This window comes from Pieris brassicae, chromosome 8, assembly GCF_905147105.1.
Source record: "Pieris brassicae chromosome 8, ilPieBrab1.1, whole genome shotgun sequence".
Classification (NCBI taxonomy): Eukaryota; Metazoa; Arthropoda; class Insecta; order Lepidoptera; family Pieridae; genus Pieris; species Pieris brassicae.
The window spans coordinates 6,009,643-6,076,727 of NC_059672.1; the positions used below are offsets into that span (position 1 = coordinate 6,009,643).

At 33.0% G+C, this 67,085-nt stretch overlaps 1 protein-coding gene across 1 annotated transcript; it reads right to left on the reverse strand.

The window, feature by feature from the left end:
- Positions 1–34,615: 34,615 nt before the first annotated feature.
- Positions 34,616–39,761, reverse strand: LOC123713807 (U-Kazal-Dg21.2). The gene is made up of 4 exons (XM_045667670.1): positions 39,631–39,761; positions 38,234–38,380; positions 36,327–36,533; positions 34,616–35,317 (listed from the first exon to the last, which is right to left on the reverse strand). Exons 1-4 carry the CDS (start codon positions 39,662–39,664, stop codon positions 35,211–35,213), a joined length of 495 nt encoding a protein of 164 aa, XP_045523626.1. The 5' UTR covers positions 39,665–39,761; the 3' UTR covers positions 34,616–35,210.
- Between the last annotated feature and the right edge of the window lie 27,324 nt (positions 39,762–67,085).

Genomic DNA, 67,085 nt, shown 5'->3' on the forward strand with positions numbered 1-67,085 from the left:
AATATAATATATATTGTTACATACGCAATAATAATATACCATAGGTACTTATGACTGAGTGTTTAAATGAATACATTATTATTATTATATATAAGCGTAGATAGCGTAAAAGCGCAAATACCCAAAAACCATGCACCAGACACAGGATTACCTATGAAAAATATATCAATAAAACAATTATTAAAATTGCCATAAAACAAATGAATGCTTCAGCTCATCTCTTACCTTAATAAACTTATATAATACATATTTCCACAACAATGCTTTATTTGAAATCTTAAATTACATTTAAGCGCGCTCTTAAATTATCGGTGTCCAATATCGTTCAATTTTATTGAGTGCCTTAATGCTGGAATATTGATACTTTAGACACCTTGTAATATTTTATCTTGAAAATGTAATTTCTTGTTTACAATTTAAATAAGGGCTGTGATCGTCATTCACTAAAGGGCCAAGCAAACAAATTAAAATCAGTACAATAAATTAGATGTAAAAGATTCGATAAATATAAGGTTGTCTCTACTTGTAGATTTATTAGCGATATTAAATATAAAACATCTGATATAAATGTATATATTCACTTAAATATACACTATTTACAATAGTCCTAAAGTAATAATAATAATATTTATAAGTGGATTCTACCAGCATTTTCTCGCTGAAAGTCTGATTATTTTTTAGAATAGTTTGTTTAGGTTATTTTTAAGAATTATATATTTTATATAAATTAGAAAAAAATGTGTTTTAGTAATATTAAAACATAAATTATATTGATTGAAATTACCACTAAACGAGATTCAAAATTGGTTCAGAACCTAAATAAGTATATTATCTTAAAATATTCAAGTAGACACACAAAATAAATATAATATAAGCATCTATACATCTTGAAATTACTATACAAACATTTATCTCTTTTGTAAACATTTTCAACCCTTTGAGAAGTATTATTGCCTTTCAGCTGAAATAATATTTGTCTTGGTCTAAATCGATGTGACGAATTCAAACGATATCGCCAACAGGCACATTTCATATTTTTATCAATTCATGGCCTCAGTTGCATTGATCAAAAACTCTTTAACCTTTGAACTTACAAAGTCAAAACTTGCAAATATTTACGAAGCGCCTTTGACTCATTTTTTGTAATCAATTACGATATGTGCTACGAGAAGTTATTTAATGAATACAAATTATAAAAATAATGAATATGATTTCGATCGTATGAATATAGAAAAAATATTAACGGTGCAGTATAAGGACACTGAGTTATCCATTCGCTTGCTAAACGTTCTATATGGATGACTGTGTCTAAGAATGAAAGTATTAAAATCCTTTTATATCAATATACGCTTTAATTAAAAATTAAATCAAAGTCGCCTAGCCTAAAATCAGTTAAGGTAATAAAATTATAATTTCATCAAAATATACGAAAATAGGATTTTATATTTTCGTCTAATTCATCATTAATAGAAGGAATTACCATCTAACTTGAATTTCGAAAAAGCTTAAAAATATTTTACTTAATTTTAGCTTTTAGTAAAGAATCGTAGTAAAGAAATATTCACAAAAAAAAATAATGGTCGCCGCATATACATATCCTGAATTAATTTCAAAATTTAAAACGTAATTTCTTTACGTAGTGTATTATTAAGTCATTTCAAAGTATTGTGCTAATATATTATTTCAACCAATTACAACCTCAATCATACCAAGAAAAAGGCTGAGTAATACTATAATTTTCCTTCTTTTCGCAAAATCACGCAAGAGTGACCTTGACATTTGACATAAGGTTATAAGTATATCGTAAGGTAAAATGCGACTATATATTAGTTATAATAAAAAACAAAGGTCATATATAGTTTCTGTATAGTGTCATCTCCGTTCGAAGTTTGGCGACCATCATGGCTACTTTATTTATTTTATTAAAGTACACCACATCATATATCCATTTTCTACAGTATAAGTAGGTAGATCAAAAAATTTTAGACTTCCAACTATAATTTTTTTATACTTTAAAAAATAAATATTACAAAGGTCTGGGTCCTTATTTCTGGATCTGGTTTATGAGAATTTGTGAACTTAATAGGCAAACAGCTGATCAGCCTCCTATGCCTGACACACGCCGTCGACTTTTTGAAGTCTAAGGCATTTAGAAAGAAAGCATATTCGTGCACCACTGGGGATCAAATCTACGACCTCAGGGATGAGAGTCGCACTCTGAAGCCACTAAGCCAACACTGCTATGTTTTGCTAATGGTTTTTCTAGTACTTTCCTATTTAAAATACTTACTTGCTTACCAATGCCGATAAGGTACCCGATAGACGCTTAACAACGCATTTTTTAAACTAAATTTTTTGATGCAGTGAAATCAATGCTGAAGATTCTCTTCTTGTTTTCAGCCAGGTCCTACCTACTCATTTCTCTAGATAAACTGTAAAGGTACTTTTAGTAAGCATTTTTTCGATCTTTTACTTTACGGTATCCATCCATCGGGACCTTAATGTATAACGTCGCCACTATAGTAAAAAAGCAGTAAGTATAATATATAATTAAATTTTTTTTTCAGTCTATTCAACTCCTTGTCACCACAAGCCTAGTGAGAAGACTGGAAAGAACAAAACCATTTGAACTAGTGAATTAGTGATACTGCACGTTAGTATTAAGTGCTAAACAGTGAGTGAACAAATTGAACACAAGAACCGAGTGTCTTCCCTTTAATAGAGACTGTAAGTAGTGTTATTGGACACTTCCTATCCTTTTTAGTAAATTACACTACTTTACACTACAGTTACAGTTAAATTACTTATTAGTCTTAAGTTAGGCTAGATCGTAATGTTCCATGATGTCTTAGTAAAAACACATGTAAAAATAAAAATCTTTACGGAATAGAACTCCACTCCAATACTCAAAACGTTTCAAATATATCTATGTATTTATTTATACACACGTGCATTAAAACAGAATAAAACAATTTGGTAAAAATATAGACGACAAAGGCTCTAATGAGTCAGTATTTTCAAATCAGGTGTTTATGATAAGGTCCAAGCTACTATATTCTTGTTGAATAATGCCTGGATAGCTCCGGAAGGTCCTCTTCGAATCGTAACAGAAATTTAAGCATCAACCAAACTCTTGCTTAAACGACGTGTAAAGCTCAATTTATAGTAGGTTAAGTTTCTGAACTTCACTGAACTGTCTGCTTCAATTGCTCCATTATGCATGATACTACATTATTTTCTTAACCCCACTAAAGTTACCTTAGATTAGGATAATAGTTTTTTTATTACGAAACCTGAACTAAATTACTTTCACTCAATTTACATTTTATTGCGTCATATCTACCACAAATCCTTTTCTTATCAGAATTTTTGGCTATATAGTAAATCAAGCCGACTGACCTTGATCACAGTATAGTTTAAAGAATAAACTGTTTAATAAAAACGTTAGCCAAACAGCGCACTCGCTGCTAGCACACACACTAGCTTCCACCGATTTCTTTTAAAAACTATTTTTGCTAATCTAAGGGACATCTATGTAACAAATGAGCGTTTTTAGGGCAGTTTTTGCCGCGGACCACCACTGTTTGGAACTGCCCACTCATGTATTTCCGAACCGATTCGAAAGGGTCCAAGGAAAGAGCGTACTAATGCGATGCCTCTGGCAATATTAGTGTCTATGGTCACTTAACATCAGATGAGCCTCCTGAGTCCTGCCCGTCGGCCCCCGTTATATAAACCGCTTACCGCACGCGTTTGACGCTTACCGCTCGCGTCTGCATGATAAGGAAACGTTGACGAATGCGAGAAAGCGTTTGAATTTGTGCGCGCAAAGGCTAAGTTGCTAACAAATCGTAGGGAAGTTACGTTATGTTGTCAATACGGCGGGGTTAAGTTAGACACACTACTACTAAGATTATTACAGAATTTCAGAAATTGTAACAAAATTTCTTCGAATCAACCGTGGTAGGGAAAATAAAAAGATGGCGCGTAAAGGAAAAATGTGACGGTATTTTTTTTACAACGCCGATAAAGAAGTTTCACTTCAATAAAAATCTGTTTGTCGTATGTGATGATACATAACTACTGAAAATAAGTGGTATATACCGACCTACATTTCAGAAATATCGTTAAAACTCCGTAAAGCTCCGCATAAAATGCCTTGTTTGTGGCTGAACGCTACTGTGATTTTGTTTAAACTGTATTAGTTTAGGCCAGCCTTGGGAACATTGACTACCTTACAAAACATTTCAAGGCCGCATTTATTGTTATTCATGAAGTCCAAAACCTTATCAGATGGTAGTTAGGGAACGCTAAACGGTCATTTTGGCGGTTTCAAGTTCTGTTACTTATTGCTTCCTTCGCAGTACTTTGCATGCAATGTAGGACAATATTTATTAAATGAATAGCATACTTTTATATTTTGGACTATTACGTTTACGTTTCATGCCATACTACGGAGTTAGCATGTCGTTAAACAACGCCGAATTCGAGCTTCTATTTATAGTATTATGGAGACGGTTAAAAACACATTACGTGTTCAGATTTAGTTATTTTTACCGCTCAGACATACCGCATAATCAGGCTTAGGGGATTTTATGTTGGTTTGAACTTTAAAGCTTATCAAAGTTTGTAATAATTAATTAATGAATTAGTTCGGAACATCAGGGAAAAGCAGTTTTGTGATCTTGGTTTAAATAACGATACTCGTGGAATGTCAAAGTAGCTGTGAGAGCACCTACTAAATGCTGTGTCCAACACAATCGACATCTGTATATTGTGACCAGCTAGGAATTCAATTAGAAAACGACGTAGATCTCTTCAAAGGTTTATTTTTAAATAAATCAACGTGGAATTTGTTAACAACAACAAATAACTCTCAGAAATACACTAATTACCACTCACTACTTCACTTGTCTTCATTATTCGCGCTTTATCACTTCAGTGTTAGTTTCTTGGTATCGAATACGAAACTGAATTCATTGGTTGCGTTTTGGCTCGCTTTTATATCCCTGGAAATCATCTTGAACGATGTTGGAGAACAGAGAAAAAAAGAGTGGCGGAGAGTTTATTGCCAGCTCTTCTTTTCCGTTCTACGCCCTTGACTTGAGAACTGGTAGTAAGTGTAAAATTAGTAGTATTTCTGTTTTGACGTTCTAAAGTGTACATTCTGTTACCTATGTGAACAATTTTAAATTTGAATTGAATTGAATTCTCTAGGCAGGATTGCTACTGAGTTGCTATTACACAATTCTAAAACGTACGTACTTTTTATCTCTTTCGCACATTGGTCCGTCCTTGTCGCGTGGGGTTCTAGAGTGTTAAGTCTGGCTTCGAGAATCTTCCCTCTCTCTCTTGTATCATTCCGCCCTTGTCCCACACCTAGAAAATTTGTTCTAGAATATTCCTCCATCAGAGGGGTATAACTGGTCCTGAAAACGGATACCACACTTGTTCTGAAAGTGCCTGAAAAAAATTCAGGCCCTGTATAAATAAAAATAAAATATAAGTGACTCTTAATTCGATAACAGTGTCACAATCCCGTTTTTAGCTTTTAAAAAAATGGCGTATACATCAGATGCAGATATTTGTAGCTGCTGAATATTGTATAACCAAGAGGCCCTGCCATCTATATTAAGAAAATACAGACCAAGTATGTACTTATTGTTCACGCTATCTTTTTTATCATGACATTGAGCTTTGGATAAAAGATTGTGTTTTGTTTGATGATTTGAAATCTTCCAACTATCAAACCAAGCAGGCATAGTATTTATAGCACAACAATTAGTCTAAATATTAATAAGCGTAACTTGACTTCTCCCTATTAATTATCAGTGATATTTATTGGTTAATTAGCGGGGCTTAGTAAGAATATAAAATATTTTAAATAATATTAATGAATAGTGGAAACGGTTACACTCAAAATCATAAAACAATAATAAAATAGGATGATTTCAAAGTAATTTCAGTTTTCAACATAAGGTTAATAGCATAAACGAATTCAGTGTTATATAATGAATATTCAATATAAAAAATCCCGCGTACGCTGCAAACCGATGTCAAACCGACGTAAATTTCGGGATACAAATGCTTTGCTTGCTAAATAAATTCAATTACATTGTCCAAACAATAAGTTCGCGTGAACTACGCATTCAAATAGTTAACGAAGCTTATAAAATTGTTTGTAATTATAGTTTAAATAAAAGCAAGTGAGGTAACAAAAAAAAATTCATCACGCGATCCAACACGCGACATTTATTGACCCGACCTAACTTATTGCTTTTCTAAGAAAAAAAATTATTAGCGCGCTGTGTAAATTAGACTAATTTGCATATACTTTAAATCAGTAGGAAAGCTTATAACTGACTTAAAACAAACTGAATATTTACATGCAGCATGGCTCCATCTGTAATCTTATATATAGAATTCTCGTGTCACAATGTTAGTTACTCCTCCGAAACGGCTTGACCGATTTTTATCAAATTTTATATACATATTCAGTAAGTCTGAGAATCAGTTAATATCTATTTTTCATACCCCTAAGTGATAAGGGTAATAACTTATTGTCTGTACTCAAAATTACAAGAAAAAAATGGAGCACAAATAACGTAGCTTTGGGCTAAGGGTGTGACAATTATTATACTTGCATTGCATTTTGTATTTATTATATTTATTTATTAACACATTATTCGATACATTACAATATTTAAAAAAAAATAATATAATTAAATCAAAAGGACTCAACTGGCGGCCATATCGCTTTCGAGCGATCTCTTCCAGGCAACCACTGTGAGTAAAGGAAATAAAAATGTATTAAATAACATAAGATAGGCAAGAAGTGCAAAAATACATGTTATACACAGTTATTAAGACAAAACTAAAAAGGAACAAAAAAACTAAACTAAAAAGATGATACATTTAAAATGAAAAAGACACATAAATCACGATAATTTAAGATAAGTCTCACGTGATAATATATTAATTTTTATACTCAATAAATGTAAGATCGCGTAATGTAATAGGAATAACAAGCTATTTCCTCCAACTTCGATTTTGTTCCCATTGGAGTAGAGACTCTGGGACTGTCTGGTTCAAGCGCACAGGCGCTAATTAAAGAGTTATCTATGTTGGCGCCTGGTAGACACTACGGTGACCCCAGAGCTGGTGCCTTCCGAGGAAATGCTGCCAGCGTTAAAGGTGCACTTCCACAGGGACCAAACTTTTTACATTTCCTTTTAATAATTTTTAATTATTAATATGTAGCAAAAAATTGGTTTTCACTCCCAATAGACACAATTAATAAAATAAAAATTATGGAAGGAGGATGTTAGACATGTATTTTTTTACTTTGTTTACATCACTTGTTAATGGATAGATTTGTGTTATGTGTAGCCCCTGTGATACTAAGTATCAGTTGTTCCATGGTTGTCGAATTATTTTAGTTAAATTAATTTATAGAACTTTATTCAGACCTCCGGAGCAGCATAATTTTCACATTTATTATTCACTATGAATCACAATGAATTTGTTATCAATGTAGGTAAAAAAATACTACCTATATCAATTAGGTTTTTGTGTGTCCAAAATGTTGGCAGTGTCCGCTTTTAAGCTGCCATTTGATTATATATGACTTATATCCTACCTTTGCTAATACCGTGTAAGTCATCAATTTATCCCGTACCCATGTGTTCAGTGTTCATTTGGGCCGATCTAATTATGATTTACAGGCTCTTTACCCTTTTACGACTGGGAGAATCTCAACCACTAAAAACACATTACTGAAATTCATTTATATCGTCCGACAATTTCATCCAGACCGGAAGCGGGTTGGTAAGTGAATGATTTAAATTTGGAATAGAAGGTAGTGAATGATTTAAATTTGGAATAGAACGTAGTGAATGATTTAAATTTAGAATAGAACGTAGTGAATGATTTAAATTTGGAATAGAACGTAGTGAATGATTTAAATTTGGAATAGAACGTAGTGAATGATTTAAATTTGGAATAGAACGTAGTGAATGATTTAAATTTGGAATAGAAGGTAGTTAATGATTTAAATTTGGAATAGAAGGTAGTTAATGATTTAAAATTGGAATAAAAGGTCGGCCCGTCTTACCATTGACTTGGTATACAATGGGTTTGGATATTTTGTACCCTACTATACCCTCCCTTAAATTGCACAAATGAGCATTTGTTTTAGGGCATGACATTAGCGTACTGTTCTGTATTCGGAAATTGTACAGTTTTAAACTATTACAATAATTCACTTAACATCCGGTGAGCCTCCTGCCCGTTTGACTTCTGTAAAATAAATAATTCCTATTTATGTGAAACTCGTGGAACTACTAACTCAAATATATTTTTTCGTATCTTAATATGTATAGAAAAGGGACGATGCAAAAGCCCTTTGCTCACTAAGATCTTCTCGTAAAAACCAACTGATTCCACCTACATCAAGACTAAAATTATTGACCTCAATAAGAATATTTAATAAATTACCGGAAAAATTGAAGAATGAAACAAATAATTAAAGCTTAAGTAAATTGTTAAAGGAACTAATTTTTAAGAAATGTTGTTACACCGTTACAGAGTATCTGACTGATAGACTTTAATTACTTTATTAAAGTTTATTAATAATGTTAAGAAAATTTTCCTGTTCGCAACATGAAGCCAAAATTAAATTACATTAAAATTGTTAAAATTGAATACAAATTAAATTAAATAAACGAATTAACTATAATAAAGCATGTCCTCTCACAACATTGCTGTGTCTAACCAAGTTTATTGTAACAAAATTACATGTCACGTATAAAATATGAACATTAGGAATGCAATAAAGATTTGACTTTAACTTTGACTAGTCTTTTGATATTATATAATGAAGTGAATTGACAATGTTCCCATAGCACTAATAATAATTAAATTAATATGTGGAGGATTAAACTCGTAACTTATATTGTCTTCTTTACTGGTGTGATTTAGAAGACACTAATGAACAACACAATGCGTAGAGGCGACGAGAACTTGGAGAAACTGATCGTTCACCAACCGGATGGACCGATCATGAGAACGACTCATCGCCCTCAAAACTAAACACTGTCTAAAGAGGCCGATGGAAACAGAGTTTCCTTGCTGACCACGACGCTCAGACATGAGCTGAAGAAAGAGAATCAACATTAGTAAGCAAGAAATTGGAGGAAAAAAGTTTAACACTAAAATGACACCAACATATACCAGAAACGAAAATAACATGAAATATTAATATTCATACTATGGTTTATGCATTAATTAGTTAACCACTAAGGGACGACTAAGGGAAGGCGTTTAGTCAAACGGCAGTCAAGAGAAGAAAAATATCTAACTTAACTTACACTTAATTGATCATATTTTAATAAAAAATTTATCATCGTGTTCTTATTTTAATTCAACCATAGGATTGGATAGGATTGTTTAGTTTTTGCAGTAAAATTTGACCATTTTTAATATTAAGTGAACGTTAAGAAATATCGTGTCGTTAACATATCGTCGAGTGTTAAAACGAATTAGAATTCTTATAAATTCTAAAGAGCATTAAAATTTTATAATTCTAGTAACATCCAATTATCAGAAGAAAAAGCTTTTCATTAATGCCTTTCACCCAATTAGGAAAACGCAATACAGAAGCTAATTAATGATGCATTAGATGCTTTTAGTGTGATTTACTAATCTTTTTGCTTAAGCCTTTTGGAGGTGACTTCATATTGAAATGCCACACGAAAATGTCTCCAATGTTAGTAGAATACAATATTTAATTTTATATATGTTTACAAAATTTAAATCGTTAAGTTTACGGTAATTATAAACGACGTTTTAAAGTCAAATGATGATGTTGAATAGTTTTGTATTTAATTATTTTTAAATAATTGTGTGAAAATCAGAAGGAAATATGGTTAGTGTTTCGGATAAGTCCTTACAACATTTTTTTATAGAATGGGAGGCCCACCTACGGGACGCTCAAAAACGGCAGTCGGCTCATGAACACCGAGTTTTAGTGGGTGCGTTGCCGGCCTTTCAGTGAGGACACTCTTTCTTTGAACAGTTGAAGGTCATGTTTCTCAGTGAAGACCCGGAGTCTATTACAGTTCGCTAGTTCTCAAAAGAAAGTGTCTTGTGAAGCTTATCTCATGGTTAATTGTAATTATTACAAAATCATAATAACTGTGTATCCCATTTGTATTTAAATTAATATTGCTGTCGTGTTTTATAGATATTGGCTGACCCAGCGAACTTCGTACCGCCTAACAGTCAATGAATATCGTGTTACAAATTAGTTTAATTTGTGTACAAAATAAATATTAAATTCTCTACTTTATTATGTAATTAAAACAAAAAGTAATAAGCGTGTGAACGCACGCATAAATATTTCACAACCAATACATATAATAATAATATGTCAATCCTTTTTCATTACTGACATTATTCTACATTTCTAAAATCTATAATACGCCATAATTCGATTATTATCCAAAACATTTTAAACGTTGTTTAATTTGAGTGGACAGTAAACCGTATCAACGGGATGAAAACTAAATGTTTGACAGTTACAAAAAGCAAGGACATTTTATCATTTTTGAGTATTTAATCAACACAACAATACAACCACGAAAATCCAGTCGTTTACGAGGTAAAAATGTAGGAACAAACTTTGGAACAAAATTTTTATATTAAAATTGGGATAATAATCAAATAAACAAGAAGGAATGTTGTCACTTAAATGCGAATGAACTTGTATGAACTCAAATTAACCAAAAACGCATTCAAATTGAATTTAATCTATTTCGCCTCGTTAAAAGATCACGCTTGAAAAGCAATTTGTCTGAAGTGAGGCAGCAATAATACGAAGTTATTGAGTTCAGATTTGCTTTGAAAAGTGCAAGGAACCTCGACATTCACTTGCAGGAATAAATTGTTCACGACATATTTTCTAAAGGTATAATAGTGTAGACCAGCGGTAATTAAATACAATATAATAATAATGTTCATCGGGCTAACTCGGTCCGACCACTGTCTATTTAGCTATTTAGAGACGCAAGTATACTCTCAATAACATAATTCTCATTCTTCTACGCTTCGTGCTCCTCCGAGGCAAGCAGGTGATTAAATCACTTTATAATTGACGTGACTTGTAAGCCTTGCTGATTAAAACTATATAAATTGAAAAGGCATGCATTGTGATGTTCTTAATATTATCGGACTTAGCTTGGTATTGTCACAAATTATGTTCTCAGACGTGTGCCATATACATACCCACACACGTACGCACTCTCTTTCTCTCACACACATATGCAGAAACACACATACACACGCATAAAATTTCCTTTCCACTAACTTTTAACGAGTTGACTGTTTTGTTTTTATTTCCTTATTTAAAACGTTACATTTGTTTGCCTACCCACATACGTATTTTTACCTTACTTTTTGTTACCACTCTCACACTCACGACATTTGCTGTAGAATAAAAGCCTGGTTATCTATATCACAGGTTCTTACCTAGTTTGGAATCCAGTCTCCCAATACCTTCTTAACTGTAATCTTATTGTTTGTTGCAAATGTTATATAAGAGAAAATAAAGAATTATTAATTATTATTAATGTATTATACTTACGATCCCTGCTTCGATATTCGAAAGAGTACAAAAAATAGTTCTAAGATTTACAGTCATTCATCAAGAAATAATTTGATGTTAAATTAATAATATGTAATGGAATGCTACTTAACGTTCGCTCGAACGGTCAAGGAAAACATCATGAGGAAACCGGCTTGTCTTAGACCCAAAAAGACGACGGCATGCTTCCGGCACAGAATGCTGATCACCAACTTTCCTATTTGAATAACGAATGGTCTTCATGATCACATATGACACATGACACATACAGAAATCTGAGGCCCAGACCTAAAAAGGTTGTAGCGCCATTGATTTTTTAATGATATGGTATGATTACTACTTACTATTGCAACTATGTTAAAAATGCTTAGAGAGTGCCTGCATGCTATACTTACGCGGTGTAACTCTGACGATTTCGGAGACTGCCATGTGTATAAAACTAAGAACCTGAATTAGAAGAAATACAGCCTTAGCTCGCTTACAATACAAATGCAGTTTTGTGGGTTCACACACAATGCTTTTACATACAATTGGTCTTCCGTAGAAGCTATTTATTGTATCACTTTATGCAATAGCTATTTCTTTCTTAGAATTCATAATTCAGAGCCACAGGCATCATCTGTTCCTTTGATCATTTTATTTCATAGACAATCGTAGATCAACGTTTTGTCTGACACATCTTGTTAATTTTTGGATTTGAGTCATGCAGTTTCCTCACGATTTTTTCACTCACTACGATTGTTAGATGCGCACAAAAACTGAAAGTGCATTGGTCTAGAGCTGGGTATCGAATATGAGACCTCAAGGATGAGAGTCGCACACTGAAGCCACTTGCCGTACACATCAATAATATTCTTAGTATCTGGGTTTAATATACAATCCTCAAATCTCTCTTAAAGCCTCTAGAAGCTTAATTAACACATTTTGATAAAAATAATATTTGATGTGATTAAAAATGATTCAACCCTAGATAAATGAACTCTGTTATGACAATTAAGTTCATTTTATATACTTGGGGTTATCCAGCCAGACGACCGGAAAATTTCCATCAGTACAAGATAATACAGTGTATTTCTGTTGGGTCTTAATTGAACGACGCTTAATTAAATTGAATAGGTAATTTTATTCGTTTATTTTATTCTCGCTTGGTTTAGCTGAAACTGTCAAGTTAATGGAAATTATGGGACACTCCAAACTCAGTTGACGCCAAGTTAATAACACTCGCCCAAATTAAGTGGGTATTTAATTTAATCGGCTGGTGTTGAGGGCTTACTTTATATTAATTTATTAAAGTTATTAATTTCCAGACTATACACATTAGGTAAATAACTAAACATTTACATGGACTTAGTTCCATTTCAATTGTTAAAGTTTCCCGTGTAAATGTCCATTAAATTTTTCCCCCGTTGCTAAATTTACAGTTCCAGTTGTCAAATCGAGGGCGCAGAAGAACTGGGAAGCGGGGACCATAAAATCGTCAATTGTCATGAACCACTAATTCCAATAAATTATTGATATCTATCTTTATTCAGTTTAAAAGAAAAACGAGTTTATTAAAGTTATCTGGAAATAGTTTATTACTTTCAACTGCGAACAGATGTTACCTTTGACCTAGTTTTAGAAGAAAAAACTATCTTTCATTCTTTATTTTTTTCTGTAATGACTTCAGAATGAATTGTGTAACCACTGTGACCTCAATTATAAACACAGACTATCTTGAGTACCTTGATAGCTGGATGGCTGGCTGGTCTTTCACGGTCCGATTGTCTAGGCATTTTCTTGCAAAATGACTGCCTTTTATGGTCGTTAATAAAGTAGTTGAATTCCTAATAATATTGAATCAATTCTTTTTCTCATATTTGTTTAATACAAATATTGTTAAATCCGTGTAATAAATTCAACTGGCGTCACGTTTATGTCGTTATGGAAGCAAGTGCTTTTTATTTCCCGAAAAATCAAAACCTAATAAAGAATATAGATTTATGATTTTAGATTTTCATTTAGAGGTACAGCACCAATGAGATTATGTCTACGATATGCCGATTTCCTTACAATTTATATGAATAAACTTTAGTGCATAAAAATCTATTAATGTAAATCCGGGTTTCGAAGATACGACCCCAGTATATTGTTTTGTTAAACTTATACAGTACAGTCTATGTTTAACCAAGCGCCTATAGGTAACAAAAATTTCAGAGAAACCAAAGTTAAGTAAAATAAAATTATTTATTCAATACATTTTATAATGTTTCCGCAAGCTTTATATGACGTAAAAGCTTTTAGCGAAAGAGTTTAAGAATAATTGCTATTATTCTTGTTAACAATGTTTAATAAAGAAACTGAATAAATGAGAATTGATGAATCTTGTCAAAAATTAGCAAAAGTTTACAAAGGTTTTCCGTGACATTAAGTTTTCACAAAGGAATTTCATAATGACCGTTTATCATAAGCCGTATATATTTGATTTAGAAAAATATAACATTGTACAACATACTATATAATTAATTAATATTTTTGCTACGAATACTTCCGTCGAGATTGATTTCTAATCTAGACTTTACCCTTGGAACTGAAAATTGTAACTAAAAATAAACGATAGGAATATTGTCGATAAATTATGTATTATTATGAATTAAGAAACTGTGTGAGAAATAGTAATTTTGGTCTAAAAACGTAAACGTAAAAAAAATAAAAGAAATTATTGCGCTTTGAAAAGACACGATGCGTTACGTTGGTTGTGGGTAAAACAATTTTTACAATTATATAAAGAAAAAGAGGAAGTAGCCTACAGGATGTTAAGTGATCCAAAAATAGCCCAATTATGATTACTGGAATAAACTATAGAGCTTCGTTATATAAATAAAACAGTTTACTAAGAACACATTTAAAGCACGATGAAATTAAAGGCGGAAAGCAAGTATTAAACGAAGCTGAAACTTCATGTTTTAAACAATTCAGTTACAAACTGTTGCTACCGCAAATAGTCTCCCTCATCTTTAATACAGTTGAGATTCGATTCGCTATAAAAATATTGCACAATCCAGCACTACTCGTATAAGTATGAGTTTGTATCGCAACTATGACGTTTATCGAAAACATATTATCGATTTTTATGTGCTCTTAATCTGTTTTCTTGAGGAACGGTTCTAAATTTCGTTTAAAGTATACCTCTGTTATAAATTCTTAGGAACTTGAAAAAAGTTCTAAGACAAAGTAAAATGATATGAATATTTTTTCTTTTTTTATAGCATTACGGAGGCAAACGAACTTACAGGACGCCCAAAAAGAGCTGTTTCATGGACACACATTTTAGTGGGTGTGTTGCCGTTGCTTTTTAGGGAGGGAAGGTTCTCGCCTTACTTCTGCTATTGGTATATGTAATGGAGGTCTACATTCGGTAATAATATTACGTTGATTTTCAATATCTAATACTTTAATGTTTTGATGAACACTATATTTTCGTTCTGGCTGTCTCATACTAAGCTGCTACTGTGGACTGCATAATTTAAAGATTTTCTTACGCTACTTTAAGAATAAAATTCAATGATAAAATTCGTACCAATTGAATAGCCTAGAATCCTAGATAAATGGTATAAATTGGCCTAGATAAACGGGCGTTAGGCAGGTTTGCTCTTACCCCAGCTGTTTTTAATCGTTTTAGATAGTGTAATACATAAGGTGTGCGATGGGACCGCGATGTGGTATTGTATGGTGTTTTACCAAGCAGCTTTATGAGCTTGATTACGCATAATTATCTTTACTTAGACTCATACTCTAAGTTATACAAGCCAAAATCAAGAACTGGAGGGCGAAACAGCAAAAGCGGGACTCAAATAAAAAGTGTCCACAGGAAATGCGTAGCGAAGGGAGGAATCAAGATGATCTGACACTCGCCTCAGAGTCTAATAAGCGAATGTAGGTCCTTTTGAGTTTGCCTACCTCGACAGTGTTGTGACAGAGTATGGACCAAGTAATGAGGATGGTTCCTCTCGGGTAGCCAAAGCTAGAGGCACCTTCGCACAATTGCGCCCCATATGGCAATCTAAAAATCTCCCACATATGGTGAAGCCATAAAAGCCACCATCGCAATGAATCCAGGTCTTTGTTAACCGGTACCTGAAACAGATCCTGGTAATCTTCTGGCCTAAGAAGATTTCTAATGAAAAACTATAGAAACGGTTCTAAGACACGCCAATCGACCAACAGATCTTACGTTGCAAGTGGATTGGACATGGTCTCGGATTGGATTGGATCGAAGTGAGTTCCCTTTTGGGAAACCTCCTCCTGAACGTGAAACGGGAAACGTGGCCGCTCTAAACAATCCTGGCGGCGCTCCGTTGTGGTCAAGCCCGAGCCATTGGGTAGATTTCTGAAGTTAAAAGCGTAGCTCAAGAGAAAACGCGATGGCGAAGCACTGTGGAAAAAATAAAGCTCAATGAATATCTTTGTTTCATTTGTAAACTTAATTTTGACAAATAATAGCTTGAAATTTGTAACAGTGCAGTGAGTCTTGTAGAAGATTATAGGAGCCATTTTCCAATTTGTATGTCAAGCCACTGTCTCGCATTCGTCAATTATGTCGAACTTCATACGGATAAAATGGTTTGACAGCTCATGAAACAAGATTGATTTACGTTCTAGAACACGGACCTAGGACAGAAAATGTGTCTTTTAATGCATATAATATACGTTTTACAATATTACGTATACATCTACTAACTTCAATTGGACACTTTAAATTAACTTTAATAATATTTATATTATACATTCGATTTACGAATTAGTAAAATTAAAACAAACATTCTATTATAAACTTCGGCTTAGAGAAAATTTCGAACTCAGTTTTGAACTAGGCTAGTTTGTTGTTTATTGTTTACATAATTTCGGCAGTGACGTATGTAGGTTGATGTTTGACCTGACGCCTACCGTTTTAGGTAATTTAATAATGTTCCTTTAAGATTTAAGTAAATTTCCATAACATTAGTAGTATTAAAAATTATTAAATTTTTGCACTTAATTAGCTAACGGATTTCATGCAACAAACGTCTTATGTATATGAAAAGAAAAAAATGGATTTTCATCGTACAACCACAGCCAACCAATACGCATTTAGTAATAACAATCTTTGATACCTTCAAATGAAAATATTATTTTAATTACCACAACTAAGGCAGAAATAAATAGCAGTATTTTAAAATTAGATTTTTAATTATGGTAATAAATAAAATAATAAAAGCTTTACTGAAAATACTATTTTCTAAGTAACTAATTAAATTGATAGACTAACACTCGCAGGGAGAAAAAGAATTCACACACACACATCTCTGTGGAGTAAACCGTGTAACTTCTACGGAAGAGTGCTATAAAGAGCTTAGTCTTCAACATCACGAAACTCCATAAACCTTGTACCAATAATTTTAATAGTGTGACAAACGTCATGTATTGCTCATGGAATAGAGAAACTACAACTGTTGATAATGCATACCTGCCAAGAAGTACTAATGATAAGTACTCGATTAGGTACATAAGTTAAGCAGAAAATAGCGCAAAATGGAATTTATTATTCATACTGGTATGACTTTCAATCCTTTGAATTCGAGTATCGTTGAGCTCGCAGTGTCTAATAAATTGTCTATCCGCGTGATGAACTAAGTCATAAAAGGCATTTATACTGTATAAGGTGAAAAATTCTTCTTTGAAACATAACGATATTACTTAGCGAAATCTCCAACAAAGCACATCCTTGCGTAGTCTCTATTTAGGCATTATTCCGCGTGACGGTCAAAGCTCTACGATTTACAGGGCTTTGCAGATAACAGGATAAAAGGCCAATATATATGAGCGGGAACACGGAAGTTAAGGGACGGAGGAGATCATTTTTCAAAGACATTTTCTTGAATGGAGTTCCATGGATTCAGAAGATCTTTGTTTGCATTTTAAGGTTGGTAAGGCAAAATGGTGTCGGTATAGTTATTGTTATGATTTTTATAATTGAAATAAATAAGTTCTTATATATAATATGTGCACAAATGGCCTTCTCGCAACTAACGGTCGCTCATGAGATGAAGGAAAGGATCGTAAGGGAGCTTCCTTTTCATAAGCTTAAACCTTACATCAAGGAAACCCTAATGAAAAAAGTTTATTACAAAGTTCAGGAATACATAGATGATAAAAATGTGTGCCGCTTTAAGATAGTGAGATATTAATATTGTGTATCACTAAATTTATTTATTTTGACTATATTCTAAGGGTATAACTCACTATGGTTTCATTAGTATTATTAGAAACCTGAGACTTAAAGACCAAGAGTTAAAGTTTGAATTAAAGTACAATAAGTTTTCTTATATTAATCATTGAATAGATCGACAGTCTAAAGTAATTTAATATTTGAGCAAGTAGTATACAACACGAAAAGCTAAAGACGGTCGAATCCTGGCTGATGGATTTTTTTTCTTACCGGTTACTAATGTATACGATAAAAAAATTAGAAACACTAATTATTAAGAATTATTGAAATTATTAAGAATAAACGTTGTATTTTAATTTTTTTATGCTACAGGAGGCAAACGGGCAGGCTCACCTGATGTTAAGTGATTCCGCCGCCCACTCGCACTGCCAGAAGGCTCGCTACTTGAAGGACCCTAAGTTGATCTGGTTCGGAAATACTTCAGTGGGCAGCTGGTTCCACATAGTGGTGGTACGCGGCAGAAATTGCCTTAGGAAACGCTCAGTTGTAAAAGGACTGACGTCAAGGTGATACGGCTGGTATTTTGTATTCTGCCTTGACGTCCGGAGATAAAACTCAGCTGCAGGTAAATGCGGTAGAACATATAGCACGTTGCAGGAATATAACTTCAGGCATCGTAGGATCATACCGCAATAATGTAACTCTTTGCTTTAATATTGGCTTAACAAATAATACTTTAATTTCGTCTATTTGTCTATCTCTCGCTGACCGTGATAGCACAAAAGTAAGTTACGTAACAGTCAAGTTATGTAATTCGTGTAATTGTTTTAACTCATTGCACTAATTCTTTTCGTTATAGAATAAACGAAGTGGGCTGTTTTTTTACATAATTTTATTTCAAATTACTATTTTTAAACTTGGAGTCTTTTAACATAGACAATATACATTATATAGGTAAAACTCCCGTAAAAACCTTAATATGAAATACGCTAATCCGTTAAAGAATTTTTACCTTTATGGATGGAAAAGCACTTATCGAATCACTACGATGACGTCCTGAACCGAGTTATCGAAAATATTCGACCGCTGAGGACAACTTCGACATTAGCCACTGGCCTTCGGGTCGGCTAGTCAGTGTTTGGACTGATCCAGCATCCTCCCATGAGGTTGGAAAAAGAGCAGAACCTACCTTCCTCCACAATATCGGCACGATTAAAAATTGAGTATAAAAACGAAGCTACAAAAAATATGTCTCTATACTTTTTAGGAGTTGAATAGTTTATATACATGTAATTTATATTGTAACATCAATTTTGATCAAATCACATATTATATATGTCATGCATTATAAAAAAATAATATCAGAAAATGCAATAACTAACCTTAAAATATAATAACTAAAACATATTATTAAAAGGCGTCCTTTTAGGGAAGGTTCCGAAGATACTGGCAGCGTTCCCCCTTTGAATAGCTAGACTAATTCTTTGTCCGAGGTATCTGCCAGCTCCTCGGTCTCCTGTGATGTCATATTCTTTTGGCTATTTCCTTTTTAGTTTAAGAGTAACTTTATGATATATGTCACCTTTTAAAGTATTCTCAAACAATTAGTAAAAGATAAATATCACGGGGTAAAATTTAAAAAAAATTTGCATTGAAAATGCGAAAGCTTCCAAATAAATCATATATTTAGGATTTTTCCGTCACCTCAAACAATGAAATCTTTCGAATATTTTGTTTGTACAAATATTTAACTATATATTAGGTCCTTACATATGTAATTGGCGTATTTCGTACTGACCACTTTAATCACGATGTTCTCCTCTTTGGTAAGGAATTACAAATTCAAATTTGTACAGCTATTTACTCATGTATTTGTGCTTCGATGACCGTCATTCATTTGTTTTTTGCTTCTGGGTTTTTCTGTTTGTGTCACTCATTTTACAAAATGGAAAACTTAAAGTATTGCATTATTTACGAGTACGAGTTCCGCCGTGGCACTAGTGTTGCGGAAACGACTCGGAAGGGTAAATGATGTGTATGGCGGTCATGTTGCAAAAGAAAACACAGTTCGATTTTGGTTCCAACGTTTTCGTTCTGGAAATTTCGACCAGCAGAACAAGCCCCGTGGACCTGAGCCTGAGACCCAAGTTGATAATGAAGTATTGAAAGCTGTTGTGGAAGCGGATCGCAAACCACATCCGAGTTAGCTGCAGGCTGCGGTGTTAGTGATAAAACTGTTTTAATTAACTTGAAGCAAATTAGGAAGATTAAAAAGCTTGAAAGGTGGGTACCTCATGAATTGAGTGAAGCAAACCGGCAAACGCGCGTCGACTGCTGCGTTACATTACTGAACCGGCACAATAATGAAGGTATTTTAAACCGAATCATTACCTGTGATGAAAAATGGATTCTTTACGATAATCGGAAGCGCTCAGCGCAATGGTTGGATCCTGGCCGGCCAGCCAAATCCTGCCCCAAGCGAAAATTAACCCCAAAAAAGTTACTTGTAAACGTTTGGTGGACTAGTGCCGGTATTGTTCATTGCAGTTTTCTCAAATCTGGCCAGACTATTACGGCTGATGTCTATTGTCAGCAATTGCAAACCATGATGGAAAAGCTAGCGGCTGAACAACCTAGGCTGGTCAATCGCTCCACGCCACTGCTAATTCACGACAACGCTAGACCACTGGAACTAGACCACTGCTTAGAAAACAATGGTTCATACTTTGATTAATTAAATATATTATATTTAAAAATATTCGACTTTTTGTTCCTCCCATACAAAACGCCAATTTCATATGTAAGGACCTAATATATGTACTAACATCCTGTATCCCTTTACAATTATTAATCAGTACCTACATGAGTCACTTAATAATAGATAAAACAAACAAATCTTTACGCTTTTATTCTTTCAAAAGCCGTTACGAATAAAAACAAAATTTTACTATGGATACAAAACTTTCGGATACGGATATATGGATACGTTCACTAACAATCTTAAGCTATTAGATATTCTATTACGTCAAGTACCTTAAATCATTAATATGTCAAAAAGACTACCTAAAACCACCGACCTCAGGGCTTGCTGCTCACATTTTAGTTCTGTTATACCCAGTTTTAAATAAGGGACATATATGTCACACTTCTATAACTATATGAATTTAAATACATCAGTGGCGCTACAACCTTTTTTAGGTTAGGGCCTCAGATGTCTGACACACGCCGTCGACTTTTTGAGTCTAAGGCAAGCCGATTTCCTCACGATGTTTTCCTTCACCATTCGAACGAATGTTAGATGCGCACATAGAAAGAATCCATTGGTGCACTGCCAGGAATCGAACCTACGACCTCAGGTATGAGAGTCGCACACTAAAGCCGCTTGGCCAATACCGCTCATATATAATAAATTTACGACACTAAATATATCTATATAGTGTCGTAAAACATAAATAAGTATGATAAAACAATTTCATGGTCCGTCTGTCATATCCCAACCATTTAGAGGACAAGGAAAAATCTCTGCAAATACAAGAAATATTTACGGAGTCCGTGTGCTCTCGACAGATATTATTTCACTAAATTTCAATAACACAAAAAGTGAGATTATGTAATTTTTTTAGAAAAATTTCCAAATTTACGTATAAGTAGAATACTATTGTATCAGAGTTTCTGATATATTTAGTCAGTTAGCCAGTGTCGACATCTAAAACTTTTGTATGGCGCAGTCTGGACATAATACAACCACTATTTAAGCCTTGACTTGTTTTAGAATATCCATAGCGCTACATCATCTGCACACCCCACATACACAACTCACGTACATACCCCCTCTTTTACACCATCACACAGGACAGCAGAATTTATTACGTATTTAATAATTTTTATTGATATTTTCCTTTCGTAAATTTTGTCTTTGTCTAATATTTGATTTTTGTTGTATAAATATAAAATATTTTCTATTTATTAACTCCGACGTGTTATTTTTTAGTATTTATCTCTTTTGGTAATAATGATTTTTCGTCAATATATAGTGTTCAATAATATCCCTGTTCTCTATTATCTAATTCACATTTTAATCGTTTTTCTTTTGGAGACTGAAGAAGACTAAATAGTGGCCGCGAATTTAAATGACTTTATGTTCAATTACAGGAGCGTTGATCCACAGCTTACTGTGCTACTCCTATCCCTGAGGTCGTATGTTCAAACCCGAGCTGTCACAAATCGTACACAATATTATTGGCTTATATGGTATGGCGCTGGGACAGTTTGTGAGTGAGGTATGGCGAAGGGACAGTTTGTGAGCAAACCTGCATGACGTTATGTGTCAGGCACAGAGGGTTGTTCACCTACTTGTGCATTTGATTAAAAAATACTAAACACATACAGAAATCTTAGGCCACAACCAAGCATACCACCATTATTTTTTATGTTAAATTTTATGTAAATAAATGAAAATATTTATTTATTAAATACCTGCAATGAATCTATGTACTAAACAGTTTCGAACGGATTTATTTAAATTTTTGTTGATATTTATAATATATATATATATGTGTGTGTGTGTGGTGTGTGTATATGTGTAAATTCATAATTTAACTAACAACATATCTGCCATAATAAAACTGCGTTGTATTTTTAGATCTGAACCGGTCTGATTCCCAACGGAATGGATTTTTAAAATATTTAATTGATTATTATAATTATATATATTTTTAATGAAATTCACAATCCTATTATTTAAAGTACTCTACTTCCATAAAAAAAATATCTGCCACATTAACTACCCAGTTAATAGACACAAAAAGTTCACCTTCATGCAATTAATGAATTATCAACATAACTAGCGCAGAGAGCCTTGCACCATGCTTTCCCTATTTACTGCTCTTATCAGATTCACATTGAATCCATAAAATTCAAAGGATATGCAGCGACAAGTCTAGACGTGTGGACTATTGAAATTTTGTTATCCAGTAAAATATACGGCCACTTGAGGAGACTATAAATGGTTTCTGCATGGATTGAAAGAAATTTAATGTCATAAAAGTATCACCTCATATCTTTGCTATACACGAAAATTTCAAAATTATTTACCGAGCATTGTAAACCTCAGCAAAGGTCGTAAGTAAAAACTCATGGCTGGAGTCAAATGATTAATTTCTTTGACCGCAGGTTTTATTAAGAAAAATATTGTGAGGTAACCGACATGGTCCATAGGTGGATATATTTTGGCATAGTAACGGTAATCACCTAGCCTATAAACAACGGTATGAATATTAAGAAGTCTGAGTACAAGAACCATAAACAGTGTGAGGGTACTTGTTGTTATGTTAAATTGTTATTGTTTCGTGAATCAATCATATAAATTGTGAATAATTGACATGAATGTACGTTATCGCTGTTATAAGTTTAGCATGTAAGTCAACAAACCAGGACCAAACTTTGATATTACCTAAACGTAGTGCTAATATTTTTTGTTTTCTTTGATTACTTAATATAAAATCGGCACAATAAGCCATACAAAAAAATTGTTATCAAACTTTTGGTCCAAATACTCTCTCACGCTATGAAGGGAGGAAAAATTTAATCACCATTCCCTTGAAAGCATTTGCGTTGCTATAGCAATAATCATGGTGAAAAAACATTAATGTGATTTGTGACCATTTTTAATAGGTAAACCGCCTTATTTGCATTTAGATATATTCCAGATAATCGAGCATTAAATGCTACACGAGGCATTCACGCCATATGACGCCGAGTTTGGCAGTTCTTAATGGTCGGCAGCCCATTGGCATTGGCATTGGCAAGCGACAAAATACTTGGGCTGATTCTCCGTAACTTTCTGTAGCGATACAGATCTTGCCGTGTTTATATACAATTTCAATGTGTGATTCCATTATACTGATATCACAACCATGGAATTGCGCGGCAAAATAACTCAACATAGAGGTCGAGATCGCATTCCATATTGGCACAAACCATTGGGCCCTTAATGTAAGTTCTAATAGCGATACCGATACTGAGACAACTACATTGTACTTTCATACAAAAACGTCCGAATCTGTATAGCCGCTCTATATCGTGTGAAAATTACAGTAACCAAGTTTTTCATGGGTACACGACAAAATTGAAACATTCTTTACTTGCAAAAAAATTATAAACAAAAATTCTGGTGCGCAATAAAATCCTACTCAAAGCTTAAATATTTGCTCTTGAATCACAGCTTGAGTTCATGAGAGCCTTTTCAATGTTATTTTGTTAGGTGAAACCGTAGCCGTATAAATAATGACTCAAGAATATTATTTCGGATAAATGAAGAATATAAAGCTTTTTTATTTTTTGGTCCAATTATAAGTGGTGGTCGTTGTATAAAATATTTTTTCAATTGCCATAAATCAATGTTCCAGTCATCGCTAGAGACACTGGCAAGTGGCATGATGGGATGTCATTGATCCCTTGGAGGATGGGACAGGTATGGGATGGGATGATACGTAGGTTGATACGTTAACTTTATATCACCTCTCACGCACAAGCAAATAAGCTGGGGCAGCCGCAGAGTCTGTCGTCTATGGATTTTTATTTGGTTGAGGAAAAATAAGGATAAGCACGTGGTGTATTTGGTACAGCGTTCCACCTAGGGCACTCACACAATTGGTGGCAGCTTTAGTTGGTTTACGAAAGCGAGTCCCACATAACCACACACCACAAAGAAGTAGATACAGTGCCATTGGAAAGATGTGTTAAAGATGCTTTTGCGTGCACCCTTAACAATCGTACCTTCAAAATCCAACTGCGCAGTGAACTTATCGTTCCTGATTATTTAAAACAGAAATGATAACACGACCAGAGGCGATTTTAGTAAATTGTTGTGGGTATGATGACCTAGTTAAAATTTTATTCAAAAGCAAAGTATGTGTCATCTAACCTCTCTCATTGTCCCTACACTAATTGTTTTAAATCTCTACGACTGTTGCTTTTTCGTTTTTAAGTTCGAGTCAAAGATATCGAGGTATGAGGTATGTATTAACGGCCATCAAATAATTCTTTGCGAGATCTTTAAATCTTTAAATAGTTATTATTATTTAAATTAAATATACAAATGTAAATACTTGTTATAAACAACTATTATTATACTATACTTAACTAAGCCGCATAGTGGTTCCCCATTAATTATATGTTCAGATACGTACGAATATTGACATAACCACACGCTTATTATAGTCCTTGAGACAAGGGGTTGATTGACACGTCTCGCAAACACCGAAATCCCAACTTTCCCCAACTTTAACTTGATACGAAAATCAATCAAGCGAGATTGCTCATAAACACGACGTCATATCGGGAATGTTTCAGTGTCACTCAATTTTTGTTTATCATGTGCATGTTTTAAGTGCCGTGTGACCTGAGACTCTTTTGAAGTTGTGCTATTTTCTTTGTGTGCACCGTGACACGTCATAGGCCAAAACATTTACATGTAATGTACGTCTAAAGCCTACGTCAATAAGCCGACTTTTCTGGCGTCATTAAAAGAAAATATCCGTCGCGAAATTGCAGCCATCACTGAGTCCACCTGCCGAGTAAGTAATATTAGGTCCTTACTTATGAAATTGGCGTTTTGTATGGGAGGAACAAAAAGTCGAATATTTTTAAATATAATATAAAATAATGTATGAACCATTGTTTTCTATGCACTTTTGCCATCTCATAGGTAGTTCATTGATCCCTTTACTAAAAAAAACAGTCGGACAGGAATCAATAAAATCTGTGAAGGTGATTTGGACTGCCCCGATCAGAGTTAAATAAAAAATAAAAGTTGTCCAAATTTCGAAAAAATGGTAATCTGCTGAAGCAAGGTCCGGGGAGTACTGAGGATGTCTTAGACATTCCAATTGAAGCTCTTCTAATTTGGTAGTCGTCTGTTGTGCAGTGTGTGGTCTAGCGGTGTCGTGAAGTAGCAGTGGCGTGGAGCGATTGACCAGCCTAGGTTATTTAGCCGCTAGCTGTTCCATCATGGTTTGCAATTGCTGACAATAGACATCAGCCGTAATAGTCTGGCCAGATTTGAGAAAACTGCAATGAACAATACCGGCACTAATCCACCAAACGCTTACAAGTAACTTTTTGTTAATTTTCGCTTTGGGCAGGATTTGGCTGGCTGGCCAGGATCCAACCATTGCGCTGAGCGCTTCCGATTATCGTAAAGATTCCATTTTTCATCACAGGTAATGATTCGGTTTAAAATACCTTCATTATTGTGCCGGTTCAGTAATGTAACGCAGCAGTCGACGCGCGTTTGCCGGTTTGCTTCAGTCAATTCGTGAGGTACCCACCTTTCAAGCTTTTTAATCTTCCCAATTTGCTTCAAGTGAATTAAAACAGTTTTATCACTAACACCACAGCCTGCAGCTAACTCGGACGTGGTTTGCGATAAATCCGCTTCCACAATAGCCTTCAATACTTCATTATCAACTTGGGTCTCAGGCCGTCCACGGGGCTTGTTCTGAAGTTCGAAATTTCCAGAACGAAAACGTTGGAACCAAAAACGAACCGTGTTTTCTTTTGCAACATGGCCGCCATACACATCATTCACCCTTCGAGTTGTTTCCGCAGCACTAGTGCCACGGCGGAACTCGTACTCGTAAATAATGCGATACTTTAAGTTTTCCATTTTGTAAAATGTGTGACGCAAACAGAAAAAAACAGAAGAAAAAAACAAATGAATGACGGTCATCGAAGCACAAATACATGAGTAAATAGCTGTACGAATTGGAATTTGAAATTCCTAACCAAAGAGGAGGTATTTGAGGTCCACTTTGACCTCAGTACGACAAAACGCCAATTTCATATGTAAGGACCTAATATTATTTTTAGTTATATGAGTAATTTTATTGTTTGAATAAAGTAGTGCCGCGAACGCAAGGGTCATTTGCCCATAATGTGTACTTTAATAATAAATAAACACTTTTATGATACACGACTTACTTTTTTTGATTTAATTAAACTAAATATGAAATATCTTTTGATACACGTCAGAGTTTATACGTATATATGATACAACCATCTTATCCACGTCGGGGATGTTACACTGTTTGTTATCTGTAGACCCGATGTCTACAACAAACGCGAGTATAATAGATAATCTGCTTAATAAAAATTTGATCCATTTTAACCACTCATTACCATTTGAAATGTGTCTACGAGAGTGTGATTGCGCCGCCTCATTTGTAGACGACACGACAGAGCAGGGTGGCTGCTCTGTCGTGTCCACATAGAAATCTATGTAATCTAATCTACGCCAAGCAACCGTTCGTTTCTACTATCATATCCAAGCCAGACGCTGCGACTAATATAATTCAACTGCCGTCCTATGCAATTAGGCACATTATTATGTCAGTGAATGGACAACAAGATACTAACGAACATTCATAATATTAGGTAAGAGTAACAGGACGTAAATACATATTCTAATTTATGTTAAACAGCATCTACTTATTTTCCGAACTTTTCGGATATTATTATTTATTAAAGTAAAATCTCTTTGTTTCCTTTGATATTTTTAAAAGTGGGGTACTAAGACGGCATATTGAGGATGCAAGGCAATAGAAAAGGGCGTAAATACTATTTGATTAACCAATCTTATTTCATAGCAAAAGGTGCCAAGCTTATTAAAGTAAACAGGATCAACGAAATGTCTTTTTGGCGTCATAACATCTTGTGTGCGTTTGAAACTGCGTTCAGCCTGTACTAGTAAAATGCAATACGGTGTATAACAAATTATATTCCGATGACACCTAATATTAATAATTATTTAATATATGGCGTAAATTAGGCTGTATGGAGAGTACCCATTATAACAGGTTATGTATACAATTTTGTTTGTCCTAGGTATGGACATATATAACAAGGTTCAGGTAAGGTGGTATCACATTATATTAAGGCCTTAAGATTTAGGATATGTATTGCAGAAATGTTGGAGAAACTGGGGCTGTGAGTGCCAAATAATTACACTCGACATGGTTAGCGTCTAGCGGTCACAATTGCTAGAAGAGCCGCGAGCTCTTACAAATTTAGTCAAGGAAGCGCGTCTTGCGCATCCTGAACATTATTGCCTGTGAGACTGATTTATTTGGTTACACACTGGCTGAATTTACAAGGATTGCATTATTTATAATTTATTATAAAAAAGTTTAGGTTTCATGTTCACTTATTTTGTTTGTATGTAATATTATGTTCTTTGTTTACTTTTTATGTTAATAAGTTTTCTATTGTATTAGTATTAAGTAACTGTAAGAATAGAAAAAAAAGAAATGTTACAAAGTATACAATACAAATGCATTCTATACATGTAATATACGTATTACATTATGACAATCGTATTTGTAAGATAAGAAGTGATAACGGGACATTTTTTCTGGAACAAAATCTATTTATTCCATGGAATACAAAAACATGCTTAAAATTTGATGTCTCGTGACAAATTGTCATTGGGTAGTACAAGCTCTTTATCTCTCTCCAGAGCGTTCTTCACACGAGATGACACAATTCTCCAGTCCAGGTGCCTTTAATGCTCTTTACTTCCTAGATGTTCCCGTTTCTTGCACTTATTAATTATACTGGGCCTACAGCCTTCCTCGATAAAAATACTATTTCGGAATATGTTTTTCCAATAACAATCAATACTGGAGATCAAAGTTAAATCAAACAATTTCTTCAAGTTCAAATTTAGCGTAATAAGTATATAGCTTACATTATTATAATGTTAAATACTGCATGTAAACATAGTCACACGTAATTGAATAAGAATTAAAATATTAAGTGCTACTTAAATAACTAATACACTTCTAATCGCATCATCGATACACAGAAATCCAATTACTGTTCTTGGCTACTTCAAGTCGGGCTATGAGTGGATGTAATTGTTACTAAATGTACTCGAAGTTTAATTTACGTAATTATTTAACGATACGTGCCGATTAACTAATAGGAGTGGAGAGTTCTACTTTCTTGATTTAAGATACATACATGTAAATCTACGATAGAATGTGTAAATTATGTATATTATAATAACATAAAGTGAGAATTCGTACTTTTGAGTATTAGTGACGAATAACGTTCACTGACTGACAGGCTATACTACATTAGAAAAAAAAAGGATTCTTAACAAAAAATGCAATGTAACCAAAGATGTTTTGACATTATTCATAAAAATACTGCCATCGCGTGCGCTGTGAAAACTATTGATGATAGAATAAAAAAATCATTGTACAGTATTATAGAACATATCAATATCTACAAAAAGAATGTTTTTAGTTTGGCCTATCCTCAGTCGGAACTCCAACACATAAAACTATTTACTACAAATCAAAACTACACCAAATGTTGTGTAAAGGGAAGTTCTAAGAGACTGCAGGTCTACAAATAAGCTTTTCTCTAAGATTTGCCTTTTGAATTTTTATTTTTTAACAATTTATATTTATATATTTAATCAAGCTTTAAGCTAAAATTCTTTCATTACCTATTTGAAATCAAGAATTTTTCAATACCTGCAGAGCAGTTTTTAATTAACCAATGTCGGATATTCCACGTAAATGATGTTACGTATTTAAAATTATTGTTATTATATATATAATTGTTGTAAACTAAATTCTGTATATTGATTAGATTACGAATGTAAGCGTGTAACTAATAATCTGAAATAAAGTAATTAACCAAGAAAACTAAGTGAAATAAAACTTTAATTGTATCAAAAATATATCTATAGCGGGACGTAGGTGATTTTCTACTACCACGGGATTGGTATCTATGCGAATGAGGCCACGAGGCATTGCTAGTTAGAAATAAAGCCGTGCAGATTCGAGCTTTGGTGTAACAATAAAATAAAAAAGCATTAGTAAATGTATTTTGTAGTTTTAAAATAAGTTATAACTGCGTGCCAAATTTTAAGTTAAAATAAAGATAATGCAAAAATGAAAACGTGCCAAGATCTAGATAACCGTTTATTCTTAAGTTAACAATAGATTTACAGTTCCAAAAATTAAATTCAAAGTGGGATTTTTTTTAACGAAATAGGGATAGTTAAGGCCCTATCCCAGCACGAATATCTGTGTAAGTGTCTCGGGGTGGACTGCGGTACGCAATGGAGAGCTGAAGCACTGAGGCGCGCCGGCCCGTAATAACAATTAGTTATGTAAAACAGTACATTAATATAATTTTATCATTTTTTTTCTGAAATGGACTTGACTCGCGATGAAATATATCGTGTAAATTTCAGAATTATGTTCTATATACATGTTCATCATAAAATGAATTCAAAGTGTCAAAAATTGGCTATGTTTGTTTTTTTTTATCGAGCAAAGTTATTTAAATAATGTATCTATCTTTCAAAATGGATACATAAACTACTCAACTCCACCATATATTTTTTCCATTCGCCATACTTCAAGAAACGATGACAAAAAATAGAAAGAAACAATGTGCTTTTTTGGAGTTTTGCGACCATATAAGCCCTTAAACAGAATATTGTGTACGATGATACACTTGATTTTATATAAAACTTTCTGCGCCCGCGAACTTCGTTCTCTTTAATATGATTATACTTAGCCTACCTTTTTAGTACATACTAACGTGGAACATTTTGCTATGCTACCCTAGAGAATGTTCAGTTTTCCAGAATGAAAACTTTTTAGGTTTTTCTGTGATTTTTTCTCTATATAAACCTCAGAGTTCAAGTCGTAAGTTTTTAATTAGCAAATAAAAAATAGGGGTTGATCGTAGAGGGGTGAAATCAAGGGTTGTATGAATTTTTTTTATGATGTATCATGAATAAATAAAAACAAAAAAGTTTTCTTTAAACAATAAAAAATCAAATTTAGGAATGGACCAGACCGCCCTTAACATTTAAGGGGATGAAAAATAGATGTTTCGAGTCGCAGACCTAACCGATATGAACACAAAATATCACGAAAATTGATGAAGCCATTTCGGAGGAGTTTAATTACGTTATATATTAGATTAACTATTTAGTTAAGAGCAGTGTTTGTCTTGTGGCTACAGCGTGGGACTGTCATCCCTGAGGTCGTAGGTTCGATCCCCGGCTGTGCACCAATGGATTTTCTTTCTATGTGCGCATTTAACATTAGCTCGAACGGTGAAAGAAAACATCGTGAGGAAACCGGGTTGCCTTAGACCCAAAAAGTCGACGGCGTGCGTCATGCACAGAAGGCTGACCTACTTGCCTATTCGATTAACAAATGATCATGAATCAGATACAGAAATCTGAGGTCCACACCTAAAAAGGTTGTAGCGCCATTAATTAATTAATTTAGTTAAGTGATTCACTGTGAATGTATTATATTCATAACAATAAATAATCCGTTAAATCTATTTTAGTAACTTTTTTTAGGACTTCTGTGCCATGACTTACGATGTTTACCTACACCGTAGAATCAAATGCAACAAATAGAATATTTTTTGTGTACTCCAAAAGCCAGTCACTTGTCGTTTGTAAAATAAATATTTTGATATTTTGATAGCAGCCCTTCTTGAACTTATAATACTCAATTTGAGAAGCTTAAGCGGTTGAGTTTCCTTTTAATAATTAAGAATTTACTAACTTTCAAACTAAGCAAACTTGGCTTGGAACAGAACAACATTAATACTTGTTTAATTTAAATAGATAGATAGATTATATTAGGATAGATTAAAATTATCTTTTATTTATTTTTGAAGTGAAACTTCTTTTGGCGCATGAGGGTAAGGTTTTTCTGGTGAACACGAACTTATATTGCATATTCTACTTATCATAATGCTTTAGCCATAACAATGCCAATATGAATCGCGTCGAATCATATATATATCAAAGAAATAAATAAAATTTGCATTAATTTTTCGATACTTTTAATATTTTAATGACAATTAAATTCATTAAATTCCTATCATAACTTCCATTTTCCCTATAAGTCTCGGAAATCTAAACTTTTAGATTTGTCTTAATATGAACAAGACTTACTTTGCGAAAGAAGTTTCACTTCTGACATGACATGTGTACGCACGCACTTTTTATTTCTATCAAACTATATATCAAACTAGCGGACCCGACAGACGTTGTCCTGTCTTAACTATTGAATATTGATTTTGAATTGGTATAATTAACTAAAATGCGTTATGATGTACAACATACTTTGTTTGTTTTTCTGGCGCGTATATAAATAGTTTTGTTGGTATTCCGACACGGAAACAGGCGACATATAACTGGCCATGTGAAAAACATGGATTTTCAATATTAATGCCACAAACAATAAGTGACTGTAATTATTTTATCAATATATTAACTCCGATCGAAGCATTTATTTTAAGCGATATTCATTTTTCTTACATCCTCTTTGACGATATTTGCGGCACGCATTCTGTCAATGATAAGTCAAACGCCATAAGGTCATGCCATATAGATTATTATTATTATTATTCATGTATTTATTTGCATTCCATAACGTTACAAAAGATGTTTATGAGGCTTAAAGTTAAGTACAATATTATGTACCCTGTTAGGGCACAGCAAAAGAAGGCATTACATAGAATAACATTTTTTTATTTATTGAATTTTGTATATTTAGGGATTAATAATCATGAAATTAAGCTATATTTTTATCTTCTAGGTACTCATTAACGCTATAATAACATTTACGTATAAGAAGTTTTTTTAGTTTCTTTGTAAATATATGTATCTTTTTTTCATTTCTTAGTGTCTCCAGTAGTTTATTATAAATTTTGATTGACATGACTAGTGGGCTTGATGCATGTATTTGTAATCGGGAAGATGCCGTGACTAAGGAAAATAGGGATTCATTTTTATATATATAGATGTACCCAAACAATTCAACAACAAAAAAATTTAGGGTTTTTCACAATATTGGTTTAATAAGTCGACGTTGTCTGTATAGCTATTTTTTGCTTAAAGTTAGGTGAACTTTTTTTTATTTGCCGGGTTTATCGGCACATTATTAATAATTTCTTTTGCAGTTTCGTTTTAGCAGCATAGTAGGCATTTTTGAAACTTCAATAGCATATATACACGGTGCGATAACGTAAGTTCATACTTCTATTCTACTAGAATCTTCATAGATTCTATGAACACATTATACTATTTACTGAAACATCAACAGTTTTCAATTAGATTTGAAATAGAATGACGTAGTTCCTAATAATATATTGATGAGCCTTGCCAGCAATGGCCGATGTGTCAAATACTACGCTCTAAAGATCAAAGACTATCTCACGACTAATTCATTTGCAATAAACCATGCCTTTAACAGTTTCACTTAACACTTCCTTTACCAGTGCAGTGTTGTATAACTGATATAATTATGTATCTAGAATGTTTTATGCAATCTTCAGAGTGCAAATATTTTAGTTTCTCTGTTGAATATTTTATTGTTTATTGGTTGTATTGAATCGTCGTGTAAAATTGTTTATTCGAAAACATTGACAGTTAGAGAAATAATGTTTCTCGTAAGATACAAGCTTGAATAATTCACGAAATATTTTATTTCAGCTATAGGTTTACTACTGAGACAAAATTGATGAACTATGTTTGCTTTTTCGGTTTATTTTAAAGATCTTTATTTCTGATTAAGTACATAATTTTTCTACCTGATAATACATACTTAAGGTTAGATTTAAAGTCGAAAAAAGTCAGCGTCCAGTTTGACTTCTTATTTTTCTTCTTATAGTGTTATCACTTTTCGAAGGTTGACGATCATCGTACCTACTTGATTGAATACCGGGAAATAAACAATGAATGGTGCTTAGATGATTTGGAATTGTTGAACATTCTCAATTTCAAATACAATGATTTTTTTTCTTCGCTCGATGCAATATTAATTCATAATTATTGTTCTATTGATATGTGTGTGTGGTGAACTAAAATATAACTACATTGAGAGGTCCACCATACATAGGCAGACTCTAGGAATGATATCATCAAAAAAATCGCGGGTCCTCAATGAATCCAAACAGCTGGGGATAAAGAAAGATGGCAAATCTTGTGCTTTTACCGAAGAGGGTAAACCTACTATAAAATATATTTATTAAAACATGGAATAATTCGATATTTTTGTGTTAACAAAACAATTTCATGGTAAAAATAAATAAATGACAATTATTGCTCTCTTGTCCAATACAAATCAATGACGCTTTTCTATAAGGCGGTCACATCGCGTATTTGTGATTGGACTAGATATGCCGTTGATTTAGTTAGGAAATGGCGACATTATTAAGTGTTTAGTTTTATCTTATTTATCCCCAGATTATTAACATGTGCGTCAGGTCTTCAAGAACCACATACATTACAATCGCGGCCACAAAATTAAATATATAACTATAACTAAATCTAGGACGATTTGTACATAATTCTTGTAAAGTTGTATCCAAAAGTTAGGTTATGCCGAAAAGAAGAACGCTCAACTTTTTATCAACAGATTATCAAAATGAGCGTTAGGTCTTTAAGAACCACATACCTTGCGATCGCGGCCTCATAATGAAAAAGAATGAAAAAATATTTAGCAACAACTAAACCTAAGACATCTTTTTAAAATTGCATCTAAAAGGCATGGTATTTAAAAAAAAAACGGTTATTGCTAGTGCCTTGTTAAGGATACAAACAATGATGTTATGCGGCCTAAGCTAAAGCTAAAGCTAATTGGCGCATGTAAGACCATTAAAAATAACAATATACAGATAAATAAATAAATTTTTATTTATTACATCACATCTTTCAATGAAAAAAATAGTTCAGTGTAGCGATCTTTCCTTTTATTATGACATCAGAGTTTTGTTTGACATATTTCAATTTTCATTTACAAATGTTTACCATAAAGAGGTAATGCGGGATTTGTACAATTAATTATGGCGATATAGGCCGCTAGTCAGGTGGAAAGTTGTGATATGATTTCAATGGACTTGCGAATTAAATTATTATAATTTAATAATTTAACCTTTATGAATAAATTGGTAATAATTCTGTAGATTACGAAGAAACAATTGACAATCTTCTATTGTTTTATATTGTATATCAAAGTACACTTCAATTTCCTTTCAATTCAGTGACTATTTTAAATAATTACACACACACACACATATATATAATTGCTGTTCGTTTGTCTCGCTAAAACTCGAGAATGGCTGGACCGATTTGGCTAATTATGGTCTGTAAATATTTGTGAAAGTTGAAAGTGGGAAGGTTTAAATGTTCAGAAATTGGTGTTTCTTAGCTGTATTATCAGTTCCGATCTCTTTGGTCTAGGTAGGTAGGTAGGTAGACAATAATATATGTAGGTGATAGGAAATTCACCGGGTCATCTTGTATTATAAAATTAACATCAATATTTAATCATAATCTCTGTAATCGTAGAGGTTTGAAACAGTTATTTTTTCTTTAAATATATTTTTCATAAGATGTCGCTGGCAGAAGCTCAACGGCACTTCCACATAACCTGAAATTATAATAAGATATACAAGAAAATTCAAACAAATTTAAAAGTTTGGTCCCTGTGGTAGTACCTTTAACGCTGGCAGCATTTTCATTTATTGCGATACTTATATTAGATACACTGCCACAGGGACCAAACTTTATAAATTTGTTTGAATTTTCTATATATTAAAAGTATTATTATTCTCATTACTAGGTAGATAGGTAGGATAAGAATATTTTAAATACTATATATTTGTATGTTGAAATAAAAATAATGACATAAATAAGATATACCTAGAAATATTCAGAGTTGAGACTGAGTGACTTCTCAATTAAAAATCTGACGTTTTGTACCAACGTAAAACATAGTATGTCTAGATCTCGATTCAAAATCAAAGGATTATTTACACAAAATTAACTACAGCCATTACTTTAATCGCCGCCTTGGTTTTGCACTACCAATGAACCGTAGACATTGACAAATTATATACCTAAATCTTCATCATGAATCACACTCACGATCTCTGAACGTTTAAGTTTATCGCGATAATAGACAATACGGACTTTGTAGTGATACAGCGATATTTTACTTTTGCGACTATCAAAGGAAAACAATCCGGCAATGCTCCAGTCCTAAGGTCTCAGGGCCTAATAGCTACGTTAGGAGGCGTTACTATTGGTACCCTAAGCGAAAACTTACTTCTCTAAACGGTACACATGACACGATGTATGAAAATAATTAATGAACTGCTACTTATTCTACGTTGAGTGAAACGACAAAAGCGTTTTTTATGTCATATCTTCTATCCTATAAGAAATAGTCTTTTTGTAAATGTTTTTATAGGTTATGTTGTGTATTTGTTGATGTGTGTATTTCTATGTGTACGTATTGTATGTGATGAAAATGTAAATATGTAATAACCGCATTGGAGTAATCTGTAATGGTAGCTTATTTTGTTAAATATATAAACGTTCATAAAATTAAAATTAACAGATAATCGATCGATAATAAATAACAATTAATTTATTACCTGCATAGTCATCATCTCCCCTACAATTGATCATGTCTAAATAGCATCCATTGTTGAACGTTCTGTAATTATAGCCTCTGTATTTCGAAGCTCCGCATACTGGACTGTAGTGACTTGGACAGAACACTGGACATGATTCGCCATACACTCGCCTAGCACTAACAAAGTGTTCCTTTACACAAAATTTCATCGGTGTTCTCACGAAATCTGGAAAAGGAAAAGTAAGGTTTTATCTAAATAGGATAAGGATATTTATTATTATATTAATATGTTGTTGTTAAAACTAATCATCATACGAAAAATAATTATTTATTTCCTTTAATTTAGATTACATATCAAACATACATCTCAGGCTCTTGATATAGTAATAACTATGTGCGTGTGACTGCAATAACTGGACTGGATCGATTCTAAACTCTTTCACCATAAGAACACTACATTATCTAGAGAAAGATAGGCTATATTTATTTCTAAAATATTTGAAAAATAATTGTCGTAGCTTGATGAGCATCACCGAAGCCAATGGCTTACAATTAAACACATTCAGAAATTACTGTTTTCAAATTTAAACTCAATCAATACTTTTAAAAATTGTTTTATTTTATGAGCCATGCAATTTTAAAAGATTAATTGAGGAATTTATCATTAAGCATTATGCCGTCCTAGAGGACTGTTGGCTAAGGAGCTTCACTCTGCGACTTTCATCCCTAATGTCGTAAGTTGGAACCCCGGCTGTGAACCTATGAACTATCTGTTTATATGCACATTTAACGCTCGTACGTTAAAGGAGAACACTATGAGGCTGGCATGCACTGAACGCTGATCACGCAATAATAATTGATCATAAAACGCATAAAGAATTCTGAGGCCCAGACCTAACAGATTATAACGCTACTAGATTTAGATGTAGCCATCTACACGCTAAATATAAAAAAAAACAAAACTCGATCGTTAACTTATTTCAAATTTTTATTTAAAGATTTAATAGATTTTACAAAATCAACTAGCCACCTTGTTTTTCTTTAAAACGAATTTTGGTACAGTTACATAATATGTATTGATCGATTATAAGATTATGTATCTACAGTGAATTTGAAATCGTTTTAGAAACCAAAGCGGTAACTTCAAAAATATTTCTGTTATTCCGCTTCTTAAGTAACAAGACGAAGAAAATCAGCTTATTGGATTACATTCTCTTTGTCAAGACTGACAATATTCCAGAAAGGAAAGTAATAAAAATCACATCGTGTTCATTTGTTCGGAAATAATTTTAACAATTTGCTTATTTTTTAAATATTACGAAAATAGATTTTTAAATATGTTATTTATTTTACATGAACGGTGATTAATAACGACTTAAAACTGGCTACTTCCATTGGCATAGCTCATTGGTTATTATATATAACTGCGCGTGTTCGCGATCCGATGGAAAAGTATTTTTTCGGATTAAACGAAGCGGTTTTCATTCCCTATTAAAAAGAAAAGCTTCCATAAAAAACACAATATGGCCAGGGTTTTGGGTACGCAATACAACATTATGACTCAATCATTTTATTTAACAAATTGCTTTCATTGTTTCGTTAATATATTTTACCATTCAACTGTTTATGATCTTCAATTAAAAGTATAAAATCCCATATTAAAGCATAAAGTTTTCTACGTATTTTGGAGCGAGTCTTTACAATAGCTTGCCTCCTGAGATACGGGAACTAGTAGCATTAGACGTGTTTCGAAAATACGCCTACGAAGTTTTTTGGTAGATGGGGCCTATATCAATAACAGCGGACGACGCGACGATGGCGTGATATATTTAACTTTTTTTGTTTTTAATATTATTATTTATTTCTCATGTAACTGATATCTATTTTAAATAAGAATGAACTTCTATAAACGTACTTTTTACTTACCGACTTGATGACACTGCGCATATCCAGCCATCGCGCAATCATTTGGAAACATTTTGTATATCTTATTCTGAATGTCGAATGTGCAAATCATGTCTCCATCATCAGGGCACACTATTTCGCATTTCTTTCCATCTGTCATGGACGAAGCTGTAACCAATAGAAATTAAGGAATGAATGTTATATATTGTTTTAAAATTACATTAAATGCACTGACGTCGCGTTTCTTGTTCACGTTCTTTTAGGCATACTATGTAGGTATGCGTATGGTATGTATGTATACATAAACATTCTTTTCCAGAAAAGATTTACATACATAATATGATATGATATATATTTCGCATTACTTTTATTTCCGATGACATTCTTCGTTGTAAAATTGTATGTGTATGGATATGATGTGGTTTATTAAGATTTAAACACCACATAACTATTCCTCTTCAACATTACATGTAATAATTGCAACCTAAATAATACTTTGTATTAATGAAAATAACGCAACGTAAGTCGTTAAAGAAAATTTACACCACAAATTCCAAAATCACCGTGCGATACGAGAAAATTTCTAATTAACATAATCGAATTCTGTAATTAAATTTGAATAATACGAGAGACAGTAATGTAATTATCTCTAGTAATTTTCGGGTTCTGCTCTCACAATTAAGATGTGAGCCTTCATATAAATGACGTTACTTTAACAACAATTTGGTAAGATGAATGCATGCATGCTCGTAATAGATAAATAATTTTGAGAGGTTTATTCTAAATGACTTAGTTGGATACATTTATGATTTAATAAGACGACTCGCCTGCTGTGGCTTATTTAAGTATTTTAAAAAAGTAGTAAGAATTCTAGGTCAAATATTTTTAGTCTATGTCTGATATCAGAGCACATATTTCTCTTGTATCTAAAAAAATCCTACTATTTAGAAAAATAGCGCCACCTAGTAATAGTGGATAAGATAAGATATTTTTCTCCTTACTTATCTGTGCAATTTGTCTATGGTCACGTTTTTGGCTATTACTTGAGGTTGGATCCTTTTAAAACCTACCATTTCAACAATTGTATCTATGCGTTTCTCAAACTCATTTGGAACTTATTCTAATCTTAAATACTTTATCATATAGAAGAAATGGGTTTGGGTGGAAATGGGTTGGAATTACGTTCGTTTTAGCGAACAAGATAATTTTAATTTTTTTTCCTAATGGTTATAACGATAAATTACTTAAAGGATGAAACTAAAGTACCGTTAACACTCCACCAGAAAACAGAAGCAAAAATGTGTCTGCGTTATACTCCGTTAATTTAGCCCCAACTTTAACGAAAAATAACTGCCTTAAACACACACACGAAGGTTTACCGCCTTTTAAGTAATTTTTGTTAAAAACAAAATACTCACACATTGCAATAGCAAGCACAAGAGCATAAATCATAGCGAGTGGTACAAAACTAACTTCATTTTTATTATAATTAAAAATCTGCAATAAAATTTTACATTTCCATTCATTTATAACATCGGTAACTTTCCAATCAACGATCCATTACAGCTAGTTTATTATTGTATACTTAGGGACTGAAAGAAAAAAAAAACAGCACGTTTAATTATAAGTTTATAATAATACAAATAGCTTTAATCCGGTTTTTTTTTCTTTTAATGTGTAAAAGCTATAAAGACAATACTACTTAGAGACTACCAATATACAGACTTCGTGAAATAAAATTTCAATGGCTCTCCAATATTTAAGACCGGCCGTGACCAGATTTCTGTGCCTGACACTGTCATCACGGTGATTTCCTTGTGTAAATAAGTGTAAATTAAAAACACAGCTACACTGGAACGTGCAAAAGTAGCGAGACGCAGTATCACTATCAATCTTTTTGTGTATGTGTTTACTAGTTTAAATACATATGTCTTAACTTTTTTATACTAATAAGGCGCTTGTCTGATGATGACGCTTCACTTGTTGGTTCAAGTGATAAGTCACGTGTGCCTCAATATAACCATAGTAACAATTGTGCGTTTACATTAATTAGATGTCAGTGCAGAAAATGGCTGACTCGATTTATATGATTTGTGTTTTTTTTTTGCCAAATAACATCTGTCTTAAGTTAAAACACGCAATACGCCTTCAATGAATTTGGAACGTGTTTGGAAACGATCCACGTATAAACAAGAGGGCTTGTACAAATATTTGTTCCACTTCAGCGAAGGAATTTAGATAAGATGAAGGCAATCTGGCCGCTTCATTATATGAATTGCGTCTTGACTAACCTAATTTTGAAGAACTCTTCCGATTGGAAATAGTTCTTAAATATGGGTTTCTTTTTTTTACACTGGGATGTTCTTTTTGTTTACAGTGTAGTTGTTTTTCTTGTGAGTGATAATGAGATATCACTTAACACGAAAGATACACTAGATAAAGAAAAAGTTAATAATAGTTGATAAATATATGAATAAAGAATTCAATTAATAATAAAAGAGAATTTGAATAAAGTTTTTAATACTTAAGTTCAATTCCCGGCGGAATATTGTTTCAAGTTGGTAGCCATATTACTTCGTCTGACAAAATGACCATTGTAACAAAGCCAGAAATGTATTCACCCCATTGGGAATCTGTGTAAATATCTTTATAAGTAATCATAACAATCAAATATACAGTATTTACAATTTTCTTCATAGTAATAATATAAAATAAATATTTCAATATTAATAAAAAAATATTAAAATAAATTAAACGGTTTGGTCCCTTTTGTACCTTTAACGTTGGCAGCATTTCCTAGCTTTACTTATTCGTTGAGCGTTGAGCATCACCTCGGGGGTCACCTTTGGCAGTGGAGGCCATGGTGTCCAAGGCTACTTACTTCAAAGCCACAGGGACACTTTTAGGGAGTACATACGGGCACTCCTAAACGGAGGCTGAGGTCAATGCGAAGTGATATAGGGTGATACTCATTAGGTTTAATCTTGGCAATATATATATATAAATATCTCTCTTAAATTATATACAATATCCATAAAATTCTATGTTCAACCCTGTATTTTAAAACATTACTGTAGCTTCAAAAAGCCTTTTTTATGTACGAGGTTTGATGTCAACAGTACGAATGAGATTGTATTTTAGGATATAAATTAGAATCCAAAAGTGTATTTTATCCTATCAAGTTATAAGATATTAAACTTAATATTAACAATTATTAAAAAAAACGCCTGCTTACTATTGCTTAGCAAATTGTTACTCGAGATATCTCGAGACTCGAGATTTGTTGCCTTATTTATTATTATTATAATAATACAATTAAAAAAACACTTTTCAAACGGATTGAAGTTATTTAGTATTAGGTCCCTCCATATGAAATTGGCGTTTTGTATGGGAGGAACAAAAAGTCGAATATTTTTTAAATATAATATATTTAATTAATCAAAGTATGAACCATTGTTTTCTATGCACTTTTGCCATCTCATTGATCCCTTTACCAAAAAAAAACAGTCGGACGGGAATCAATAAAATCTGTGAAGGCGATTTGGACTGCCCCATCAGAGTTAAATTTTGTCCCTTGCAAGAAGTTGTCCAAATTTCGAAAAACATGGTAATCTGTTGGAGCAAGGTCCGGGAAGTACGGAGGATGTCTTAGACATTCCAATTGAAGCTCTTCTAATTTGGTAGCCGTCTGTTGTGCAGTGTGTGGTCTAGCGTTGTCGTGAAGTAGCAGTGACGTGGAGCGATTGACCAGCCTAGGTTGTTTAGCCGCTAGCTTTTCCATCATGGTTTGCAATTGCTGACAATAGACATCAGCCGTAATAGTCTGGCCAGATTTGAGAAAACTGCAATGAACAATACCGGCACTAGTCCACCAAACGCTTATAAGTAACTTTTTTGGGGTTAATTTTCGCTTGGGGCAGGATTTGGCTGGCTGGCCAGGATCCAACCATTCCGCTGAGAGCTTCCGATTATCGTAAAGAATCCATTTTTCATCACAGGTAATGTTTCGGTTTAAAATACCTTCATTATTGTGCCGGTTCAGTAATGTAACGCAGCAGTCGACGCGCGTTTGCCGGTTTGCTTCAGTCAATTCGTGAGGTACCCACCTTTCAAGCTTTTTAATCTTCCCAATTTGCTTCAAGTGAATTAAAACAGTTTAATCACTAACACCGCAGCCTGCAGCTAACTCGGACGTGGTTTGCGATGAATCCACTTCCACAATAGCCTTCAATACTTCATTATCAACTTGGGTCTCATGCCGTCCACGGGGCTTGTTCTGCAGGTCGAAATTTCCAGAACGAAAACGTTGGACCCAAAAACGAACTGTGTTTTCTTTTGCAACATGACCGCCATACACATCATTCACCCTTCGAGTCGTTTCCGCAGCACTAGTGCCACGGTGGACGGTACACTCGTACTCGTAAATAATGCAATACTTTAAGTTTTCCATTTTGTAAAATGTGTGACGCAAACAGAAAAAAACAAATGAATGACGGTCATCGAGGCACAAATACATGAGTAAATAGCTGTACAAATTTGAATTTGAAATTCCTAACCAAAGAGGAGGTATTTGAGGTCAAAGTGGCTAGTACGACAAAACGCCAATTTCATATGTAAGGACCTAATATTATTATTATAAACTTATAATTATTCACATAATTTTAGATTTAAAATTTTCCGACGTTTCGCGTGATTTACAGCGTGCGTGGTCACGGTGACCAAAGAAAACAAAAGACAATACTACAATAATACAAGTAAAACAGCCAATAAGTTGACACATTGGACGTTGAAGATTTTGGCACATATGGCGTTTGGGCACAAATCCAAATTTTTTGACATACCGGAGCCATACTTAGCGCTACTTAGTACATGCAAGTAATATTTAACTACTGCCGGGTTAAATGGACCACCTCAGCCTGATGAGTAAGAAGCTTAACCACTAGGCCTCCTCCTCTTCGTAAAACTTTTATATATTTTCAGCAATCTTCAACAACTCACATCCAAGTTATCCAGTTATCAAGTATAAGAGTGGTTGTGTTGGCAATAAAAATAGACATTAAGAGACACTAGAAACTATAATTTTCATATTATCTAAGAGTTATAAAAGACTTTTATGTTTGAAATAATAAAATTCATTGTATTTTTATATCTAACAACCGCACGCAGTGGCGTATTCTCTTAAATAATTGGGTTTTTACTATTTATTAATAATTTTATAAATGTTAAGACTAACAATTTCCAATGGAAATTTAAAACGGTAACATATAATAATGACCCTATAAATAGGCGTTCTCAATGTAATATTTAGCTTATAATCAGTCTTTGTAATTCAATACGTAAACAAAATATTTAATAATAAAACAATAGATTAATATATATATCTGGTATGAATAATAGTAAATATCTAATTAAGATAACAAGAAATTATTGAAGTCGGGTGTTAAAGCCCTCCTCCAGTTAAACTTCACATAATGACCTTAAATAAAGCCCAGTGACAGCTGATAAATATTCCAGTGAGGAACTACGATAATAGTCCAAGGTAAGGCGGGGTAAAATAGGCTAAGATGGCACGTTCTGGCCCTACATTCAAAGCTTTACGAACATTTAAACTGCATTTCAGTTCTAAAAAATTTGCGGCGAGATTTTCTATAGATGTTGCACAGCTATTAGCAACGAGCTTTATACATTTTATAACTACTTCTTAATGAACATTATTAGTTCCATATCCTATGGAGTATAGGATCTCTGTATAATTGATTATTTTAGAGCAAGTGTACCTAGCAACCCGATACAATCAATCAAATTTTCAAACTAAAATCATCCCTAACAAAATTGTATAAAACCAATTATTATTATGTCGTATTTTTATAAATTTCCGAAGGTTAAGAAAGAGATTTACTATATTTTTACGCCAGCTATATTATAATTATGTATTGCCGAAAGACTTTTTAAAACCCAACTTCACAACACAAAATATTTCGTCGCCTTGTTAATTTCATCTATTACGATTTTTAATCTTGATCTTGGTTTATGATATTCATAAACTTTAAGTTTATCTTGTGTGTTTAAATATGACTTATATATGTATAAATCTTCAGATTTCGAAAAAAGGAGGTTTCATTTCCATACACACGAGCACAACATGTATAAAATATAACATTCGAGATAAAGTTTTATATGAAAACTCATATAAAATTCAACTCAACCCTAGAATCCGACAATTAACTTTATGTAAAAACTATAAAAACCTGACAATTTTAAATCAAAATATAGACAAAGTAAAAAAAATCACATCTGTTTTGTAAAGTAAATCCGCTGACTGTACGACGGTATAAAATATTTTAAGAAAATCGGAAATTACAAAATCTGTTACGTTTTCCACGATTCAAATTATGTTAATACATTTTAACCTAGAAAATTCACATTATTTTTAAAAGCACAAAATCTATCTCGCATCCGGTAAAATGCCTCTGATCCGGTAAAATAAGTATCGTAAAACAGATAATGTAGATTTCGGCCTCTTGTAAGATAAACTTGAATTGAAGTGAAGCTTATATCGTAAACATATGGGAATAGTTCCTAAGTCTTGAATCATATTTTAAAACCTATACAAACAGTTATACATATTTATCAAATTTGCTATAATTTTCTACTATAATAATTTTCGAAAAATAAATATGGTGACTATTATTCGCAACGTTGGCCTAGTGGCTTCAGGGTGCGACTCTTATCCCTGAGGTCGTAGGTTCGATCACCGGCTGTGCACCGATAGATTTTCTTTCTATGTGCGCATTTAACATTAGCTCGAACGGTGATGGAAAATAGCGTGACCCAAAAAGTCGACGGCATGTGTCAGGCACAGAATCTGCTTGCTTATTAGAATAACAAATGATCATGAAGCAGATACCTTCGATCTGAGGCCCAGACCTAAAAAGGGTCACACCGCCACAGATTTTTTTTATTAACATCTGCCAAAACTCGTACAAATTGTTGAACTGTCATAAAGACAAAAAAATGTTCACCTCTTTATGTGTCAAATCTATGTGCAGACATGCCGGATTTTAGTACACAATAGGTAATAAAACCTGCTTTTTCACAAAGCCTTTCAGTTTATTGCGAATGTGATCTCTATTCAATCTGTGGGCTTAGACGAGAAGTTTCGGAAAGGTCAGCCGTATCTCATTACCTGGGTCGAAGCGTGGGCCTAACTTGGTGTTGATTTATAACTTTTAAGAAATTATAGATGCGTAAACGTTTAAAGGTTAATGATAAAATTAAATTTTATCTAATGTAATTGGGTCGCGGCACAAATTGAAAAACGTGTTATTTGTATTGTCTTGGTTAACATAGCTTTTACACATTGAAAGAAAACAATTTTTTAACCGGATTAAAGCTCTTTGTATTATTATAAACTTATAATTATTTACATAATTTTAAATTTTCCGACGTTTCGCGTGCTTTACATTACAAAATTGTTTTCTTTCAACGTGTTATTTGGCAAAAGTGATAATTTACTAAAGAAAATTTATTTATATAGTATATACTTTTCCGATTTTTTATTTTTATTATAATAATTATTATTAGAATAGCCGAATTGGGGCTTTACAGCGAAAAGCAATTTGGAAAAAATACAACGGTTTCAGAACAATGCACCGTGGTACATTAAAAATGAAAGTATCCACAAGCATCTTGATGTGTATAAAGTCCCAAATACGGCGAAACGGTTTGCCTTAGCTCACTTAAACAGGCTACATAGCCATGTGTATGCTGAGGCAATCCAACTTCTTGACACGACAAGAATGAGACGCCTAAAGAGAACTAAACCTTTTGAGTTAATAAACCTAGTGTAGTGAATATAAGTGCACTGTATCTCGGACACACGAACATAATGTCAAAACATTACAAAACACTAAGTCTGTTAAAGAACCTTAGTTTAATTCATTAGTATTGTAGAAAATTAGGTGAACATAATATTACTTATTAGCCATAATTATTGTATAGGCTAGATTGTAATTCATGTAAAGACCCATTCTTTTTTTGTAAACTTTATTGTGATAAAAAAGAAGAATAGCCGAAGCAGGAAAAAAAATCTTTTTACGCTGGCATAAAATTTTATTTTTTTAATATTTTTTGATCCTCATTCGTTTTTTTATGTACGATATAACAGTTTTGCTGTCGCTTTGCAGCATAACCGCCTTTAAGACCTCGGATGTCAAAGAGATTGCTGCTACCACAGCGTTCATCTCCTTCAGATTGCAATGCCACTCCATCTGACTTGCGAGTCCAAGAACCTTTGAGGGGTTTGTTGACTAGCGCTCCCCATTGTAGATCCGATGCACGTAATTCACATGCCTTTTATCGATGTGAATGGGTGTCTCGTGACTGAGGTTGTGCAACCTCCATACCATGTCTTTATTCACCCCCTCTGCAAGAGGACTCGGGTGATTTAACTCGTATTGTTTTAGGTTGGTACACGCGAATTCGGTCCATTTTGTCAATGGGTAGTATTGACAAAATGGACTTTTTGTAAATATGTAGATAATTGTTCAGGATTAAACATTTATTCTGAAGAGGGGGGAATTTTATCTAAATCTTATGTAACATTTTCTTTTGCGTGTTGACGTGTTTTCTTTTTGGGTTTTTTAACAATGATTTACGGCAAGATTCTAAGACTTCGGCACGCTTGCCGCAAAAAATTTGTAAAACAACATGAGTGCTTTATACTCTGAAGTTTGACCAAAACATTCTTGCAAATCATGTATAGCATTTGAATTAGGTATGACGTTTGACTGTGAAGACCACTCTAAGACGCTACGTAGCGCCTTATTGACAAAACGCATTTGATAAGGCCACAAAACTTCGTTCCATGAGATACAACTTTGAAGAATCCTCTAGGACCCTTAATTTTTCATTAATTTTGAAATCAGTAAAAGCAGGTAAAGCAACGTATTTCTTTTGTATATCAATATAACGTACACAGTTCCAATCAGAAGTGTTAAACCTCTGCATTAAGTTAACTCTCTCGGTGATCGCCTTTGCAATTGGAAGTTCTTGAACCGACACGTCTAATTGCGGAATATCTTTAAATACAGCCGCGTGGATCAAAATCTCTATCTAGGGTTGCCTTATTAGACGCAGTAACTTTATTAAACAATAACAAAAGACAATACTTTATTAAACATGCTAAACGGCGCAGCATAGTTGTAAAAAGTATTATTTAAGTGACTCACCAATTGCTGCGACAATTGCTCAAATCTTTGTTCCAAATCACCAGAAGAATCCCGTGAATTACAGCGCACGTGGTTATTTCGTCTTTGTTTTGGCGGTGGTTCTTCATCCTCTTCACTAATACTCGAGCTTTGTGAAGAACTCGGCTTGTCAGAACTTGCAGAGACAATATATGATATGTGTAAAGTGCGGGTTAGGCACGTTTAACCGCGTGGCCGACACATTTTTATGGTTATTTTCCTTTAAAACCTTTTTTGACTCACTATCATAAGCCATTTTGTATATTTAACGAAAACACCGAGTTCACCAATTTACGTAATAATTATTTGAACTTGAATATACATTTTAGGTCAATATAACTTATTTACTGCTTTGTTTTGAAGTTTGCACGAACGACTGTGCTTGACAAAATACGACGAGACAATGAACAAGAATTCTGGTGGCTTGCTTTAGCGCAGTAAAAAAAATTAGTTCCAGTTTCAAACGTTGGGCGCTGGCGGCGGTGACACGTGATATAAAAGGATCGGATACTAGCGATTTGGGCGGAAACGGAAACGATGTACTCCTATAATGGACCTCGGACGTCAAACGGAACACATAATAAATATCATACTAAAATAAATAATATATTTTTCATAGGTTTGCGTAAAACCGCTGTTACTTGATACCCCGACTTCCCTGTAAGCAATTTCGATATAGTTCTCTCAATATCCGTACTAATAATAATTCACTAATATTTAATTATTTTAGTAACACAAGCCGAGATAAAAAAAATATTTGTATAAGTACAAATGTTGTTTTCTTTTTTTAAAGTATCTGTTAACTATATTAACTAAAAATGGTGGCTTTATAGAGACTTTTACCTTAAAATAAAACTTACCTATCATCTCCCCCATCATCTGATAGCGCTCTTTTGGTCAATCACAAGTCACTTCCACTTCGCTTGGTCATTGGTGATCTAAAGTAGCTATCGTAAACTACTTACTGGATAAGTATGCACGGGTTAATATTTAGCAGCCCTAACAGGTAAGCTTGTATCGCCGTAATCCGTTTTTTATCATGTCTGCTACAAATAATTTAAGATAAGTCAAGATAAGAGAATAAACTGTGAATTCATAGAAAACTCTGTTTTCAATGAAATCGAGTAGTCAACTAGTGATAGTTATAATATTTTAAAATGTAAATTGTATAATGGTTAATGTAGTAAAAGTAAATCAATAATAAGGTTTTTGTTTAGTCAATATTTTTTTTATGTTAAAGCAATATTAAATATTAGGTCCTTACATATGAACTTGGTGTTTTGTCGTACTGGCCACTTTGACCTCAAATACCTCCTCTTTGGTTAGGAATTTCAAATTCAAATTTGTACAGCTATTTACTCATGTATTTATACTTCGATGACCGTCATTCATTTGTTTTTTTTCTTCTATTTTTTTGTGTTTGCGTCTCTCATTTTACAAAATGGAAAACTTAAAGTATCGCATAATTAATGAGTACGAGTTCCGCCGTGGCACTAGTGCTGCGGAAACGACTCGAAGGGTGAATGATGTGTATGGCGGTCATGTTGCAAAAGAAAACACAGTTCGTTTTTGGTTCCAACGTTTTCGTTCTAGAAATTTCGACCTGCAGAACAAGCCCCGTGGACGGCCTGAGACCCAAGTTGATAATGAAGTATTGAAGGCTATTGTGGAAGCGGATCCATCACACACCACGTCCGAGTTAGCTGCAGGTTGCGGTGTTAGTGATAAAACTGTTTTAATTCACTTGAAGCAAATTGGGAAGATTAAAAAGCTTGAAAGGTGGGTACCTCACGAATTGACTGAAGCAAATCGGCAAACGCGCGTCGACTGCTGCGTTACATTACTGAACCGGCACAATAATGAAGGTATTTTAAATCGAATCATTACCTGTGATGAAAAATAGATTCTTTAAGATAATAGAAAGCGCTCAGCGCAATGGTTGGATCCTGGCCAGCCAGCCAAATCCTGCCCCAAGCGAAAATTGACCCCAAAAAAGTTACTTGTAAGCGTTTGGTGGACTAGTGCCGGTATTGTTCATTGCAGTTTTCTCAAATCTGGCCAGACTATTACGGCTGATGTCTATTGTCAGCAATTGCAAACCATGATGGAAAAGCTAGCGACTAAACAACCTAGGCTGGTCAATCGCTCCACGCCACTGCTACTTCACGACACCGCTAGAACACACACTGCACAACAGACGACTACCAAATTAGAAGAGCTTCAATTGGAATGTCTAAGACATCCTCCGTACTCCCCGGACCTTGCTCCAAAAGATTACCATTTTTTTCGAAATTTGGACAACTTCTTGCAAGGGAAAAAAATTAACTCTGATGGGGCAGTCCAAATCGCCTTCACAGATTTTATTGATTCCCGTCCGACTCGTTTTTTTAGTAAAGGGATCAATGAACTACCTATGAGATGGTAAAAGTGCATAAAAAACAATGGTTCATACTTTGATTAATTAAATATATTATATTTAAAAATATTCGACTTTCTGTTCCTCCCATACAAAACGCCAATTTCATATGTAAGGTATATTTAGGTTTCATATATTAGGTATATTAAATGATTTGCTATTTTAAAAGAGTATCGAGAATTTTTTACGCCCGCTTTTTCTCTCGTCCTAAAACCTCTGTCTCTTTGGCGATGAGTAGGGACGTCCACCTACTCAACCTTATGACGTGGAATAAGTGATACTTGTAACTTATGTTCCAAAATAATAATATTTTGTTCTTATAATAGATTTTAGTCATTTAAGTAGTTTAAAATTATTATATGTTAATAGTTACGATTTGTTTTACCACAAAGAAAAACAAACTATAAATTGACAATACGAATATCGAAAAAAGGTTTCATTGCATCACGGAAACGTAAAATACCGGCCAGAACTTTTTATACACATGTGTCTTTCCTAAGACTTTATGGAACGTTACGATCTAGCCTAACTTAAAGTAATAAGTAATTTAAGTCTAACCTAATTTAATTACATTTACTAATAAGGATATTTAAATAAGAAAGTGTCCAATAACACTACCTACAGTCTCTATAAAGGTTCACTGTTTTTGTGTTCTATTTTTTCACTCACTGTTTAGCTTAGCACTTAATACTAATGTGCACTATCATTAATTCACTAGTTAAAATGGTTTTGTCGTTTTCAGTCTTCTCACTAGGCTCGTGGTTCCAAGGGGTTGAATAACCTGCTGAAGCATATGTTCGTGGGCTCCAGCAGTAATTTTTACTATAGTGAACAGATATATTCAAACCAAATTACACAAAATGTATGACCAATGAGGATATTACTTTTTTTTGTAGCCATATTAATATTTTTACTAGTACTAATATAATAAATATGTATGGTTAATAGTTTGGCAAGTTTGTAAAGAATAAACTGAAATTAGAATACTAACGTTGATTGATCAATATAGCCTAATATTTATTTCCAAATTATAAAAAAAATGTCCAGTGGTAAAAGTAAATACTTTATACCTGTAACTTGGCTCGTATAAGAAATAGCATTTTTAAATTAATGTCTAAGGTATAAAGACATCATAAACGTTAAAATATTTAAGCAAAGTTGAAACGATGTTTAAATCTGAAGCTTAATTGTCCAATAACTAAAATAATACGGCATTTGAGACATCTCTTTATTGTGTATTAAAATAGAAAATTGCGTATAAAATCCCTACAGTTTTTGTTACTTATATTGTATTTTAAAACCTTTTACACTGTATTTCATCTAAAGAAAGTACTAACCGTTAACGTTATATGTACAGCTTTCTTTTATTATTCATAAGTTTTTACCTAAGAGTCACGTTTTTATAATAAGGCAGTTTAATTATAATTGGTGTATGGTTAATTACATTGGCATTTCGCTTCTATTAGTAGGAAATTTCAACGACTCCAACACTTAACAACGGGATAAATATTTAGCCGTATCAAAAAAGCCGTAGGAGTTTTTGGTTTCGAATCCAATTCGAATCGTAATTTTTTATATCTATAAGTCGAACTAATACATTTTATTGTTAATCATAACCATCAAAAATACAATATTTTCAATTTTCTTAACGTACAGAGTAATAATAATAAAATTTTAGTAAAGATAAAATTATAATAAATAAAAAAGCTTCGTCTCTGTGGCAGCGTACCTTTAACGTTGGCAGCATTTCCTGGCTGTATTGCGATACTTATTCGTTGTACGAGAAAAGCTCTGGGGTCACCGCTACTATACTCGTAAATGAGACGCCAATATAAATCTTTAATGAGCGCTCGAGCACTTGAACCCCATGGTTCAAGAGTCTCTACTCCAATGGAAACTAAATCGAAGTTGGAGGAAAGCCTTTTATTATTTTCCGCCTGCTTTGCGGCCTCCTCAGCTACTGAGGTGAAACGGGTTAAACATGTCCAGTTACTTAAACAAAACCAATGGAACAAGGTAAATCAATTTGAACAATATGTAAACATATATTATTTAAAAAAATAATAATTCTAAAATTTTATGACCTTAGACTAATCGAAACTATATTGGTATTCTTTAAATAATTTATGTTTACACGTGAAAAAGAAATGCGCGCGTGTACTAGTGTACACACGTAAGAAGTGAAACTTCTTCATGACCTTATTTTTCGAAAAATGATCTACTACATGCAACTTTACAGAAATTGGTTAAATAATGTTAAATTAGATAAAGTTTCACAAGTGGCTTTTATTATCATAGACATGAATACAAATAATACAATTATTTCATTTAACCTTATTACTACTAAGATTATTACTGATATATAATCATTACTATCATTGTTATCGTTATTATATAATTTTGTTATTAATGGCTTCGAATCTCTTCGAATCAACCGTGGTAGGTACAAGAAAAATATGGCGCGTAACGGAAAAAAAGTAACGCGTAACCGAAAAATGTGACGGTTAATTTTTGTTAAAAAAGGTTAGGATGTTGAATGTTTATGAATACGGTGTATAATATTCGCCTTACAATTTCAAAATACCTCACGTACGTCATACAGGAAAATACATATTTGAAGAAACAATAACCTACACAACACAGAGTTCAAAGGATTCTGAGTCACAAATGTTTACTTTAATGCAAATAAACAGGCTTTATTGACTTCTGCAGCCTTGGCCAGCGTCCAAACCAAACCTGATGAAATAAATCACCCTTGGATTCATTGATTGTGGTAAACCACAAATGCATTTAATGTGCAACGATGTAACGGAACTAAATGTTTTGTATACACCGAATTTCAAACCGAGATTAAGATTTAGGCTAATTTTAAACAGTATCTAGCAGCGAAATGGTTTGGCTAGCTCGTATCGTAACTTGTATCGTATTGTCACAACAAAATGTTAAACTTCTTCCAGCCAGTTATGCAGGATATCCTTTTGAAGAAGAAAACAATACATTTTGTAAATACTGCAACACAATAATGTATACTTAATTTTTTTTGTGTCAATCTCTAATCGTTCCCCAAAATAGAATACCTAACCTAACCTCGGACCTACCGACGGAACCTAGTGCCGCGCTTAGTTGTTCCACCCTTAACCATTTAACGCCCGAGAAAACTCCGACATTTCCCCGTGTTTCATCAAAAATAAGAACCAATCGTGGGGCTTGTCAATGGAACTGTTATTTACAAAACCACATTAAATATTTATATTCTAATTATTTAATTCAATAAGTATATACCACAATATGGATATAAACTAACCATAAATATTAATATTAATTATGCTAAATATAGTAACGTATTCGTTATACAATTTTAGCAACCCTAACAAAAGTATTGCCCTAACAAAACTTAACCCATCAACTACTTTTAAATATTGGTATGTTAAATTATTAAAAGTTATACATAGCTACTAAAGTCTAAAATAAAAGCATAAAAGAGAATATTACCTACAATCAAATCATATTTTATATTAATTAATCTTTTTTTGGGAAATCAATCAACTTATCGTGGGGAGTGTGGGGGTCGGTCCATGATGGATTTGGAGGAGTTTAAAAAGTGACCTTTCTTAAATGGTACACTAAATTAGTTAATAATATTATGCACTTCTTGCAGTGACCATAAATACCATAAAGAAAAAGAAAAAAAGCTTTTTTTCTTTTTCTTTATGGTATTCTATAGGAGAAATAAAGAAGGAACTCACTTGTGATCGGTAGCCCGCCCGTTGTCTAAAAATGTATGGAACCAGATTTTTATATGTTAAAAGTATCGAAGCGTTAATGAAAAAATAAAGTAAATTGTTATATGCTGACACTTTCTTTACAATCAAGTACCTTCTAAATGCCTATTTTCCACGGGAGCCAATGTATAAATTATCCATATTCCATCGATTTTCATATGATTTCCAGTGATATCTTCGCTTAGTTTAACCTGGCAAGAATGATATCGTAATTTTATCGCATAGGAATAAATCTCATATATCCATCGTTTACTAAATATAGACTGAGTCGCCTTGACCTTATCATTTTTTATTACAATTTTAGCACGCTGAATTTAAAAAGCGTATTTTGGACATAATATCTGTAGTATCTATAAATATAAAACTAGTACAATTAAATATTAATTAATAAGAAAAATATACAAATACGCTATTTTATTATCTGTGTCTTTTGATCACAGCGTAAACACAATTTAACAGAAGGAGACGAAAAAGTACTAGTTTATGTCTTATGTCCACTTCTTGCACTCACCTCGAAAGCGATAAATCCGCCTATTGCCAGATAAGTTCAACGGCGGTGACTCAAATGCTGTATTTGACATCGTCGCAGGTGATGAAAGCTGAATATATTGCTACGAACCCGAAACCAAAAGACTATCAGCTCAGTGGGTGTTTTCGAAGATCGGCCAAGTAAGGTAAAGAATGGAAGAAGTCAAGGGAAAAAGATGATTGCGTCATTATTTGGTCAGAAAGGTTATTTCGCGACAGTTGTGCTAGAAGATGGAAGGACAGTTACTACAGACTGGTATATCATTCGCTGTTTGCCTGTTGTTTTGGAAAAAAATTGACAGCAGCGCCCTCGAAACAGGATGCTCCTTCACCACAACAATGCTTCAGCGCACTCCGCAAAGCGGAATGTTGAATATTTTACGATTGCAGGTGTCGTCAGATATTATCCATACAGTCCCTACCTAGCGGCCTGCGACTTTCATTTAGTCCCATTTAAAATTCGAGGTATTCGCTTTACGAGCCCTGATGATGCGGTGAAAGCGTACGAAAATGCCATAGAAGAGACTCCTAAGAAAGAATGGCCCCACTGCTGTTATCATCCAATGCGACGATGTGTAGAGAGGAACGGAGATAACTTCGAAATACAATAAAAGTATTGGCAATTTTCTACATTAAGCCGTTTTTCACTTTCTAAACATTACTGTATTTCTATGTTAGTTCAACGAGGTGCTAATAAATAAAATAATGAACTTTGCAATTTTAATTATCTGCGAATCATTCGACACGGATCAGGTTAGATTAATTGCCACTCGCGATAACAATACAAATCCAATAACACTCTACCAGTCATTGCGCCAAAACCGGTTCGATCTCGGAATAAAATGGGAAAACCCAACGTTATCGAAACACTTATGTAATTTGCAAACTGATTCATATTAACACGTGTTAATTTGTTTATGTTGAACAAATTAATGTGTAAGGAAAAAGGCATGTGAAATGTTTCCAAGATGTTGCCATTCCTTTTTCTTTTTACGTAAATTTAAATAGAAAAATCTTGTATAACCGGTACATATAATTCAATTCGCGGTAAGCTTCGGATATTTATTAAAAAATCAATTGTTCATTGATGAAATAACGGTAAATGTAACAGTTGAATGTAAGTTTTTTGTCATATTGAGGTTATGCGGTCGATAATTTGCGGGAATTTGTTTTACAAATAACTTTAAAAACTTCCGTTTGTAAGTTGACCATGCGCTTATTCTTTAGCAACCCAGATAATAGATGTGTAATTAAGGAAAATCGCCTATTAATATATTATTAACACCGACACGAATTTGTTATACAACTTCTTTCTACGATAGGGCGATAGGTGTGAACTTTACCATTAAAAGCAAAGGACTTTAAAATGTATGTTTATTTGTACAAATTATAATACAAATAAATAAATTCTGATCAATTGTGTATAGAAGTCGTCGATACTATATAAAGGATTGAACCATAAAGTTTTGTTTTGGTATAATGATTTCATTAAAGTTAAAATTTTAGAATGCCACAGACGAAAAATGTAGACAAACATAACATTCTACAAATGTAATTTATTTAAAAATTGTTTTAAATTTAAATTAAAAAGTCGTAATTGCCAGAGAAAGATATTATAATTGCTGTATGAATATTTGTTTTAATTTCCATAATTTAGTCGGAAGTTAAACAGGAAATTGTCGCCGATCTTAGCATAATTATGAATATTTTACTATTAATATAGAAAGGAGTAATCTATAAAGGAGAATAGGATTTCATTGCATTGAATAGGCTCCAAAACTACAGGAATATTATTACAAATTATTTCACCCTTTCATTCATTAGCACCTTGTGTCATCCCTGAAACAGTATCTCTGACAAACATAGACTATAGAATATTTTCAAAAAGGTTCTGTATAAACTAATACACAAGGTTAGAAAAATACCAATAAAAATGTCTAAATCGTGTTCGATACGGTAGCTATTGACAATAGAGCAAAGTGAATTACTACAGTTTATTAAGTAGTAGTGGACCCGACAGACGTTGTTTAATTTACTAATATTTGATTTATTTAATTTAGAATTGGTATAATAACTAAAAAATATTTCAGAAATAAAGTGTTTATTATTCTAATGCTTTATGATAAACAACATTCTTTATTTGTTTTCTGGTGCGTATATACATAGTTTGGTTGGTATTCCGACACGGAAACAGGCGACATATAACTGGCCATGTGAAAAATTTCAATTTTCTTTCTTTCATGACTATAACAAACACAACCAAAAAAGAATTAGCAAAATCGGTCCAGCCGTTCACGCGTGATGTCGTGACCAAGGGAAATAGGGCTTAATTATTACAAATATAGATATTAAATTGAAGGCATTGTATTGGTATAAACAATATAACAATAACAGATCACAGCTAGTTACTTATAAACTCAAAAACAACTGGACCGATTTCATACATTCAAACTAAATTTAACGATTTTCTATGTTCGAATTTATAAATTCGGTCCTAGAGCTACTGCAGTAGGTTAAAGTTTTAACTTTCTTAATTTGACGATGGTAATGATAATGTTTAGATTAAATTTCACCGTACCGTACATAAAATAATGTAAAATTTATTAATTATATTTTTATATTAGCACACACTACTTCTGTCTACTAGGAAGTAGAACATGTTACCCAAGTTAATATGTTCAAGCAAAACAAAAATAAAATTGTGGCTATGACGATATATTACAACCAAGCCAACAAGCCAAACTAAGAAAATATTGATACAAAACAAGTAGCCCATTAAATACTTACAAAAAGATCATTGGTAATTTGGCAATTAAGCAATTATGGCGTGGCCGTAATTATTATTTGAAGTAAATAATGTTCTTTATCGGCGTTGGAAATAAAGTTACCGTCACAATTTTCGGTTACGCGTCACCTTTTTCTTGTCCCTACCACGGTTGATTCAAAGAGTACTTTCTCCAGCTGAGTAGGGATAGCATGTCGTTAAATAATGATAGTAATAATTATATTACAGTAAATGAAATTCTGTAATAATCTTAGTAGTAATAAAGTAAAATGAAATAATTGTATCATTTGTAATAAAAGTCTATGATAATAAAAGCCTCTTATTAAACTTTATCTATTTTGTCTTTATTTAACCAATTAAAGTTGCATATAGTAGATCATTTTTCGAAAAATAATGTCATAAAGAAGTTTCACTTCTTACGTGTGTACACTAGTACACGCACACATTTTTATTTTTAGTATATGGTTTTTAAAAGAATATTGTACATATAAAATTATTTTTGTCTTTTAGAAGGAAACTAATATCATTACCGTCTACCAAATTTTCTAAGAAGCGTAGTTTTCTCATAACTCTGTACTTGTTGATGTAATTTTAGCTTCACAAATAGGATTCATTTGCAACAGCCTTGCGACTTGAATCCTTGAAGATTACAGGTATGAATAAATTCTTCTGAAAACAATCTTATGAATATTGATGTGCGATTCAGGCAATTATGTTTAACGTCACGCCATTTTTACATAATCTAAAGTCTGAGTAGTGGCTTTATCTAAATGAGGCTGTGTTTTACTAATCTTTAAGCAAGTAGAAATTGATTGTTATAAGCAATTATCTATTGAAAATCTTATATATTATTGAAAATCTTGCAGAGCTAACTGCCCTGTGCCACCTGCTGCAAATGCCATGTCTTATTCCAATAAAAAGCGTATCTGAGCTCCCAATGTTGCAGGTCTCCATGAACGGTGAAAACCAGTTACTTGTTAGTATCGCCAGCTATCTCATAAAATACGATATTATCTTATTATATTACTTTAGAGAAACAGTTTAATAAAAAGTTTCAGGCCTTGGAAATCTACATTAGTTTTTTCTCTCATAATCCTTGTATGTAATAAAAATCTCTTATTAACAATAATCATTTATTTATAATCTGATAATACTATAATATGGCACCTTATAACTACGATCACAGCCAAGCATGTTAAAAGTTGATGAATCCTTAACCAATGAAGCTGTTTGGTCTTTGTGGGTAATTTTGAGGGTTCTTCCTTAAATCGTCATACTGTTTGGCATTGAGATACCAAAATGGTCTTTGCTCGACTGGCATTTGTTCTATTCTGTTAATTAAGTTTCCATCTCCTCTGGCTTCAATGGGAGCGTTGGAGTCCTCTCCAAATCGGTTGCCCAGGGGTGAAGACTCCACAGCTGGATAGCCAATGGGTCGGAGACCAGCGTAAAATGGTCTTTGAGCTTCTGCTACTGCGAAGATGAGAGCGAATGCAACTGCTAGTTTGTATACTGCCATTTTATCTGGAAAAATATTTTTTATATTTAAAATTTAGATTATACGTGTATAGAAACTAAGTTAAAAAAACACTTTGAAAAGGAAACCCGATATATTTTTTGTAGCAGTTGGAGACAAACGATTTTAGTGGGTTCGTTGGTCGGCCTTTGCTCTTTTAAATATGTAATGTATTGATATAATATATATTACATATTTATAGTACATTTTTTATACATTATAATTCAAATACATTACATCTTACTTCATATTCTGAACAGTAAATATTATTTAATAAATGACTATAAAAAATATTTACCTTATTTTATTGATGTTTGTTACGATGTATTCTATTCTTTTAGCGTTTGTATTTTGTTGAGCGCAAACTCGTTATGAATTCAACTGGTCAGAGCGCGGTATAAATACGAACAGAGACACGCCTTATCACAACGTCACGACTGCTACAGACTTATGACGATCTAGACTGGCATATACATTTAAATTCTGTAGCTAGTAGACGCATAAATTGTATATAATCTGTAATCCATGATATATAAATAAAATTTTTGAAACGTAATCAAGTGTACTGTTTGGAGAACTAGTTGGGCTTTAAAGACTAACATTGGCCAAGTCATCAGTAAAACGTAGAGACAACATTCAAAATAACTATTATAGAAAACTCGTTTAATAGTTTCCATATGTTTAATTAAACATATCAAATATCAATCAATTTTGCATATATACTTATTTTGAGTATAATACTGTTAATCTTATTATGGAAAAGCTGGTCATCCTGACCATCTTTTACTTAAAAATGTCCCAAAATGTTACAAGTTAATTATATTATAAGTAATTTATACATTTCTAATACATAATACTTATAACGAACAAACAAAATTATTTTATTTATAGCGCGCTTGGTCTCAACAACAATGTAATGATAACGTAATATTTGAAACGTTTCATTTATAAAATATGCATTTATTAAAAATACAGTCACAATTATAATTTTTATTCCAACCTGAATGAAACCTACATAACACAATTAACTTACTTTTATGTCAATGACATCTCAGTTCATTACCATTAAAGCGAAGTAAAACCATGACCTACAAATAGAAAATGCTGGTCCACTCTATTTATTATTAAGGCAGCGTAAAAACCCAGTATCACCCAGAATGATACGTAAGCGGGGTTCCTCATCTGTCCGGAGAGTGACGTAATCTAACACGTCAGGATGCCGACCAAAATAACTTGAACTTAAGTAATAAGCATTACAACTACACAACGTGTTCATGTTAAGTGGTTGCTTTTGTATGATGGACTACTTGAGTTTTTTTAATTTCTTTAAACTTATGAATATTAATATGGTTAAAACGATTGCGGTCTGGAATTTTTCAGATCATTCCTATTTAATGATAATCAAAAAATTACATTATTTAATTGAAAAAAAAAATTGTTTATAGTATATAAATAGTAATTATTAATTGTTCTTTATAAGTTTCACATTTAGATACTTCTTCAAGGCTTTTAAATTACACGTTTATTTTAAACGTCATTATAAAATGAACCGCCTCTTAAACTTTGTATTTATGTATCTATTTTTGATTCTTATAAATGACTAGCTGACCTGGCAAACTCCGTTTTGCTATGACACCTATATTATTTCCAGCAAACATTTTTTTAGTTCAATAAAAATAATCTATCTACAATTATAAAATAAATAGTGGTTGATCATAGAGGGTTGAATTAAGGTTTGTATGTATTTTTGTATGCTGTATCATAAAAAAATAAAAACATTTTTTAGGGGTGGACACCCCTTATCACTTAGGGGTTTGCAAGATAGATAGTAGCCGATTCTCAGACTAACTGAATATGCATAAAAAATTCATAAGCATCGATCGAGCCGTTTCGGAGGAGCATGGGAACGAACATTGTAACACGAGAATTTTATATATAAATGATATTAGGTCTAAAATAGATTTATAACTACTGATTTTATTTATATTGTATGACTAGCAGAAAATATATGATATTAAATGTATTTTTATTATAATTTATTTTGCGCGGCTCTGCAAATTATTTAATTAGCAATACATTTTACAATTTCAATATGAAATATTTTAAATCCTCTTCTGACTCATTAAAAGACGTTATTTTAATCACGAATGAGACCCTCAGATCACGATTCTGAATAAGATTACTATCTGACCTTTTATTGTTTAATAGAATTGAAATAAACAGCGAAATCTCAATATTTATCAAGTGTAATAAAATAATAAGATTTCGTATAGATATTTTTTTTATTAATGAAATTATTTTTCTAAAAATAAAGCAATGTTTATGAAACAGTAGAAGATGGACGAGAGAGTTTCTATTCTTCATAGGCAAGTTCCAATTCCACCCGTATCACTTCGACGTCCACCGTTCCATAACGGAGCGCAAGGCAGTTTTTGCCGAGCACCACCACTGTGTGAAACCAGCTGCCCACTGAAGTATGTCCGAACCTATTTGACTTCCGGTCCTTCAAAAAAAGAGCAACGCACTTGCAAGCCTTCTGGCAATGTGAGTGTCCATGGAAGAGGGTATCACTTAACATCAGGTGAGCCTCCTGCCCGTTTGCCCCCTTTTCTATAAAAAAAATACAATTAACGTAGAAAAGTAATAAAAAAAATGTGTTTTTACCATAAGCTTAATACTTTTAATTACTGGTAATGCATGTTTGTGGTATAATCAAGTAAGGATAAAATTAGACGATTTATTTTGTTTATTTATAAATTAGGTTATTTCCCGAGCTTATCTGTGGGTATTTTATGATTATTCCTAAGTCGGAAATAGGAATATTATTGTCAACAAGTATATTATTAAGTAATGTTTTTGTTAACACAATGCATGAGTTCAACAAATCTACCCTGTGTATAATATGACTATTTTTTATTCTCTGAACGAATTGACTGATCTGAAATTGTGGAGATATTTTTAGTGTTTAAATTTAGTTCCGTCAAAACAAAAAACGGTTTGCACCAGTCTAATTGAATGATAAGGTATATGTCCTTTTGTTTAGGACATAAATAGAATGTACCTATATCTAAGTAATCGAATATACTTCCGTGATAAACGGGATAATTCCGTGTGTAAACTCGTAATTTATACTTTTGTTACACTGATAATTATTTCTTTAAGTTATCATTAGGTACTATGTTAGATTTCCCCTACCTATAAAAATAATGCCTAATGTCCAGTTGTTACTGTATAATATACAATTTTAAATACTTATTATAACTTTTTGCTGAATAAAATCAACCACAATAATACAATTATTTTGATGCCCACACAATGTCCAGCAAAAACAATAATTTGATTGTTTCTATACAGAATTATAATTGGCTATAACAAGAGAGACTATAATTAAATATCTCTTATGACCCTGAGATGAGTTGGTAAAAAAAGAGATTCCATTTTTGAAATGTCAAAATAATGGTGTTAGTAACGAACACATATAATTTAATATTATATATGCATACTTCAGGCTTATATGGCCACGACCTGACCTTCATAGAGATTTAATCCTTTATTCAACCACTCTCTATCTCGTCCCTGAAGGTCGTAGGTTCGAACCCCGGCCTTGTACAATTGGACTTTCTATGTCCGCATATAACACTTGCTCGTACGGTGAAGCCAAACCCGGATTTTGAGGTAAACCGGCTTGTCTCAAATCAAATAAAATTTTGACATATGTTAGAGGGCTGGTCATCTACTTGTCTATGAAATAAAAATGATCGAAGAAACAGATGCAATCTGAGGCCAAGACCCTTAAAGATTTAATGCACCAGGGAAGTTAATGTCACAAAAAAATGATTTTTATCTATCTACATTTACTGCTAGTTCTCAACTCAAGGTGGAAAGGACGAGAAGAAGTGGCAAGTTTTACTGTCTATTAGGCAGAAGATTCCCAAGTATGCGCAGAAAAGATGCGCTATGTATTAGTATCATATAAGTAGCCCGATTTGGACATGACGAGATATCAAAAAAACAGGCGATAGAACAGTTTTTCGTTTTTATGCCAGACCCGAATTTTTACTGTAAGAACCTCGTGATCTTTAGTCGAACTTCTTAACCAATAGTTTAGTATTACAAAGATTCTAGCTAATGACTGCAAAACTTTTTTCGTGTGGCATTAGGAAGTTTCAGTGTACATACATCAGGAAGTATAGTTGTACACTATCCAAGGACAATAAATTAGTGTACTTTATTAAATATATTTTTTTTAAATTTCGCATGACCATGTTACGTATATAATTCGTTTTAATGTTTTGTCGATTTTATTCAAAAATCGGCACCCATACATCTTAAATTACTGAGAAATTCCCCTCGCTACATTGACAAGACGGTACGGTATTAAACGGATATTGGTTGTGGTTCGCTGGAGAGTAATTCCGACCACAGACCCAATACTATATGTATTAGGCAAGCTTACAAACTATACGAAATGGGTAATTTCACGCCTTAGCGAATGACAGGTCATTTAGTTCCTCTCTGTATTGCAAATAATATACGCAAGATTGAAATAAAAAAACTATTAAATATATGTATTTATTGTATAATCAGCGCTTAAAGGGACCTACCAGAATGTATGGAGGTTAAAAGCTATGATATTAAACGCAATATACTATAAACAATACTTTAATATATCGGCTTCCATCTATTTCAATTTTGCGGGTTTCGAACGCTACTACTCCTCTCCTGCTTGCCCTGCAGGCTACTGAGAAATTTGTGCTTAAAGTTTAAAATCAGCGCTGAGACAATCTTGATATAGCAAAGCTGAAATTTTTTTCTCGGACTTTGAATGTTCAGATGGAATGTCTAGAGGTTATGTTGACCAATTAAAATTATCATGAGACAGATTAATCAATACAATCGACACTCAATGTGGAAAATGGAAATGCCAAAGATTATGTCCTATATTTTTTGAATTTAGAACTTTTATAAACAAGTTACAATTGTGGAAAACTTGAGTTATTTTACCTCTGATAAGCATATGTATTGTTGTGAAATTATCTAAATAAAAAAGTTTATTTTCGATGTATTTTTTCTTGATCGTCTCCACATCATCTTCAACTCTTAGAGAATCAATAACATGAAAAAGTAAATAAAACTTAAATAGCGCTAAGAAAATACATGTGATAAAACACAAATTATTTAAAATTATGACTCCACCAGCCTTAAATACTGAAACAAAGTAAAAACAAATTGCATATAACATTTACTACTTTTACTGTGTATTAGTTTAATACGTAAATATAAAAAATAAAAAGATTATTCGATGTGGTCTCTATTGGCTGCAATACAGTCCTTAAAACGTTGAGGCCAGATATCAATTGAAGCACGCAGTCTTCCCATGTTATACGTTATATATGTTAGGGACTCCAAATTATCATAGCGTTTAGAGCAAGCTATACTATCTTAAACTGACCATAAATCATAATTCCGCGAATTAATATCAGAACTAAACGACTACCAGTCTTCAGTTCTTATGAAGGCCGAAAAGTTCGTTTCCAACCAAGACTGCGAACACCGAGTTTTATGACCCGGCGCCGAGTCTTGCTGGAAGGACCATTTTTGGTTATTGAACATGGTGATGTTAAAAGGCTTTACTACCTTCTCAAGAATGGTATCATGATACACCTGTGCCGATGTTTTGATATATTTTTCAATAAAGTATGGCTTAGTCTCTCCTTCATAGCTAATAGACTACCAAACCATTACTGAAGTCGGATAGTACCCACGTTGCACTCTGTCGACTGATTGAAAATTCCTAAGAGCTTTGGGCATAAATACGGTCATATTGTTTGTTAAAATGCTGCTCAATTATAAAAAATCTCATCCGTAAACAATTTTTATCTGTGACCTCCCTTTGCATACCGCTTCAGTAGATGACCGCTTCAGTAGATAACAGAACACCTTATTTTTTTAAATATTAGGCTCTTTATTAAATATTGGCTCCATAACTACTTTGTGTAATGCAATCACAGCATTCGGTTTTCTTTATCACCCCACATGAGAAAACCCAACGAACAATTGTATAAAAAGTGCAGAATATAAATTCAAATTTAATATTTTGTTAATTTTCAATTGTAACAGTATTTTTGTCCAGACTAAGTACGTATATATAGAAGATTAAATTTGAATTACCTATATGTGACCAAATATACAAGTTCGTTTGTGTAGATGCCCTTAAGATATTTCGTATTCGGAAACCAAGCTGTATTACTTGCGTCATAGACATTTTATGGCTTTCGGAAATAAACATTTTACGATAATACTGATATAAAATAAATTTCCACAAACTCGAATGATGACTACCTGCAATGTTTGCATATTCATTGCTGCATCACTTGTCAGCTTATCTTTTAGTCTACGCAGTTTATTCATAAACTAGTTTGGAAATTTGAGTGCCTATGAATTAGCGATTATTTTTGTAATATACAATAATAGTATTTTATTGCTGATACTTTTACACTTAAACTCATCTCATTCTTTTTAGGTGTGCCCTTTTTGGTAGACCTCCGCCAAATCCCGCCATTCCTGTCTGCACTTTGCCATTCTCTGCCATATTTTTGTATTATAAAGCTTTACAGTATTTTTCTCAGCTATCTACTGTCATTTTTTTACAGCGAGGAATTATATATTTTATTAAGTCAAATAAAATGTAGAATTACTTAACATATAAATCGTAAATCTATTTATTTTCTATTGATTTTAATTTATAGATACTTTGGTAACCTCAATCCTATGTAAACACATTAGTATAATCATTGTAGTCCTTTCGTTAACTCAAATATGAAATTGAATGCAATATAAGTTAAACATCATAGTTTCTATGACAATTTATCCCTTCTTAGAATACACATAATAAGTAGCCACTCGAGATAATCCAGTTCACGGTAATCAAGAAACTATAACGAGTTGTTTTTCTTTTGTTTGTACTTAGAAAATACACTTTAGTTATTAGTATTAGTATTTATTTGGTTTATATTTGTAAGTGTTATATCTCCATTGTTTGTTATTACATACCGTAATAGTTTTTGTTTCGACAATTGAGATAGTATAAGTATTCATATAAAGTACTCTTCACAGAAAGCTGTATCCCTTTAAATATAATTAAGTCAAATGGATGTTGGTTTTGTTATTACATACTGAGTCTACGTAAGCTTTTATTATCTCCAGTACTTCGTGTTCTGCAATAGGGACCCCTTCTACTGAACTTTCCATTTGGATCTGTTCTTTGGTGTAGCCCTTTAGTAAGTTATATTCAAAAATTCGTCCTTGCATTAAAAATTCAATGTTTTACTTATCAATCCCCTTTGCGTTAAAGAACGACAAGAGAAATACTGATATATTTTCATATGAGATTAAAAGCAGACAATACGGAATATGTTACGTTTTACCAAAGTTCAAAGTATATATGTAGCGCTATTGGTCGTCTATTTTTATATTTTGAAGAAAATAAGGTACCATTACAGATTAATCCATTGCGGCAACTACATTATAGGCGCTGATGCAGATCTTTTGTCACTTCACTCAACATACGATTAAAACTTCTAATAATCTGTCTGTTGTTATTATGTGTGCCTTTCTCGATAAGGTAGTTTTCGATCATCGATTTGTATCAGTAAAAAAAAATTTGTAATCTGATTATAACGAATTAGTTTTTTTGCTGATATGAGTCGTCTTGAGTGGCCGTAATAGAAATTACAAGTATCAAACTATCGTATAAGAAATCATAATGATACATTTTTGATAACTTAGATTTGAGTAGGACTGGAATCTTCTAGTTTCAAATCAATTCAATTTAAATTATTGTAATGATTGTGCTAAGGTCGCTTTGACGAAAAAAAACAGGGGAACGTACCGAACTGGCATAATTTATATTATTGTATATCGTATACAATATGAATTAGTCACACACGTCAATAACCCATTTAGAATTTTAGCACGTGCTAAAATATCGTAACCACAAGTTATGGGAAAACCCCGTTATTTGTCAAGTCTGATTCAGAAATAACTGGGTTATTAATAGTTAGGTTAACTTTTGTTGGTGAGGTTGTACTTTACTGACGAACCCAAAACCTAAACATGGGGTTTAGGAAAAATATTCGGACGTCGAGTTCAAATTCCCATCCTCTCTATTTCGATGCCTGGCGTTCCACAAGTCATCGCTTTTTAAGGAACTTGCGCCTACGTACCACTTCTTTGTGGAAACAGCTGCCGATAGAGGTACCTCTAAACTGATACGACTGAGGGCACTTTAAGAAAAGAGCGTACTATTCCCTGAAAGGTCGGCATCACAACCACTAGCGCCAGCGGAGTTGAAAGTGCTTGATCGATCGGTTAATAGCAATGTAATAGTTTAATTGAGCTAAAAGAATAGGTTGCCAATTCGATATTAGTATGTAGTATATTTGGTTTGTTTAAGAATCTCCCTAAAAAGTTATCTGCTTATGTATGTAATAGAGCTCAGCGGCTGGATAAAATATCTAGCAGACACTGAAAATCATAGTCCCGTTATGTTCACCTGGAGTGATGCAGTCACGTTTTGTTTTATGTTCCTTAATACCG

Excerpts from the sequence above, each read along its gene's own strand:
- LOC123713807 (XM_045667670.1), bottom strand. The coding sequence starts at position 39,664 with ATGATTTATGCTCTTGTGCTTGCTATTGCAATGT. Across the intron at positions 36,534-38,233 it reads TGCGCAGTGTCATCAAGTCG|ATTTCGTGAGAACACCGATG; the intron begins GTAAGTAAAAAG and ends TTCCTTTTCCAG. Across the intron at positions 35,318-36,326 it reads GGGAGATGATGACTATGCAG|GTTATGTGGAAGTGCCGTTG; the intron begins GTAATAAATTAA and ends TTATAATTTCAG.